At 39.6% G+C, this 59,772-nt stretch overlaps 1 protein-coding gene across 1 annotated transcript; it reads left to right on the top strand.

Moving 5' to 3' along the window:
- The first annotated feature begins 32,794 nt into the window (after window positions 1-32,794).
- Window positions 32,795-35,487, top strand: LOC127082948 (lanC-like protein GCL1). The gene is made up of 5 exons (XM_051023176.1): window positions 32,795-33,073; window positions 33,199-33,374; window positions 33,732-33,843; window positions 34,101-34,571; window positions 35,054-35,487. The coding sequence occupies exons 1-5, from the start codon at window positions 32,927-32,929 to the stop codon at window positions 35,393-35,395; spliced, it is 1,248 nt and encodes a 415-aa protein (XP_050879133.1). The 5' UTR covers window positions 32,795-32,926; the 3' UTR covers window positions 35,396-35,487.
- Window positions 35,488-59,772: the final 24,285 nt, after the last annotated feature.

Genomic DNA, 59,772 nt, shown 5'->3' with positions numbered 1-59,772 from the left:
CATTTTGAAAGGTGTGAGGTGCAAAAAAAAAATGTTTTAAGTTGTGAGCCAGCAATTAAGAGTTATACCGACCCAAGGTCTTTACGGGCATTTCCTATCCTTATGAGGGTAAAACTGTCCTTATTATTGAGAAATAAGTAGTTTTATCCTTTGGATGTAAAAGGGTCATCGTAGGGTCATCGATTGGTCATTGAAGGCAACAGTTATGAGGATACCTTAGCATTCGAAGGGACTATCATCATTTAACCGTAGGCAACATCGGAGGATCATCGAGGGACAAAGTTGTATATTCGAAGGCAACATCCGAGGGACTATAATTTATTTTATGATGATTTAACCGAAGGGTCTTTTCTAAGGGTATCCCCACGTTCGCGGGACATGACCGTAATATCGTAATCGTAAGGCAACAAAGAGAGGTCCAAGATCACTTATTCAAAGGCAAAGTTTTACAATTAATTATATAATTAGGATGAAACTCCACATTAAAATTATTAAAAATAATATATTAAAAAATTAATACGTTAGAAATTAATACATTAAAGAATTAATTTAGGGTGAAACTCCACAAGGGTATCCCACAAATAAAGTGGAATACCTAGCCAATAACCTTTTCCTGGGATATGTGAACCTTTACGAAACTAAAAAAAAAGAAACATGTCAGAACACCAAATCAGGGTGCAATCGAAGATTACACCGGAGAAATATCACAACAATAAATAGGATAGGATAAATAATGCATGGCTATGATAAAAACATAAAAAAAACAGACTAGAAGAATCAGGTACTGTCTCGTTCGCCTCTGCCTCGCCTAGCGAAGGCCACGGATTTTGAATTTGAAAACAGCCCCATGTTAGGAACTTTGAATTTTATGGCATTTTATCACAGGAATAACATGGTCAAACATTCAGGGTATTCAGGCATATTTAAATTCCCATACGAAAGCAAATTATATATCAACATTTAATCATGATGCATTATATATGTAGATATGGCCAATTGAAAGTATAAACAATAGAGATACGCAAACCTGTTTGCCAATTCAAGGTTGAAGGGATTGACCACTTGTAGTATCGGAATAAGTTAGGCAGCGGGAATTGGACGGCGATGGCTTCGGTGCAGATGGGCTGCCTTCAGGGTTTCTTTACTCTGAATTCTCCGGGTAGGCAGGGTTCCTATGCCAAAGTTTCTATCCGTCCTTCTCTGTTCTCTCTCTTTCTTTTTCCTCAAGGTTTTGTTCCAAGGAAACCTCAGAGTGTTTTGCTTCTCTTCCTTCTTTCTCCAGTAAATCTCCCAGTGTAAACTCCCAGTCTAACTCCTCTACTGAAACTTCAGTATTTATAGACTAATTTCGTGGGTAATGGGTTTGAAATGAGGGAGACCCAAGTCCAAAATAATTTGTTATATTTTATTTATATATTTATTTTAATTATTTAATTAATTAATTAATTAATTAATTAATTAAAAATTTTTTTTTTTTTTTTTTTCGTTTTTTTTTTCGTTTTTTTTTTTTTTTTTTTTTTTTTTTTTTTTTTTTTAGGAAAAATGATGGGTAATTTTTGGGGTATGACAGCTGCCCCTGTTCAATATTCTTGAACCGAGAGAGTTAGGATGGCGTGTATGCCATTCGTGGTCTGGAGGTGGAAGATTATTGAACACTAGAATGCCCCAAAAATTTGCACTTGAGAATCGACAGTTGGTCTTGATGGAGATGGGCTTAAAGATGCCATCCGGGAGGTTTGATGACGAAAGCTTCAGATCGCGCCGTATATTAGGCCAATTTGAAGACATGGGTGCTACACTGGGTCGTACGTTAGACCGTATAATGAGTCATCCATTAGGCTGCCGACTTCGCTGGGGAGTCGGAGTGTGTCATATGCTGTTGGGGATAAAGGATCAGAATGGACCATACGCTAGATCGTATCTGAGTTGCAGAATGAGCCGTACGTTAGGCTGAATCTGATGACGAAAGGGGTAGTCGTACGTTAGACTACACTTCAGAAATGTACCGTATGTTAGGTAGCATCTGAGGGGATGGACATCCGAACGGGTCGTACGTTAGACCGTCGCAGAATGAGTCGTCTGTTAGGCCGCATCTGATGATGAAAGCGGTAGTCGTACGCCAGACTACACTTCAGAAATGTACCGTACGTTAGGTAGCATCTGAGGGTTGTAAGATCCAAACGGGTCGTACGTTAGACCGCGTTGGGGTTGCTGGAGTTCAGAATGGATCGTACGCTAGATCGTATCTGAGTTGCAGAATGAGCCGTACGTTAGGCTGCATCTGAGAAAGAAAGTAGTCGTACGCTAGACTACACCCCTGAATGTACCGTACGCTAGGCAGCATCCGAGGATTTGAAGGTCCAAATGGGTCGTACGTTAGACCGCATTGGAGTTGCTGAAGAAGTCATATGTTGGGCTGAATCAGAATGAACCGTACGTTAGGCTGTATCTGATAACCTGTATATGTTGTACTTGCAATAAATGTCTGGGATGGGCTTAAAGATGCCATCGTTAGGAGGATATCGAAGTGTTGTCGGAATGAATGTTCCCATGAACTGTATTTGAAATATGTATCTGAATCTTGAGTGTGATTGATAAAGGTGTCTGTCTGAATGAACCTTCTACTTTGACTATATCAGGAGGATAATTAACCTGCAAAGAAAAAGTTAGCTTCATGCTATGTCATGATGCATGAGATGTTTCGTGTTATGCTAAAATAAATGTGAATGTTGTATGCATGCGTATGCTGTGCAATGATGTAATGAATGAGTTATGCGTATGAGAAGTTCTGCTTGGGGACTCTACTGGGGAAAATAAATCCCCATCTACTGATTGGAGATATTTGTAACGATGACCCTTTCTCGGCAGGGGGTTCTTGATTCTGTCTGATGGTAGAAATATTCCACAGATCTTGGCTGAGGATGGATGAGATGATCAATCTGTCTGATGATGCCGACCTCTGTTGGGGAGTAACTGGCTGTGCCGGGGAATACTGCTAATTTCTTCTGAGGAATAACAGACTTGCTGGGGGAATAGAATTGGTAGCGGATTCATTGGAAGCATGGTTAGACCTTCTCCTCGATCCTGAAGTCGGGTAGTAATTGCTATTGCTATTCTACGCATATATTTTGGTAAACATTTATCATATTCAAATGCACATATTAATTCAAATTAAATCAATGGACATTTACGCAACCAAAACAGAAAAGTAAAAACAAAAGCATCTTTTTTTTGAAAGAGGGTTGTATTGATTTTGAAAGGAGGCCTATAAACAGGCAATTTGTGTATAAGGAGACAGAAATCCTAGTAAGAGGAAATTGTCGAAAACAAAGAGAAAGCTATGTGGAAGAAGTCCTATTGATTTTAAGCCTACTACTGTCATTATGTCTTCGAGCATCTCATCCCTTGCTGTCGGATAGAAGTGATTGGCTTGGTCAGTCCCTCGAACTTGGATGAAAGTTGACTGAGAACGGGACATAGTCATACGCTTTAATCCCTAATTTTTGCCTGGACCGCCTTTTCAGGTTTTCAGTCCACCAGGATACCCTTTTTTGCCCAAGCCGCCTTTTCAGGTTTTCGACTTGCCGGGTGTACATTTTTTTTTATATATCCCTAATTTTTGCCCGAACCCTTTTGGTTCGCCGGGATGCCCTTACTTTTGCCTAGATACGTCGATCTAGCGGGTCTCTTTCATGCGTAGTATTTTTTAACTATGTCCGCGTTCACGGGATGCGGGAAATCTTCGCCATCCATTGTAGCAAGTATCATGGCTCCACCAGAGAATACCTTCTTAACTACAAATGGCCCTTCGTATGTGGGAGTCCATTTGTCTCTGGGATCAGTTTGTGGTAGGATGATACGCTTTATCACCAAGTCGCCCATTTGATACACTTGTCTCTTGACCCTTTTGTTGAATGCCCTGGTCATGCGCTTCTGATATATCTGCCCGTGACATACAGCCGCAAGTCTCTTCTCATCCATCAAATTTATCTGATCGAGTCGAGTCTGAATCCATTCGTCCTCGTCTAAGCCCGCCTCTTTCATGATTCTTAGAGAGGGAATCTGAACTTCCACTAGTAAGATGGCTTCCATTCCATAGACTAAAGAGAACGGAGTTGCCCCTGTCGTAGTGCGCACTGAAGTGCGATAACCGTAAAGAGTAAAGGGTAACATCTCATGCCAGTCTTTGTATGTTACTGTCATTTCTTGCATGACCTTCTTGATATTGTTAGCAGTCCCCACGGCGCCGTTCATCTTTGGCCGGTACGGAGAAGAGTTATGGTGTTTTATTTTGAACTGCGTGCAGAGTTCAGTAATCATCTTGTTGTTCAAATTAGTACCATTGTCAGTGATAACTCTTTCAGGAGACAGCAGGTTTCTCAAATAGGTATTTGATAGAATCCATCTTAGAAGTCAATAAGGTGGTATGATTCAACATATACTGTCTTAGTCGGCGAGCAGCCCAGGCCAAAGCACATCAAGCTTTCTCGGGCTGTGAGTATCTTGTTTCACAGTCGGTACCTTTTGCTAAGGCAGTATATGGCATGCTCTTTTCGACCAGACTCGTCATGTTGCCCCAACACACCTCATTGAATTTTCTAACACGGTCAAATACGTAATTAAAGGTCTTCCTTCAACTGGTGGCATCGGAACTGGAGGTTCTTGGCGATATTTCCTGATTTTGTCATAAGCTTCTTGGCATTCATCATTCCATACCATCTCTTGATTTTGTCTCAGTAATTTGAAGATGAGTTTGCAGGTAGCAGTCAAGTGTGGAATGAATCGGGCAATGTAATTCGAGTGCCCCAAGAAACCTCTGACTTCTTTCTTGTTTATTTCAGTACCCAGATTTACAATTTCAATTGATTCCTCATGCGGCTGTATAGTCTTTTCTTCTTGCAGTAGTCGGGCAAGTTCTCCAGGGACTTCACAATCTTCCTCGCTTCCATCCTCGGCTTGGTAGATCGGATTTTCAAAGTCATAATGAACAGTAGCAGAGTCATTACCAACAGGATCCAGAGTGGATATGGATCGGCAAATTGTTACGTGAGTGTGTGCAAGAAACATAGCTTGTTTGAAAAATGACAGGAAAGATAAAGAGCGCAATATTTGAATGCAAAAAGTCCATTGATCTATTGAATATGAATATGCTTATGAAAATGACAAACCCCTAACAAATTAGCCATTGTGCCTCGGGCATAGACACAATGCTTTAAGAAGTTTGATTGTAAAAGAAAATTAAAATTTGCAATTCTAGAATAAACAATAACAATTACTCCTGACTAAAGGAAATCGGGATAATGTCTTCAGTCTTCCAATTGTTGAGTCCGTCACCAATTGTTGGGAAAATCCAGCTATCCAAGTCGCAATCACTATCAGCATCTTCCATAGCATTAATCTGATTTTTGACTATCTTTCCAGAGTTAAACCCCAGGCCAGCTTTATCAGACTTGTACGGTACATTATCAGTTGACCCCAACCAACACGATCACCACTTTCAATCGCGGCTTGAGCATCTTTCAGAGAGATCATGACAGGGGGAGCACGAACAACCTTGGGCACAAGGGGAGTTGGCTTAAGGACAGGACTGGGTGGAGGAACCACTTCAAATGACTGAGAAGGAGTCTCAAAGAATTCACCATCCATCTCGACGTATTTGAAGGCTTGCACACTACTGACAATATACTCTTCTTCTCCACATACAGTGACAACCATGCCTGCTATTGGATACTTCAGCTTTTGATGAAGCGACGAAGCTACCGCACCTGCCCCATGGATCCAAGGGCGCCCCAACAAGCAGGAGTAGGCGGGACGAATGTCCATCACGTGAAAGGTAGTGTTGAAGACTTGAGGTCCTATCTTGATAGGGAGAACCACTTCACCATAGACAACACTCTTCGCACCATCGTAAGCACGCACCACAACATCACTAGGTTTCAGTTCAATGCCTTTGTAGTCAAATTTATCGAGTACAGCTTTCGGGAGCACATTCAAGGAAGAGCCGTTGTCGATCAACACGTGAGCCAGGGTGATCCCCTCACACTCGATGGAGATATGCAGAGCTTTATTGTGATTCTTTCCTGCTGGCGTCAGGTCAGCATCGGAAAAGCCTAGGCCATTGTCAACAGTCAAATTAGCAACATAATGTTCGAATTGATCGACGGATGTTTCTTGAGGCACATGAGCGGTCTTCAAGAATTTCATCAATGCATTGGCATGGGATTCAGAAGATAACAATAAAGACAACATTGAGATTTTAGACGGAGTATGCCCCAATTGTTCCACTACATCAAAATCGCTCTTACGGATGATTTTCAGCATCTCTTCCATTTCCTGTTTGGCAACATCTTCAGAAGTAACTTCGACCGATGTCTCTGACTGAGGAGGATTGACTGGTCTTTTTCCTCGAATTTCGGGAGCGGGAGGTGAGATTTCTGGGGAGTAGATCCTTCCACTTCGAGTAACTTTACTAGTCCCCACAATATCATTAGGATTAGCAGAACTACCAACTTGCTTTATGCCATGGATGTAAACGTCGCCTCCATAGTTCCACGGAATAGCTTTGCTGGAGGAATATGGCACGGGGCCAGGTGCGGTAATAATCAGGGGAGCCACTTTGGGCTCAGCGGTAATCTTCACAGGCACTCTAGTAGCGGTAATCTTCACTGGAGCTTTGGACCTAGCAATCACAGATACCTCTTCAATAGAGTTGTCCACCTTAGGAACCCTTTCAAATAGAATTGTACGATCATCCATCAGCCGTTGAATGCCGTTCTTCAACTTCAAACAATCATTGGGTCGGAGTACACAGAGATCGCAATCTTCAGCACAACCTGGAAATAAACCAGCTTGCAATAAATTCTTCTTAACGATCAGGAGAGGAGATGCTAAACCAGCAACGTCAGTAACGTGAGAATTGTCGTCCACAACATTAACATTCTGGTCATGATTAGGCATAGGTGCTGTGATGACATTGGGGGTCGCCGGAGGATCAAATTCAATTTCTCCAGCGTCGATCATATCCTGAATCTTGTTCTTCAACAACCAGCAATCATTCGTATCATGCCCGGGGCTATCGGAGTGATAGGCACACCTGGCGTTGGGATTATAACGAGGAGAAGTAGTGTTGGGATTTGCAGGAGGGCCTCTGAGGGTAATCAAATTGGCCTTTAACATACTCTGCAGTGCTTGGGTTAAAGTCATATTGATCTTGGTAAACTGTCTTCTCGACCTGTCTTGTCTGTGTTGGAAGTTCTGAGATGGCGGTGCGGCAATTGTAACTGCCCCAACAGTATGGTCACGATTCTTCTTGTTATGCTTCCTCTCACTGTACACAGCATTTGATTCACTCTTTCCCTGATAGGACTTTTTGGTGCTTGCAGAAGTAGCTGCCTGTATCTTTCCACTTCGAATGCCGCTTTCAACCCGTTCACCTGTCAAGATAAGTTCAGTGAAACCTGACGAGGAACTTCCCAGTAGATGGCTGTAGAATGGGCCAGTCAGTGTACCCATGAACATGTCCACTAACTCTCGATCAGTCATAGGGGGTTTGACTCTGCCAGCCAAATCTCTCCACTTTTGAGCATATTCTTTGAAACTTTCTTTAGAGCCCATAGTCATATTTTGTAGCTGTAGCCGAGTAGGCGCTAACTCAGAATTATACTGGTAGTGCTTGTAGAAAGTTGTTGCTAAATCAGTCCATGTGCGGATGTTAGAGCTCTCAAGCTGATAATACCACTCTAACTGTGTGCCAGACAGACTCTCTTGGAAGAAATGGATCCACAGTTTCTTATCAGTAGTGTGCGGCTGAATCTTTCTCACATAAGCCCTTAGATGCATCTGAGGACAAGAGGCACCATCATACTTAGTGAAAATGGGAACCTTGAATTTGCGGGGAATGACCACATCAGAGACCAGACCCAAGTTTTCGAAATCCAGACCGGGCACTTTCTGCCCCTCCATAGCTAGCATACGTTCTTCCAGCAACTTGTACTTATCATCCTTCGGAGAGTACTGTTCATGTTCATAATCTTCATCGTCGTCCTCAGAATTGACGAGATTAGGATTCTCATCTTCCGAATCATTCTCGGTCTCTTCTTCTGAATCCTTCGGAATTCTAATCTTGACTCCTGTAACCTGTCCCTTAAGCCTTCTCCCCGGGTTGATGTAACCCACAGGCTTCTGGTCCTTCTTCTTCTCCATCAAAAGAGCTTTCAGTTCTTCCTGCCCCTTAGATAAGCTCAGCATCATTTCCTGGAATTGAGCATTCTGGGCCTGGAGATCTTTGACAGTTTGTTCGAGAGCCATTGTTCAATCTGTTTGAATCTGCTGGAATCTGTTTGATAGGAAAATCGTGAGAACACTGATCCTTTAGAATACCTGTTATGTGATGCAATGCAATGTATGAAATGTTTTCAAGGACTTTCGGGATTTAACTTTGCATAAACTAACAAAAAGAGCTTTTTTTTTTCTCTTTTGTTTTTGCTTTTGTTTTGTTTTTTTTGTTTTTTTTTTTAGCAGAGTTAAATCCCTAAATCCTTGAAATGGTTAGTACAATGCCATGATGTTATGTTGTTATGATGTTATGTTGTTATGATGTCATGTTGTTAGATAAATAACAAGCACAAGCAAGTCACACAACAATCATTCCTAGGTTTTAAGGCTTGCGTGAGTTCCATAGGTAAATACCCTCCCCACTGAAGTTTGGTTGGTTCAACCTGTCTTAGAATAGTAACCGGGTTCTAGAAGGATCTCAAATCATTGACCTTTCCTTAAGTCCACTTCAGTGCAACACCAAGTGGTTGACCGAAGCTTCCCTAAAGTCCAATCTCAAAGAGTGTAGTATCGAGTCTCAACCAACTCCAGTCGGAACCGAAGCCAGTTATCTCACTACTTTCTAATGGCCAGGATGAGTCAATTAGGGTTCTAAAGGTCTGGTTAATGCTTTTATGACACCACGCGAATGCCAAATATTTCCTCAACTAACATGAGGAACATCAGGACATCCAAAGTGCCACATTAACCGTAGCCATCATTTTGACCATTCCAGTATACGCCGGACAGTCGCGATGATCTCTTGCTACTTACCTAAGGTACACTAGATCCGGGTGTAGGATCTTTCACTCAAGCATAACATACCCAAGCAATCCCTTAAAAATAAATCAGACAAATTGAATAAGTGATCTTGTTTTTAGGGTAACCTCTCTTTTTAAATATTCAGCATCCCCAGTGGAGTCGCCAGTTCTGTCATACGGTGAACTGGACTTTTTGTGGTTTTAATCGCAATGTCGCGGTTAGCAAGAGTCGCCACCGACTTTTCTTTTATCCAATAAGGAAAGGTGGAAAAGAACAGGAAAGACCTTAATTTAGATTTTGGGTTCGGGAGGTACATTATACAAAGGGAAGGTGTTAGCACCCTTTGTATCCATGGTTATCCATGAGCTCTTAATTGCTCGATCACTTATATTATTTTTGTCTAAAAAAGTGTTTGTGAATTGTTTGGAAAATTGTTTTGAAAAGAGAATTTAACTTTGTAATGATTCTTGTATGAATGTATACAAAGTGGTTATCCCGTTTTAGTTTTGAAAATTGTTTAGAAAAATATAACTCGGTAATGATTCTAGTATGAATGTATACCAAGTGGTGATTTTCTAAAGGCATTTTGAAAGGTGTGAGGTGCAAAAAAAATGTTTTAAGTTGTGAGCCAGCAATTAAGAGTTATACCGACCCAAGGTCTTTACGGGCATTTCCTATCCTTATGAGGGTAAAACTGTCCTTATTATTGAGAAATAAGTAGTTTTATCCTTTGGATGTAAAAGGGTCATCGTAGGGTCATCGATTGGTCATTGAAGGCAACAGTTATGAGGATACCTTAGCATTCGAAGGGACTATCATCATTTAACCGTAGGCAACATCGGAGGATCATCGAGGGACAAAGTTGTATATTCGAAGGCAACATCCGAGGGACTATAATTTATTTTATGATGATTTAACCGAAGGGTCTTTTCTAAGGGTATCCCCACGTTCGCGGGACATGACCGTAATATCGTAATCGTAAGGCAACAAAGAGAGGTCCAAGATCACTTATTCAAAGGCAAAGTTTTACAATTAATTATATAATTAGGATGAAACTCCACATTAAAATTATTAAAAATAATATATTAAAAAATTAATACGTTAGAAATTAATACATTAAAGAATTAATTTAGGGTGAAACTCCACAAGGGTATCCCACAAATAAAGTGGAATACCTAGCCAATAACCTTTTCCTGGGATATGTGAACCTTTACGAAACTAAAAAAAAAGAAACATGTCAGAACACCAAATCAGGGTGCAATCGAAGATTACACCGGAGAAATATCACAACAATAAATAGGATAGGATAAATAATGCATGGCTATGATAAAAACATAAAAAAAACAGACTAGAAGAATCAGGTACTGTCTCGTTCGCCTCTGCCTCGCCTAGCGAAGGCCACGGATTTTGAATTTGAAAACAGCCCCATGTTAGGAACTTTGAATTTTATGGCATTTTATCACAGGAATAACATGGTCAAACATTCAGGGTATTCAGGCATATTTAAATTCCCATACGAAAGCAAATTATATATCAACATTTAATCATGATGCATTATATATGTAGATATGGCCAATTGAAAGTATAAACAATAGAGATACGCAAACCTGTTTGCCAATTCAAGGTTGAAGGGATTGACCACTTGTAGTATCGGAATAAGTTAGGCAGCGGGAATTGGACGGCGATGGCTTCGGTGCAGATGGGCTGCCTTCAGGGTTTCTTTACTCTGAATTCTCCGGGTAGGCAGGGTTCCTATGCCAAAGTTTCTATCCGTCCTTCTCTGTTCTCTTTCTTTCTTTTTCCTCAAGGTTTTGTTCCAAGGAAACCTCAGAGTGTTTTGCTTCTCTTCCTTCTTTCTCCAGTAAATCTCCCAGTGTAAACTCCCAGTCTAACTCCTCTACTGAAACTTTAGTATTTATAGACTAATTTCGTGGGTAATGGGCTTGAAATGAGGGAGACCCAAGTCCAAAATAATTTGTTATATTTTATTTATATATTTATTTTAATTATTTAATTAATTAATTAATTAATTAATTAAATTTTTTTTTTTTTTTTTTTTTTTTTTTTTTTTTTTTTTTTTTTTTTTTTTTTTTTTTTTTTTTTTAGGAAAAATGATGGGTAATTTTTGGGGTATGACACCACCTATCGAGGTCTTCCAGCTAGGAAAGCAGTAAAATGCGGGAAAAATGTAAAAGTACCACGCGGATAAAGATCCGAAGTAACAGCAGTTAGAGGAATGGGAAACCCAGAGATCCTTCCAAGCTAAACACCATCAAAGAAAGTGAGTCAGTACAGGTAATCGGAATGAAACCTGCAGGGGGTATCCCACAAATGAAGTGGAAAACCACGCAAGTTATCCCTGCAAAAGTCATGTGAGCCCTCACAAAAACTCAACAAACAGGTTAGAGACAAAAAAAATAGGGTAATCAAGGGTTGCCCCCAAATCAAAATGTAACCACATGAATCATGCCATTAAAATTCACAAAAAAGGCATGCATCAAAAGGGTATCAAATTCACCCATAATAACTCATACATTTAGAGCATTCAAATTAAAGGCATAAAGATGATGGATATAGGGCAAACCTAATTGGAGAGCTTGATTGAAATTGAGTTGCACCCGTGAGGTTTACAAAACAATCTTTAGGGTTTATGTGAGGCAGAGGTGATTCTGTGCAGTTGAGTTCCCTTCAGGGTTTGGCGGCTGCTCTGAACTCTGTTAGCTCTTCTCTCACTATCTTTTTCCTCAGGGTAATAGGAATAGAATGCATCTTTGTTTCACTGAAACTCTAGTATTTATAGCCTAATATTGGTAGCTTAGTGGGTTTTTGAGAGAGGTCCAAGTCTGAGATTTTTTCTTTTATTTATTTATTTATTTATTATTATTATTATTTTTATTTATTTATTTATTTATTTATTTTCGTTTTTTTTTGTTTTTTTTTTAAATAAAGTTTCTTGGATCTAATTCTGATTGACATGATGAAATGCAATGTATCTAATGTTAAATGACCTAAAAATGAAAGCATGCATGAGGTGTAAAGCGTATGCTTCCAGGAAAAATGAAGGGTAAATTTTGGGGTATTACAGCTGCCCCTATTCAATCAACTGGAGACCTGGAAAGAAGACAGCAGCGACTTTCGTGCTTTTAAGGTATCAAGGGATTGAATACAATAAAAGCCCAAAAGTTTGCACTGAAGTGAAGTGAAGTAACAATGTCGGTCAGAATCGGCAAAGAGGTGGTCTTGAAAGAAGAATCCGTCTGGTACGGTGTGAGTCAGTCTGAATACCGAAAAAGAATGTTAACTTGGATACCAAAATAAATGGTAACACAGAAATAACCATGGCCTGAATGCCGCTCATCAGTCTGAATACTGGAAATGAGTTCGATCTGAACATCGGGAGATATGAGATTATTAATATCGGTCTGAACACCGAGAGGCTGGCCTGAATGCCACAAGTTGCATCGACCTGAACGTCGGAAACTTCTTCGATTTGAACATCGGAAAATTGGCCTGAATGCCATAAGTTGCATCGACCTGAACGTCGGAAACTTGTTCGATCTGAACATCGGAAAACTGGCCTGAACGCCACTTCGGTCTAAATACCGGAAACTGGCCTGAACGCCACTTCGATCTGAATATCGGAAATTGGCCTGAATGCCACTTCGGTCTGAATACCGGAAAATTGGCCTGAATGCCACTTCGGTCTGAATACCGGAAAAACTTCATGCCTGTCAGCATCGGCAGAAATAGGGAAAGATAATAGAGGCGGCGCATGGGCCAATGACACTTGCTGGGGATAACCAAGGTAAGTCATGAACAATCTTCAGTCTGAGTACTGGAAACAACTTCTAGCTTATCACTTGGGATACCGAGAATGTTTTATGCTTACATGCGTATGTTTGAATTTTTCAATGGCGTAATGCTCCATGAAAATGGAAATGCTATGCGATTTGGAAGGATGCAATGCAATATGATTCTACATGCAGGGATGCGAAATGCTGGGTAGAATGCCAAGCTGAGGCAAGGGGATCTGCTGGGGAAATGATCACCATCTTCTGGACCCTGGAAAGGCTGCTGGAGATGCACATCACAAAGAATTATGTGGGGAAATGACCCGCCACACGGTGTTCTAGCAATGACGAAATGCCGAGATTCAGACTGGGGAGAGAACGACACTGAAAACCTGCTGTTGGGGAAAGCGATAGTGGTTCTGGCAACCACGATCTGCGAGAGATGACTCAGCAGGGGAAGCAAACACTGATACGGTACCGAAGTTCTGCTTCAAGGAAAGAAACCATGGATCTGGCATTGGGATTATTGATCTGGCCTCGAACTCTAAGGAGCAGCCACTTCTGCTGGGAAGATACAGTCTGACACTGTCAACTCCGCTGGGGATATATAGTCTGGCACTGTCAACTCTACTAGGGAGTGTATGTCCTGAAACTAACGCTTGGGGAAGTACAGTGGTGAGAACCTGCTGGGGATTGAAGAATCCAACACTCTGATCAGCTCTGCAGGGATAAGACACCGGATTCGTCTGTTGGCGACTTCACTGGGGAAGATATTCACGATCATCTGCAGGGGATTTTAAGGAAATGCCCCGAGGGTATCTGTTCTGAATAGATGATCCAAAGCACTTAAAATTTACAGCAATTTTAAATGTTTATTAAGCATGTACCTGTAAAGCCCTTATGTGTCATGATGCAATGTTTATCAAAAATTCGGACGTCATTTTTGCAAACAAAACAGTAAAATGAAAATGAAAACAGAGATATACTGAATAACATGATTTTATTGATTGAATGGCCTCTGAATAGGCATTTACATCAGGAAGCAATCCCTGGAAAGAGGTAATCGCACAAAAGATAAAAACAGAAATTAATCTAATGGCAATGTGAAATGGAATTCCATTGGATTCCGATTCTGCTATGACTTGCCCGTCTTCAAGATCCTCCAGATGATCAGCCTTCTGAAAAGGTGATTGGATTGTTTCCTACCTTTCGAAAATTTCCCGTCATCGACATGAGATGAGATTCAGAACTAACTCAGAACGCAGTCATTCGCTTAATCCCTAACTTTTGCCTGGATCGCCCTTTTCGGGTTTTCAATCCACCGGGATACCCATTTTTGCCTAAGTTGCCTTTTCAGGTTTTCAACTTACCGGGTGTACGATCTTTTCATTTTTAATCCCTAATTTTTGCCCGAACCTTTTCATTTTCTTGGTTCGTCGGGATGCCCATTTTTGCCTGGACTATTCTTTTTACTGTCCAGCGGGTCTATTTTATGCGAAGTATTTTTTAACTGCGTCTGAGTTCACAGGGGAAGTGAAGTTTTCACCATCCATAGTTGCAAGCATTAAGGCCCCACCATCAAAAACCTTGGTGACAATATACGGTCCATCATAGTTAGGAGTCCACTTGCCCCTGTGATCTGTCTGAGGAGGAAGGATCCTTTTCAACACTAAATCTCCGACTTGGAAACAACGAGGATGCACTTTCTGATCAAAGGCTCTCTTCATTCGAATCTGATACAACTGCCCATGACAAATGGCTGCCATTCGCTTCTCTTCGATAAGACTCAACTCATTGAACCTTGTCCGAATCCATTCGGCTTCGTCTAACTTGACATCCAACCGGACTCCTAGAGAAGGAGTCTCCACTTCAACAGGTAGGACTGCTTCCATACCATACACCAGGGAGTACGGGGTTGCCCCAATCGACGTACGTACTGAAGTACGGTACCCATGCAAGGCGAAGGGTAGTATCTCATGCCAATCTCTGTACTTGACGACCATCTTCTGCACAATCTTCTTTATGTTCTTATTTGCCGCCTCAACAGCGCCGTTTATCTTAGGGCGGTAAGGGGAAGAATTGTGATGCTGAATGTTGAAGTTCTGACACAACTCCTTCATCATTTTGTTGTTGAGATTAGAACCATTATCAGTAATGATTCTTTCGGGAATCCCATAGCGACAAATGATTTCTTTCTTGATGAAACGGGCAACCACATGTCTGGTGACATTCGCGAACGACGCTGCTTCGACCCACTTGGTGAAATAGTCGATGGCAACAAGGATGAAGCGATGCCCATTGGAAGCAGTCGGCTCAATCTTTCCAATCATGTCAATACCCCACATAGCAAACGGCCACGACGAAGTCATCACATTCAGAGGATTTGGCGGCACATGCACCTTATCAGCATAAATCTGGCATTTATGACACTTCCGAGCATATTTGAAGCAATCTGATTCCATGGTCATCCAATAATAACCCGCTATCAACAATTTCTTAGCTATTGCATGTCTGCCGGCATGAGTACCGAAGGAACCTTCATGAACTTCCTGCATTAACATGTCTGCCTCGTGTCTGTCCACGCATCTGAGCAAAACCATGTCGAAGTTCCTCTTATACAGCACATCGTCTTTGTTCAAGAAGAGACCGCCTGCCAATCTTCTCAAAGTCTTTCTGTCATTGTTGGATGCCCCTGCAGGGTACTCTTGATTCTTCAGAAAGCACTTGATATAGTGATACCAGAGCTTGTCACCGACTACCAGTTCAGCAGCAAACACGTACGCGGCCCTGTCAAGGCGCATCACATCGATCTTGGGAGCACGGTTCCAACGAATTACCTTGACCATGGAGGATAGAGTAGCAAGTGCGTCTGCCATCTGGTTCTCATCACGAGGTATATGATACAATTTTACTGTTGTGAAGAAAGTCAACAGTCTTCTCGTGTAATCTTTGTAGGGGACCAGAGTGGGTTGGAGAGTATTCCAATCACCATTTACTTGATTGATCACCAGAGCTGAATCTCCGAAGATGTCCAAAGTCTTGATTCTCAGATCAATGGCTTGCTCAATACCCAGGATACAGGCTTCATACTCAGCTTCATTATTTGTGCACTCAAAAGTCAAACGAGCGGTGAAAGGCATGTGGGCACCTTTCGGAGTAGTAATGACAACGCCAATTCCACTTCCTCTAGCATTGACAGCCCCATCAAACAACAAAGTCCACTTTTCGTTTGGATCAGGTCCCTCCTCAACAACTGGCTCTTCATAGTCTTTCATCTTGAGGAACATGATGTCTTCATCTGGAAAATCAAACTTCATCGGCTCATAATCATCAATCGGCTGCTGAGCAAGATAGTCTGACAGAATACTCCCTTTGATGGCTTTCTGGGATGTATACTGTATATCGTACTCTGTCAGTACCATTTGCCAACGAGCCACCCTTCCGGTGAGAGTTGGCTTCTCGAATATGTATTTGACTGGATCCATCTTGGAGATCAGTAGGGTTGTGTGAGACAGCATGTATTGTCTCAATCGCTTAGCAGCCAATGCAAGTGCACAACATGTCTTCTCAAGCATTGAGTATCTCGACTCGCAATCTGTGAACTTCTTACTCAAGTAGTAGATGGCATGTTCTTTCCTACTTGTCTCGTCGTGTTGACCGAGAACACAACCCATAGAATTGTCAAGTACTGTCAAGTACATAATCAGCGGTCTCCCTGGGACTGGAGGCATAAGGATAGGAGGATTCTGCAAATACTCTTTTATCTCCTCGAAAGCCCTTTGACAATCTTCATTCCACCTGATAGCCTGATCTTTCCTCAGCAATTTGAAAATTGGCTCACACGTGGTTGTTAGGTGGGAGATGAACCTTGCAATGTATTTCAACCTCCCTAAGAAACTACGGACTTGCTTCTCTGTTCTTGGCTCAGGCATTTCCTGTATTGCTTTCACTTTGTCAGGATCCACCTCAATCCCTTTTCCGCTAACAATAAAACCCAGCAATTTTCCCGATCTCACCCCGAAAGTGCACTTGTTCGGATTAAGTCTCAGTTTGAATTTCCTTAACCGTTCAAACAATTTCTGCAGATTCACCAAATGTTCTTCTTCTGTCTGAGATTTGGCAATCATATCGTCCACATAAACCTCGATTTCATGATGAATCATATCATGGAACAGAGTCACCATAGCTCGTTGATATGTTGCTCCGGCATTTTTCAGACCAAACGGCATCACCTTGTAGCAGAAGGTGCCCCATGGGGTTATGAAAGTTGTCTTTTCCATGTCCTCTGGTGCCATCTTGATTTGGTTATAGCCAGAAAAGCCATCCATGAAGGAGAATACCGAGAACTGAGCTGTATTATCCACCAAAACGTCGATGTGAGGTAATGAGAAATCATCTTTAGGGCTAGCTCTGTTCAGATCCCGGTAGTCGACACACATCCGTACCTTTCCATCCTTCTTAGGTACTGGGACGATGTTTACAACCCATGGCGGATAATTGGTGACTGCTAGAAACCCTGCATCCAACTGCTTTTGCACTTCTTCCTTTATCTTGACAGTCATCTCTGGTCTTGTTCTTCTGAGCTTCTGCTTGTCCGGAGGACAACCTTCTTTGAGAGGCAAGCGGTGTACCACGATGTCTGTGTCCAGCCCGGGCATGTCCTGATAAGACCAGGCAAAGATGTCAACGTATTCTTGCAGCAATTCAATCAGCCCTTTCTTCACATCATCTCCCAAAGCAGCCCCTATCTTGATTTCTCTCTTGGCGTCCTCGGTGCTGAGATTAATCACTTCAGTAGGCTCTTGATACGGTTGAATGACCCTTTCTTCCTGTTTTAAGAACCTGGCAAGTTCTTCAGGGAGTTCACAGTCTTCATCACCCTCTTTTTCAGCTTGAAAGATTGGATTTTCAAAGTCGAAGCAAGCCATAGCAGAACCGTTATCAATAGGATCCGGTGACGTGCATCTGCATGAGCGATGGTATGTGCTTATGAGTGTGAAAGAAAAAAGTGGAAACTAAACAAAACATTGCCATTTTTTTTATTTTGAAAAACTGCAAAAATAGAAAGACAGGGAACGAAATATTTGAATGCAAAAAGACGTCCTTTATTTATGATAAAAAATGCAAGTGTCACATAGATGAGCCCTACAATGAGTCATTACGCCCTGGGCGGAACGTAAGACTTGGACATGCATGAATAAACAAAGAAAATTACTCCTTCAGAAAAGTGACTTGGACAATCTCCTCAGAAGACCAATTGTTGATGACTTCACCCGGGATCCTCGGACGCACCCAGTTGCCGATGTCACAATCACTATCCCCATCTTCTTCGTTGACCGCAGAGACCTGGCTGGGAATCACAAAATTAACAGGAACAACATCTGCGAATTCATCAGTAGCATCTTCAAACACTTCTTCCTCAACCCCTTCCACAGATTCTTGGACAGACAAATCTTCAACCTGGAGGATACCTTTGTCGAGCAAGGCCTGGATACCCTGCTGTAGCTTCAAACAACCTCCACTCTGAGTGGCACAATCCAAACAATCCTTCCCACAACCGGGGAAAACATCGGCCTTGAGCAAGCATCCTTTGATATCCAACAATGGAGTCTTCAACTTCAACACATCCTTAATGGACTTGGCTTTTCCTTCCATCATATTAATGTTTGCACCACCATGCTGCGACATGGGATTGTTGACGACATTAGGAGCCGGTGCAAGGTTGATGGCTTTTGAATCTATGAGGTCCTGAACTACGTGCTTAAAAGCTTTGTAGTTCTCAATGTTATGGCCAGGTGCCCCAGAGTGGAAGCTACACCTAGCGTTGGCGTCGTAACCCACCGGAAGTCTACCAACAGGAGGAGCCAGAGTGCGCAATTGCACAAGTTGTAGTTGTTGAAGACTAGAAAGCAACTGAGCGTACGACATTGGAAGGGTGTCGAAACGCCGGTCCATCATCCTTTGCCTCTGTTGATAGACGGGTTTGTTACCCGGTTGTTGCTGTTGTTGGTACTGAGCTGGTTGAGGTTGTGGTTGTTGTTGTTGTTGTGGTGCTGCAGCTGGAATGGTCACAGCCGCAACATACGGTTGTTGATGATAATTCTGGAAACTGTTCCTTCTAACACCTCTGTTCTGATAGGAAGTCAAAGAATTCACTCCCCCCTCTCTCTGCTTATGCCCTCCAATGAACGACTTTTTTACCCCTGATGAAGATCCAACTCCATTTTGGATCTTGCAGGTCTTTGGGTAATTCTCCACCCTCTCTCCGGTAGAGACCACATCAGCAAAGTTGGAGGCATTGCACCCCACCAGACGCTCCAAATAAGGTCCAAGCAGCGTATTCATGAACATGTTGGCCATTTCCTTTTCCAACATAGGAGGCTGAACACGGGAAGCTATCTCCCTCAAGCGTTGAGCGTATTCCCTGAAGCACTCATTGCTTTTAAGAGACAGATTCTGAAGTTGAGTTCTGTCCGGAGCCATGTCTGCATTATACTGATACTGCTTCACGAAAGCCTCCGCCAAATCCCTCCAGCAACGGATGTGGGCTCTATCCAGCCTCATGTACCATTCCAAGGATGCCCCAGCCAGGCTATCCTGGAAGAAGTACATAAGTAGCTTCTCGTCATCAGAGTATGCAACCATTTTACGGAAATAGGCTTGCACGTGAGCTTTGGGGCAAGAGCTGCCATTGTATTTGTCAAAGACCGGGACTTTGAATTTCGGTGGCACTCTCACACCTGGGACCAGCCCCAAGTCAGCAACATCTACTCCTAGAGGATTCTGTCCTTCCACAGCTTTCAGCCTCTCCTCTAATCTTCTAAACATGGGGTCCATGCCATGGCCCATGCCAAAGTCTTCCTGAAGTAGGGGGAACTGATCGGCCTGATCATCATGGACGAGCTGTTGATCAAGGTTGACATGTGGGATCGAGATAAGCCCCGGTCCATTGGGACCATTAGCCTCTCCAGCTAGAGGATCATCCAATGTCTCTGGTTGAGTAGCGGCGGGATTCCTCTGCATCATCTGTCTGAGCTCTTGCTGTCCCTAAGCCACCCCTTGAACCCCATCCATGAATTGGGTCATGCGGATCCTCATCTCAGCGAGCTCTGCTTGTACACCTTCCATTGTTCTCTGTTGATTCCTTCGGGTACCGTATCGGTGAATGTCTGAGTCAGCTATCCTGCTGATGAAACACCAAACAATTGAGAACACTGCGGCAGTACCTGTTATGCAAGACATGCTATGGATATGCAAATGCAATGACATGTTTATCAAATCCAAAAGGTATTCTACCCCCTTGATTCCAGTCTCTCATCAGATAAAATATCCCTTTTAAAAAGTACCAGAAAACCCCCGACTAGAATCAAGAAGAAGATATAAATCCCACAGAAATGGATAAACATGTGTTAAATGATATGAATGCAGAATGATGTGATGCAATGATGTGAATGCAATGCAATGGCATGGAAATCAGGATTGCAGGATCCGCTTGAACATCTGTCGGGTTGCACTGTCTGAAGAGAAACCCACTGAAGAATATAATACAAGATCAAAGTTTTGCTCCAGAAAACCGGGTTGGTTGGAGGTTAAGGTTTCCTGAATTTAGCCCGCCCCTCACTGGTAGGTTCTAAGAACAGAAGTTCGTCAGTTTCAGCCCTTCAGTCGCAAATAATACGTTTACCACTGAAGGTTTGGCATTATTACGGGACAAAAAACCTCCATTGACTCCCCTCAACAGGACATCCTAAAGCAAGTTCCCAGTCTCGGGGTCCTCGGATTGAGCAGCGAGTATGCGCCCACCAGAGCTAACATAATCACGTCTCGGAGGAGAGGCCTCGACTGAGTTCTCGGGAAATGGTCACCAGAGTCGACGATTTCTAGAGGAACATCCTGCCGTTACGGAACACCCGTAAGACATAATATATCCAAAAGAAACCTCGTTTGGGTGTGGTTCTTCACGAACGACTTAACGTAGCAACACGCCACGCAAGCCTCATGATTATCCACTCTAAAACCTGTGTATACACTCAAGCCTGGGTAATGGGCTTATCTTTCATAGAACACCCCATCCCAACAAACAAACAAACAGATCCAACAGATACAACAGATGCATGCAAGCAGGTAAGCAAATAAATGTACAAAAGCATGAACACCCAATAAACAAGAAATCACACAAGCTAGGAGGGACTCGCTTAGGGAAGATGGACCAGCAAGAGGTCAACTTCTTAGTTTCCCCAGTGGAGTCGCCAGCTGTTGCAACCTGAAAAATACAGTGCGCGAAAAAACAACCGGCGAAAGAAAATGACAGAAGAGTCGCCACCGTGCGTTATTCATCCCAAAGGAGGGAAAGGAAACGCTCGAAGTAAACCTGAAAAAGAAAAGGACAAGACGGGGTCTCGCAACCAAATCTTGGGTTCGGGAGTCGGTTATGCGAAGGGAAGGTATTAGCACCCCTACGCATCCGTAGTACTCTACGGGGTCCACTTTTGTAGTTCTTGTCTAAAGGGTGTGAGTTTATCTTGTGCTGTTTACCAAAAAAAGGTTAAATGAAAATGACTCGCACGGATGTCGCATCCACTGCATACGCATCTCATCTGAATATGAGAATCAGAGTCTTCGTAGCTCGGCTGACCTATGGGTTGGGGGGATGTGTGCTCGCTAAGACATCGCGTCTTATGCCTACGTATCTCATCTGGAATGAGAATCAGAGCAAGCCGTAGTTTGGCTAACTACAGGGTTATGGAGTGGGTTTTGGACGAACGACGTTACTACGCAATCTACCGGATGCTCGACCTTTGGAGACTTACTCACCTATAGTAGAAGGAGTAAACGTGTGTTTAGGAGAAGAAAAATCAATGAAGGGTTAGGGTTTGGTGAACTCATGCAAAAATGCAGTCCTTGACGAAGGAACCTGTAAAAAAAAACACACACAAAAACATTGCCTCCTATCGAGGTCTTCCAGCTAGGAAAGCAGTAAAATGCAGGAAAAATGTAAAAGTACCACGCGGATAAAGATTCGAAGTAACAGCAGTTAGAGGAATGGGAAACCCAGGGATCCTTCCAAGCTAAACACCATCAAAGAAAGTGAGTCAGTACAGGTAATCGGAATGAAACCTCCAGGGGTATCCCACAAATGAAGTGGAAAACCACGCAAGTTATCCCTGCAAAAGTCATGTGAGCCCTCATAAAAACTCAACAAACAGGTTAGAGACAAAAAAAATAGGGTAATCAAGGGTTGCCCCCAAATCAAAATGTAACCACATGAATCATGCCATTAAAATTCACAAAAAGACATGCATCAAAAGGGTATCAAATTCACCCACAATAACTCATACATTTAGAGCATTCAAATTAAAGGCATAAAGATGATGGATATAGGGCAAACCTAATTGGATAGCTTGATTGAAATTGAGTTGCACCCGTGAGGTTTACAAAACAATCTTTAGGGTTTATGTGAGGCAGAGGTGATTCTGTGCAGTTGAGTTCCCTTCAGGGTTTGACGGTTGCTCTGAACTCTGTTAGCTCTTCTCTCACTATCTTTTTCCTAAGGGTAATAGGAATAGAATGCATCTTTGTTTCACTGAAACTCTAGTATTTATAGCCTAATATTGGTAGCTTAGTGGGCTTTTGAGAGAGGTCCAAGTCTGAGATTTTTTCTTTTATTTATTTATTTATTATTATTATTATTATTATTATTTATTTGTTTATTTATTTATTTTTCGTTTTTTTTTTTAAATAAAGTTTCTTGGATCTAATTCTGATTGACATGATGAAATGCAATGTATCTAATGTTAAATGACCTAAAAATGAATGCATGCATGAGGTGTAAAGCGTATGCTTCCAGAAAAAATGAAGGGTAAATTTTGGGGTATTACAGAGAGGAGAAACAAAATAAGACTATAAGTTATGTACTCATGGAAAAGGATAAGCTTGGTTCAACCATTGCAGGAACGAAAGAGGAAGTCACATTGTTAAAGTCTAAACTTGACAATATGACAAAATTTGTATGCATGTTGAACAATGGTACTGATATGTTAGATGAGATCTTGGAAATTGGAGATAAGAAGGCTATAGGGTTTGACTACAGTTCCATGAAAAAAAAGTCAATATTCCAACCATGAAGTTTGTTGCTCCTAAAAAAGAAAATTGAATTTCTATTGAAGGACCACATGTCCCATCATCCTACTCAACACGTGTTCCCTCATAACAAAGGCAAAAATAAATCATCTTGGAGGTGACATCATTGTGAGTGCAACTTCCAATTAAATGTGTTTTGTATAGATGTCAAAACTAGGATACTTTTGTGTTTATATATTTTAGATGATATCCTTTGAGTCTTAATGTGAATCTTGGCATTAGAAAGCATAAAACATTTTGAAAGGGTTTAGAAAAGGTTTCATGCATTAAAAACAAGTTTTGATGGGAAAAATAGTCTATGTGTCGACACATACGTGCTATAGGTTGACACATAGAATACAAATTTTCCTATGTGTCAACACATACGAGTTACAGGTCGACACATGTAAGTCATTTTTAAAGCTTGTAGCTTCTATATGATGTGCCGACTGCATGTGCCGATACATGACCTATATAGGTCGACACATTTATCGAACAGGTCGACACCTGACTTATATAGGTCGACACATGCAGCATATTTTTTCCAAAAATTCATGACTTTTTCAAATATTTTGCATTCCTTTTGCCTCCAACATGCATGCATTTAAATACTTCATACATGCATCATTTCTAGTAAGGTTCTAGAGTAAACTCTATACAAAACTAGGATTTCAAAGAGTTCTCATCATCTTCAACCTACATTCTATGCATACACAAAAATAAACTGCACATAATCATTATTTGTTTGGGTGCCATGTAGAATTAGAGTTGATAACGTCAAATTTAGGTTGTTGAATTGTTAATTGGGTTGAGATCTTTGAGGGCTTCAAATAAGAAAACCAAGCTGGGGGTTTCCTTCAAGATCAATTATGGATTTGAAGGTTTTGGACCAGATTATGCAATTTAGATTGGATCGAGTGAAGGCTTTGAAGAACGGAAGGTTCTTGCAAAGGAGTATTCTGGGAAGGTGGATCATATTGGTAAATCTTGGGTTACCACAATTGAAAATTTGGATTCGATCGAGTGAAGACTTTGAATAATGGGAGTTTCTTGCAAAGGAGTAGCGTGAGACGGTGGTTAACATTGACATTGTTGGGTTACTTGATCAAACTCAGATCAAGGGAAGAGAAAAGGTCACAATCACATAAAACTTAGGGTTTGTAGGGCTGGATTGCTACATCTCTCTTGCATACTGCTTTTTCAAAGTAAGGTTAATTTCATTATCTCAATTCAAGTTCGAACTGAGGAAAGACGTACCCATAGTGAGGCCAATTGAGGAACCGCCTAAACAAATCCTTGTGTACTCTCTCTCTCTATCTATCTCTTTTATGTTCCATATGCAAATTGTTGAATTCATCGATTGTGCGATCAATACGTTTGGTTAGTTATTTTGAAAACCATTTGAAAAAGGTTTTTTTGAGTTGATCACAATAAATTAGATCGTGGTTGGATGTTAAGATCAACAAAACTATACAAATTTCTAAACGAAATCGATTGCACACAAGGTGTTCAATAATTTGTGTCTATTACATTTTTGTGTATTTTATCATTGGGAATAGTCTCTAATTTTAGTATAGTATTCAATTGGTTATTGTCATACCCCAAAATTTACCATCCCTTTTTCCTTTTGCATAAAGATCATTTGCATACATTAAATCACATCATGCATGACCATTGCATTTGGTCATGGTATCACAAGCATGACCACATTATGTATTGTATCTTAACACTAGGGTTTCACTTTGTTTTATAAAAAAAATCACAGAAATGATTAATTTAAAATCATTTATGTTAGCATCAACGATGAATGAAGAAAAGGCAGGAGAGTAGATAAATAACAACAGATAATATAAAATAAAAATAATAATAAAGAGATAAAGTAATAAAGATCACACAATTTGGCCTTAAACCAGACAACCTACTTCGATCCCCAAGAGTTTCCTCTTAAGATTTACACGAAAATCAACTTGATCTTTTGTACATGATCAACCTAAAGAATATTATACAAAAACCTAGACCTTTTACATAGGTTCAAATCAACAACCTTAACCCGACATTTTAGAGGTTTATCTTGCAACCTTCAAATCTATTGCATTTCACTAGAGAACTATGCTCTTAAATAAACAATTTTAGTATAGTAGAAATACACCACACCTATTAGATAAAGCTTTTCACTCTCTCAACACTAAGGCAATGACTAGTGAATAAAACTTATAAAATAAGAATTATATGAGAGATAAAAGAGATTATCATTTATAAAAATCAGTGTTTTGAGAAGTGAAGAATGAACTCCTTTATATAGTAAAAACTCCTGCTAAAAAAGGAAGCAATCCATGGGCTTTGGTGCCTTCTAATAAATTAGGATGCCTACCTATTTGATTAGGTTAAGCCAGAAAAGGAAACCTTAATCTTCAACACCACATAATAAATTAACAACCCTACCTAATCGATAAGGGGCCACTTGTTAAATGACTTTGGATGATTGAGCAAAGCATATATGGGTCTGATTATATGGGAGGATCCGTGTCAAAGCAGGCCACGTTAACCCTCTTCTTTCCTTTCCCATCCATGTCTTCAAATGATTAGGGGGTTTTGAGCTTATATATTTGAAGAGGATTACACATACTTATCAAGCAAGGTCAAATTCGTTCTTCATAAAGAGTTATTATATTTGTTGTATCATACACATTGGGTTTTGGCCTTCTTGGAGTTTGGTGTCATTTGAGGGGATACATATTCTTTCTTGATTGTCTTTAAAAAGAAAAGGAAGTGCTTTAATAACGCGTCAGTGCTATCACTATTGAGGGAGATCAGTAACTAGAAGAGCTCTAAGGGGCATCTATTTTGCTTTTAGGGATAAGGGCCATTGTAGAAACATTTAGGTATCTCGACATGTTGGTCGAGAAAGTGTGCTCACTTGTACATGATTTGAAGAAGAAGAACCAAGCTCTAATCGTTACATATACAACACTGACCAAGTTCGAGGTTGTTTGTGATAAGGAAAACAAGACACTAGATTATTCCCATAAGATGGAAGAGAAGCTAGAGGCATATTTAAAAGAGGCTTGAGAAAGGTTGAAGAAGACGGAGGATGACCTATGGGATATGCGTATTGAGAAAGATGAAATGAAATCCCAATTGTATCTAAGATTCTCCGAGGATACTAGAGAAATATCTTAAACAAATCACACGAGACTCCTTGAGGATCAACGAAGTAGTATCTTATATGATATAATCGAGACTTTCCAAAGATGGAATGAAATCCCAATCGTATCTAAGATTCTTCATGGATACTAGAGAAGTATCTCAAATGAAGCTTATGAGACTCCCTGAGGATTAACGAAGCATATCTAATATGATATAATCGATACTTTCAAAAAATGGAATGAAATCCTAATCATATATAATATTCTCTACGGATACTAGAGTAGTATCTCAAATGTTTATGAGACTCCATAAGGATCAACGAAGCAGTACCTTATATGATACAATCGAGACTCTCCAAAGATGGAATGAAATCCCAATCATATCTAAGATTCTCCGTGTGTAATACCCTAATTTTCACCCCTAAGATCCCTTATCATTTTTATCATTTGCATAACATCAAGGTCATCAAATACTTTTGTGTATATCCTTATGCTTTGCTAACCCCACAAAAATACAAAAGATATATATGTCTTACTTTGCTTTGTTTGCAAGTTAGGGTTTTGGAATCAAGAAGTGCAAGGGATGGATCAATAAAGGCTTAGTGTGATCATAAATATCTCAAGGTGATCAAGATTCTCCCTCCATCAACAATCAAAGTTTGTACTCACCTCAATTCAAGTTCATCAAGCAACAATTCATCTAACACTCTAAATTAGGGTTTTGGTCAAAGTCAGCTTAATGTTGACTCTTTGACCAAAGCATGATCCTATGGATTAAGGCATGATCCAAGGTATTAAAATGTGTCCTCATAACCCATTCATACAATTCAAATGGCTCAAGAGGTTAGGTTCATGAACAGATGAAAGTTTGAACACAACTGATGAAAAAGTCAACAAATGCTTAAAGTCAAAGTTTGATTTTTAAGATTTTTGGTTAACTATGGAATTTTCAAGTCAGAGATTATGAAAATATGATCATTAAAATCATTCGATCAAGTTTAGTCAAGAAAATCAAGGTTACTTGCAAAAAGGGCAAAGATGGAGAATTTAATTTTTTTCCTAAGTCCCTAAAAATCATGTCCAAGTACCCAACTTACCAAAGCCATAACTTGTGATCCAAGCCACCATTTCCTTTGCTCTAATGATAAGATTAAAGACCTTTCTTCATAATTCAACTTTGTTCTAGGTGATGAAACCTCAAAAAAATGCATGGATAAGGAGATATGGGGCCATGAAGTGGATGATTCATTTGTTTGTTAAGTGGTAAAACACTTAGTGAAATTTTCAGCATGCTGACCTAGTCAAGTGACCAACTTTATGCCAAATTTTCACCAAGATTCAGCTGATTCAAGCAAAGTGATCAACATGAAAGTTGTAGATCATGATTCGATCTTTCCAAAATGTCCAAGATCAAGAATTTCCCATGCTTGAGCTAAGAGAATCGAATTTGGGAAGATAGCCTTATGGAATGGTTCATAGGTCGAATTCCAAGTTAAAATACATTACAAATCCAAACAAATCCACAAGTATATGTACTTCTTGCTTTCAAATCTCCCCTAATCAGAATATTTCACACACTTTTGAGCTATTATCCAAGTAACTAAACCAAAACATAATGAACTATTCCATTTGTTGCATAAAGTAGCTTTAATCCAACAAGAAATACCATTGTGCTCCCAAATGGACTTGGATATGATATATACCAACTCCAAACCTCAAGTCAACTCATATGCTTCAGCAAGGACAACACAAAATACTCCATGAACTCCTTTTTTTTTGTCATGCTTCCCACTTGGAGAATTGTGCAATCACCAACCAACCAAGCAATAAAGTACAAGTCACGATTATTTTATGATATCTGAGGCTTCTTAAACCCTCAAGGATCCCTATAAATAGAGGACAAAGCCTCATTTATCCATACACCAAGCTTTCCAAGAAAAACTTCATTTTTGCAAGCTTTTGACCTTAACCTTCATTTCTCCCATTTGACTCGAGCATTCCGCAAACCAAAGAGTCCAACCATCTCTTGGGAACTCATAGACATTGTGAGGGACATCAAACAATAGCTGGAAATGGTATTGAAGAGGTATTGGACCTTGCTCTAATAGGTATATTCTTGCACTACGAGACTCACTATACATGCATCATTTCCATGTGATTTCTGAAGCAAACATGTAGCATTTATTGTGTTAAAGTTGATCATTAACTCACATGCCATTCATTTTGTTGTTTATATGAATTTAAGTTGCATGAAACCTAAAGTTTCAGTTCTGGTTTTGGCCTTCGTTCATCTGAGTATTAGCTAAAACCTATCATACCATTTTGTTCCTTACATTTTTCTAAGCGATTTTGATCTTTATTTCATGAAAAATGGTTGAGAAATGAGAGAGATATGATTGTTTAAAAATCTGAAAAAAAGAATGAAAGAAAAACGAAAAAAGAATGAAAAGCGTGAGGTTGATAATGATGTTGAGTTGGCATTGAAAAAGTCAAAAGAAACATGTTATATAATATATAGAATTGTTTACAGTTTAATTAATGGATGTATCGTCACCCTAGTGGTAGAAGTACACGCCTTAAGTCACTTATATCCAAAATGTATGGGGTTCAAATCCCCCTCGCCCCAACCTTTGGTTTTTTATTTTTCCAAACAACGCATGGAACTCCAAGAGTTGGGTTCGATCCTGGCCAGTGTAATGTTTATTTTTTTCACTTGTTAAATGTTCATCTTTCTTCTTAACTTCAAAAACCCATAACTCCATGATCCCTTAACCTTTTTGACCCATTCTTTTTGACATGTGCTCATAAGAATGTCCATTTTATGATGATACCAAAAAATAATATTTATTTCACCACTTTTGATTGAATGGAAAACATGTGATTTTAACTGTTTTTTAAGGATCCTAATCAATTCCTTTGGTTCATCTCTTGTTTGTTCTTGTTGTTGAACGCTTGTATGATCATATCACACTCTTTCAAGTGTTAATTGTCATCCTTAACATGTTTAAACTTGATTATTTTCATACCATGTCTAAATTAATTCACCTTGAAAACATGTTTGAATGAATGGTTAGGATATGATTAGGGTTTGCACTTGCTTGTTTCTTATTCATTCCATGATTAGGGTTTAGGTCTAAACTTGTCCCTAACATACTATTGCCTCTTATTTAACTTGTATGCATAGTGATCCACTTAAGATTTTACTTTGTCCATACCAATGATCCATGTTTTGAATATCTTTCTTTTGTCACAACTTAACTTGATAACCATATATCTTGATTATGATACTCGTCTTATGTGGGTTGATACCCTTGTGTTGAATAATGTACACTTGTTTAAATCATGTCTTGTAATTCTATCTCAATTTGTGATGTTATAGCCATATATTGTAATTGTTTATCACTTCATTCAAGTATTTCCATTATAAATTCCCATGATGATTAAATATGTATCTCATACTTATTCATGTGTTATCTCTTGTGGTGTTATGTAAACCTTTGTCATGTATTGTTTATGATCATCATGATTCAAAAACATGTAAGTAGCTTGTTCATGGCTTACCAATTTATGTATCTAAATCCAAGGTAAATGATCTTATGTTGACTTCTTAGTCATATACTGTCTGTTTGTTTGTTGACTTTATTTGTCCATTCATGCATTAACCCTACCCCTTTTTAAAACTAAAATACCCATTAAAACCTTGACTTACCTTTAGTCAATGGACTTTCAACTACACTTGAAAATGCTTTAGTACACATGAAGCATTTCAAACACAAACCTTGACTTACTTTTAGTCAATAGATCTTTCAATTACAAATGCTTTAGTACACATGAAGCATCTCAACTCAAACTTTGACTTACCTTTAGTCAAGTAACACTTTCCAAAACATCTTATTTTTAATGTGGACTGTCTTGGATACTTGTGATTGACTATGGATCCTGAATTATGCTATGTATGATTTTTGTGTATGAGGTTCCACTTTGGATGGAAATACCATAAATGTAATGATGCATGAAATGCATGCAAAGATGCAACTGCTGGGGATATTTTTAGATGCATGTAAGGATGTGAATAATTTTGTTTATTTCTGGTGAAGCTTCTCATTTCGGCGGGAATACTATGCATATGGCCATGCTGATGATTGATGATATTTCCGGTTTCGGTAGGAAAATTATAGGAATGCAAATGTATAGTTGGATTTTTTTTTGTATGGCTTTATTCTTTGGTTGCCAATTAAATTGGACTTTGAGGGTGAACTGCCATATGAGAACTGGACTTGAAGGATAATTTACGAGACGAGAACTGGTGAAAAAGATTAAGCCGTCAGACGAGAACTGGATTTAAAGTAGGCTACTAGAGGAGAGATGGTTATGAAAGACTGACTACCAGATGGGAACTAGTATCAACATGGGTGACCAGACGAAAACTGGTTTAAAAAGCTGTTTACCAGACAAGAACATGTATTTATAAATGATTTTCTATATGGGAACTGGACTTTGAAATGATTTTCCAGATGGGAATTGGGCTTTGGAAATGATTTTCCAGACGAGAACTGGACTTTGGTGTTAGATTCATGTTATGGGGTTATGTGTGATGAATGATATATATGGCTATACGCTAGAGTGAAGCGACATGACTAATGCATGAAGATGATTTATGTAATGATTTGAAGGTTTCCAAAATGCTCATGCGATGGATAATGGATGTAAGGGTTCCTTTACAACAAGACTTCTTGTCTATCAAAAGGTCATCTGATGGGGTGATAACATGATTCCTCGACACTCATCTTGAAATCGATGGTTGTTGATGCATTGTAAGGTTTGCTTGATAAGCTTAATGGTATGGAGAGGACTTGCCCCTATGTGGCTCATCTTTCCGCAGTCTGTTGGGTCTTTGAAGAGTTTTACCTTGAAAGGTTTGAAAGCAATTATACCATAATTTTTCTTGGAGATGACTTATCTTAGAATTTCGATTCATAAAAGGATTTGTCCTTAATTAACTGATTCTTGAAGTTGTTAGCTTTTCTATGCTCTCGAGGTAGCTTGCCCCAGTATGAGCGTTGACGTGAATTAACTCTGATCGGCTAAGCTCTAGAGGGATTTTCCCTTAATCAATAAAACCTCTGGATGATCTGCCCCTAGTTAATAGAGTCCTGAGATGGTTATCCTTGATCAACTGATTCTTAAAATGATTTGCCCCATAAAACCAACAACAAAAATAACATAACCCTAAAACCAACAACAAAAATAACAAAATTAAGTGGCTCCGCAAATGGTCATACACTTCAACCTTTCCAACTTCGACGTTACACCCCAAACTAGGGCTGGAAATGAACCAAACCAACTCGAAAATAGTTCGAGACTCGATTCAATAATTAATTCGTTGGACTTGATTCATGAACCAAATGAGTCGAACTTTAGCTCAAAACTAAGTTCGTAAACTAAATGAGTTGAACTTGAGCTATGTATAGTTCGATTCGTTAGGTTCATGAGTCGACTCGGTTATATATATATATATATATATATATATATATATATATATATATATATATATATATATATATATATATATATATATATAATATTTTTAAATCATATATCTCAATAGTATCATTTAAAAAAATAATGTATAGATTTTAACCTTTTAACTTATCAAATTAAATATTTTAAAAAATACTTGTACCATTTTTTTATACAAAATTAAATACTTCTAACTAAAAAAAATATAATGCACCGTGACTTTTAATTTTAAAGTGTCATTTTAAACTACTTCTAAATTTGTTTTTTTAATATTTTCCCTTTAAAAAAAATAATTTAAAATGTCAAATATAGTAAAAAAATTTAAACTTTAAAAAATGACTTTTTAGTCTGTGAAGTAAACAAACTGAATCTAACGAGTTGAACCGAGTTGTTCAAGAACTTAAAACGAGTCGAGTTCGAGCTTAAAAAAAAATTTGTGTCGAGCTCGAGTCGAATTTCGAACTAAACCAATTCTTATCGAGTCGAGTCGAACTGACGACGGGTTCGACTCGACTCGACTCATTTCCAGCCCTACCCCAAACAAATAGATGACAGTCCATTTGAATTTTCAAGCTCATGTTGAACAAAGATTTGAGATTTATTGCCTTATCTCCTTTCTTAAGCACATTTATCTCCTTTCAATCAACATCAATAAAATAATCATACATTTAACATAAAATCATTGCCTTATCTCCTTTCTTAAGCACGTTTATATTCACAATCAATTAAAATTGTTCACAATCAACAACAATAAAATAATATCCTACATTTAACATAAAATTATTGTCTTATCTCCTTTTTCTTTAAGCAATTCGAATTTAATACATCTATTTTTATGAATGGAAATTTTCCGTGAATGGAACAAGTCTCACACATTTCAGATGAAAAATTAAACAATAATTAAGTATTTTCCGTTGGTTTACCTTAACAATTGAACTGAAATAGCTAAACAATTCTCATAACAACGGCCACATGTATATCTGACCGTGTACCCCAACAACCGAATTAAGAGAGAAAATATCTTATCGAGAAAACCACGTGATTCGCGTGATACTGTGTTAGTTACAAATATTGCTTACGTGGCATGCAGGTGTATTACCTTTCCATACATCGCCACTACACAGAACCACAGCTCAACACGTTTGCTTCTTCTGGCATAGTCCTATAAAGTTCTAAATGAAGTAACCGAATATATTCACTTGGATTGGGTCAGTCCCTTATCGATCCTTCTTTTTCTTCTTCTCCCTTTTCCAGTTTTTTCTTACCATAGAGACAATGACATCTTCGCTTATTGAAGGCGGACACGATGAGGCTAAGCACGAGCCGTCCGATTTGATCGCAGAGAAAATGAATCCTACGGTTGTAAACCTTTTGCTTCCGAATGAAACGTTCTTGAAAGCTGCAATTTCTCTGAAAGACGAGGTATGTGTTGATATTGATAAATCCTAGTTCATTTTGTGCAAAGATGGAAATAATGGAATTGATTTTTGGAAGTGTTATGAAAAAGTGTTAACTAGTTGTGGAATTGTTATGGAATATGGATGCAGGTGGTGGAGGTGAATTGGAATCGGCGAGAAGTGGTTGATCCGACGGTGTATACGGGTTTGCTTGGTACGGCTTTCACTTGCCTGAGATCGTTTGAGGTTACCGGTTGCCGTGAAGATTTGTTGTTATGCTCGGAGATAATCGACACGTGTGTTACTGTCGCACGTGCCTCCTTCAGGTTTTTTTTTACTGGTATCATTGTCACTTTAATGCGTGTGTTAAGTGTGTGTGAATTGACTAATTATATTTTAATAATTCATTACAAGATTGTTCATACTTGCATACACAGCTTTTTGCTTAAACTATAAATTTGTTTAGTATAATAAATTTATATTTCTTTTAATTTTCCTTTTTCTCATTAATCTTTATAAATTGGAATAATCTGAATGAAGTACCAAGGACACTCGGAAGAGATGCTATGGTATGAGATCTCTTCCAGATTAATTCAATATACCCCGGACACACGTTAAATTCTCTTGAGATAAAGTTTGTTGGTCATTGTGAAAAGGTATCAAATTTGTTGTGATTGTTGCAGACACGTGACATTTTTGTGTGGTAGAGGAGGCGTATATGCCCTTGGAGCTGTTGTTGCTAATTACATGGGGGACCTTCCAAAACGTGACATGTTTTTGGGTCTATTCATCGAGGTAAAATCAATATTTATTAATACAAATTCCAAAGCTTGACATCTTGACAAAGATTTAGATCCTAAGAGTGTGCTCCTTTTAATATTATATATTTAAATTCCGTTTGGTGCTAACAATTCTTCTGGTATGCGAGTCCATACAAATTGCTCTAACTTAAAAAAATTTAATTGAAGAGTTTAATAATGACAACATTCATTCATCATGCAATCTTTTAATATACTGATAGTATAATTATAATAATTTTGAATGATCTGCAGGTGGCAAAAGAAAGAGCTCTGCCTATTGGACCAGAGGAAGGTGGATTGGGAATGTCATATGATCTTCTATACGGACGAGCTGGATTTTTATGGGCCGCATTATTCCTAAACAAGCACCTAGGAGAAGACGTAGTGCCCAAAGACATTCTAATGCCTATTATTGATGCAGTATTGACCGGCGGTAGAGCCGGGGCGTCTGATATTAAAGACTGTCCATTAATGTATAGATGGCATGGGACTAGATACTTAGGTGCAGCAAATGGTCTTGCTGGTATTCTTCATGTGCTCCTTCATTTTCCACTTCCAAGTGAAGATGCTGAAGATGTAAAGGGAACTTTGAGATATCTGATAAGTAAACGTTTTCCTCATAGTGGAAATTATCCATGCAGTGAAGGGAATCCAAGAGATAAGTTAGTGCAGTGGAGTCATGGTGCAACTGGGATGGCCATTACACTGTCTAAAGCAGCACAGGTAAAAATAAACCCTAAACCTCAACCTATACGTTCTGGTCGAATTCAAGTCTGCGTCATTGCGACTACGAGTTATATGGGACTATTTTGGTCAGTCCAGACCAGTTGCCCCAGTCGATGTTAAGGGGCAGGGTGCGAGCATTTTTAGTGTCAATGTTTCAATCGACCTCAAGTCCGCGCCACTATGGCTATGGGGTCGCTTCGGGTGTGAGTGCCCGAGAAATGTAGAACTATTTTGGCCAGTCCGACCTCAATTCCGCGCCACTGCGACTACACTTCGGGTGTGCCTACCCGAGAGATGTAGGCCTATTTTGGCCAGTCCGACCTCAATTCCGCGCCACTGCGACTACACTTTGGGTGTGAGTACCCGTGATACAGGGTTGCTTTGGGTGTGAGTACCCAACTGCGACTACAGGGTCGGATCGGGTACTCACCCGAGAAATGTAGACAATGACAATGACTTTAAAATATGTGTGCTTGCAGGTTTTTCCAAATGACAGAGAACTACGAGATGCAGCAATAGAAGCAGGAGAAGTTGTGTGGAAAAGTGGATTAGTGAAGAAAGTGGGACTAGCTGACGGTGTATCTGGAAATGCCTACGCATTTCTTTCACTCTACAAACTAACTAAAGATAGTATATATGAAGAGAGGGCAAAATCATTCTCTTGTTTTTTGTATGAAAATGCTAGAGCTTTGGCAGCTGAGGGGCAAGCTCTTACTGGTGGCAATGACTACTCTCTCTTCCATGGACTTGCTGGGACAGCATGTCTTTGGTTTGATTTGATTGCACCTGATAACTCTAGGTTTCCGGGATATGAATTATAGATGGTTCATAAGGGTAATTGTTATAATGTGTACTAAAAGTCTGTGAATTGTAAGACTGGTTTGTTTACATACAAAATTCGCCTTTAACCCTAGTTTCAAAAAATCTTAATTTGAACATGTCATTAATATCTGCCAAACTAATTGATTAGGTATCTAGGTATCTAGATCTTGTTATCGATTGGGTATCTGATACCAATAGGTTAGTCTTGCTTTTCTGATTTATTAATCGCTTAATAAATTCTTAGTTGAATATGAAATCAACAAAAGACACAAGCACACACTCTAATCATAAGAAAAGACATCATCAAAATCTAAGAGAACATTACAAAATTTACAACATTTAGGAGAAGATCCACGAGACACATCCACTCATAATTTATACTCGATCCGTAAATTTAAAATAAATGATGATCTATTTTAATTTTTAATATTTTTTAAAAATTTTATTTTTTAATTAATACTCCTTCTCTATAAAAAAAAAAATTATTTTTTAGATTTATAAAATAATCAATGTATTTGGATTAGACTCTTCAATAATTTAAAAAATAAATATTTTCTTATATTAGAAATTAGAGAGTATTATTTTTATTATTTTTAATATTTGATAAGAAGTATTTTAATAAAAATATTATTTATTTTCTTTTATTTATTTATTATTTTTAATCTATATAAAATAATCGATTGAATAACTCAAAATAGGAAGGAGGAAGAGAGATGTTAATATGAAAACAAGTGAAGATATCCATGAATTTTGTGAATTTTTAAAACCACCTTCTTTCTTTTTATATACATGAGACTGAATTTTTTATTTTATTATGTAAGAAATATACAAATAATTTTGTCTTGTGTGAACCTCATAATCAATTTCAAGGGGAAGATACGTCTCCTTTATCTCGCATAAGTATAAGTAAGTAATTTGAGAATTTTGAAGAGATTTAGTAGCTTGATCTTTGAAATTAATAAATGAGGTTTTGACGATCTTGATAATAATCTTTTTTTTAAGAATGTGACAAATGACTTCTATATGTTTTGTCTTCTAACAAAAAATATGATTGAAAAGGAGGTGCAAAATGTTTAGTTATGACATATAGGTTTCGTAAGACTGATTTCATAAAAATGAAGCTTGTGTAGTGACGACAATTCTAGAAAGTGTACTAATCTCGTCGAAGTAATAAAATAAAATTCGTCTCCACGGAGATTGTAAATTTTAATAAGATAATTACGTGTGAATTAAAGTAAATAACAAGGGGATGTGGTTTAGAGTTATTTGATTCGAGAATAAAAATGAGAAATTAACGAAGTTGATTTCAATTACTAAAAGTGATTAGATCTTATTTCAACTCCCCTTCTCATAGTTGTTGATGAACTGTGCATTAATCAAATTTAGCATGCAATCATTCCTCACAAATTCCACACAAATCAATGTTCTAGAATCAATCAGACAGACATGTAATCATTCACAACTTAGTCATGCATAACACTTAGTCAACTCATAGTTAGTAGCATATAATCCTACTAAGTAACAATTATTAGCATGCAGTCATTCACATACTTAGTCATGCATAACACATATAATTAGTAGTTACTAATAGGATATGCAAAATATACTAACACAAAAGCTCACATCATAAGAGCCAAATGCCTTGCCCGATGCTCTAGTATGTGGGCACAACCTTAGCACTTTTCAGAGATGGTTAGTATTAAACAAAAACATGTGTTTCCTCGGCACTCAACAACATTACTACTACTCATTTTTGCCATAATTTGGCAAAGGGTTAGTATGAAATAACACCTAAATGTGAGTTATGCATAGATTAGTATGTTATCACATACATATCAAAAAACACGAGTAGAATAACCAGAGCAACATTCAGAGATGCACAAGCATTAGATCTGGTTAATTGTACATAAGTTCAAATAAGCTATAGAGCCTTTACAAAACAAAACAAAAAACTGCCCAAATATAAGGGCCAAAACAACTAAGCTAGAACATTAGAACTTATTCGTCAATCCATCCTACTCTATAATTCTTGTAAGTAATCCAGTCTTCATTCACCTCTGAGTCAGAATCATGTTTCTAAGGATGTCTCTTCTTCACACCCTTCATCTTGGTTACACACTCTTTTCCAATTGTAGATTATTTAACAGATGATTCATCATATTCATCTCCACCATTTTCAATAGAAGAGGAACCAAACTCCTTTTTCATCCTTTCCTCGTGAAATCTTTCAATAGTGTTCATGATGGACATTCCCTTAATAGAGGGTCTCTTATTTGAGTTTACAAAATTTTGACTCATTTAGAAGGAGACAGACAAATGTTGGAAAGAAGAAAGCGTAACAAGAGAAATATAGCAGAAAATTGAAATTATTGCTTGTAACGAAGCTCTATATAAAATGAGGTTTAGAAACAATTGTATTTTGCATTGTTTCATGTGTAACACACACACATACACACACGCACACACACACACACACGCGCGCGCACACACACACACACACACACACACACACACACACAGAGAGAGAGAGAGAGAGAGAGAGAGAGAGAGAGAGAGAGAGAGAGAGAGAGAGAGAGAGAGAGAGAGAGAGAGAGAGAGAGACTCCCCTGCAAACTTCACTAGCATTAACTGCTATTGATTCTTACAAATACCGACCCTTTTTTCAAAGTTGACTGAATCTAATAAGTTATTGAAAATGTTAGAGACACATGTCATGACATCTTGTCCCACATTACACTTCTGCAGAGTAATTGCTTACCACTGCTCCATGTAATAGTGTATTTAGCTTCATCAGAAGACAATGTTATAGAGATTTTCTCCTTGCTAACCAAAGATATCATGTTGTTAACAAGAGGGAATCATCCATCATTATTATCCTCACTATTGTAACTTATCATGAGGTTATTCTTGTCTGTAACATAAACTTCCTTTAGTTGCAGTATCACTGCTTCAAATGTCAAAACTTTTTTTCACAACCATATCCCCTTCAAGATTTTGCCATCCAATATTTTCTGAGTAATGAACATACTGATCAAGATATTTTCTTCATCATTCGACTCTGATAGAAGCATTATAGATTCTCTACACTAACCAAGAACTGCTTGCTCATCCTTCTTCTCAATTGGGGACTTAGTTATCAATATGATACTTAAGATGTATGTCACATCTTAGAAAACATCTTCTTTATCATATGTATCATCCTTCATTAGTTTTGCTTAAAATTCAGGAAGATATCCAACATCTTCTATCATGCTTAACTCAAGGCCAAACTACCTCTAATGGACAACATCATTGTCGTTCATAGTCAACTGAACATCCCCTTCAGAGATCAAATCTTATTTTGGCAGCATCCTTTCAAGGGCTATCCTTATTTGACATAAATACTTTAACACAATATTTTCATTAAGGAAAGACACATTACTAAGATCAATATCCTTAGTAACCCCTTCATTGTCTAGTTCATACCTATCATTAACATCCTTGTTTATAAGAATAACATCCTTATAAACACTAATAGAGTTCTAAACAACATTATTAATGTTGTTACTTAGATCATTCTCTATGATGTTCTTTATTATGCTGGCATAACATACTTCTTCCATTTCCTCATTTTAGTACCTATTGAGAGAGGCATCATGCATATCCATTTAATATAGTTTGAACTTCATTAAAAGTGTCAGTCTTGGGCTTAATCTGACGGTTACAAAAAGGTAAAAGGAATCATGGATACTCTCATCTTCATCAGCAAGTATCCTAGAGTTTCTTGATTCAAAAGCAAGAACTTGGTCCACGTCAAAATTCTATTTAATATGGGTAGACCTATCCTTTGGAGTAGTCAATCTATACTATTTGATCTTTGTATCACATACCAGAAGAACACTATCATTCTTACTTATCATTCTACCATTCGTAGCTCTGATTGCATCTGCATCACCATCTTCAAAAGTAATCTCCTTCCACTATACATGGTAAATAGATTGCCTTAATGAAGGTAGTTTGGGGTGGACCAACTGGTGGGAGCATGACTTGGGAGCGTAAGAAGCAACTGAGGGAATCGTATTCGACTCTATTTTCCTCATATAATTTTCAAGGGCGAAAATTTCTTAAGTGAGAGAGAGTTGTAACACCCTGTTTTTTTATTAGATATTTTATTATATTTTAATTGTTTGAATTATGGATTTTGATGATTTATTTTATGGCTGGGTGTTGGCGGAGTATATATCCTTGAGTTAGGGATATAGAGGGATGATAGAAGTAAGTAGAATAATTTAGAATTGTTTTGATAATTAAAAATAATGTTATTTATTTTTATTATATTAATTAGTGAAGATAGAATAATTGGTCCAAATATGAGAAATTGAAAAAGTTAGTGGGAGGAAGGAATATGAGATAATTAAGTTTGGGCAAAGTTGGTGATTTGGAAAAGTTTACCCTAAAAATAAAAAGTTAAGAGGAACCTAGGTTTAAGGAGATTTTCACAGTACGTGACATTTGAGAAAAATGAATAGTGAGGCAATAGGAAAGGTGATCAAGGGAAGAGAGTGAAGGTTTCAATTCATTTTTTTTAAAATGAATTCAGGTAAGGGTGGAAACTTGTTCCAATAGTAATAGGTACGGTAAAATGGTAGAATGAAGGAACCTTTAACCTCCTTAGGGTTGGGTGTTTTGATTCATAATTTTGAATTTTTATGCTATGATGGTTGTTATATGATGATTATATGATGAATTTCGTATCCCTTATGTGCGTGTATTTTTCTATTTTTATGATTGAACATATATCCATCATTGTTGCAATTTCAAAGGTTTTAGGCATAATCTTAAAATTGTGATTAAATGATTTAATTGTGTTAAAATTGTAAATTAACTTTAGATAATTAGAGTATTGCATGATTTATAATTTTCTGAGCATTTGGCTTTTTACGGAACCGAAATCGAAGATCTGGAAGACCTCCAACGATGAAAAATGCATAAAATTCTACATTCTGTCTGTCACGATAGCGCTCAGCGCAGGAGCCTTTTTTTTTGTGTTTTTCGGTCGAAATCGTTTTGGCCATAACATTTGATTTGTAAGTCCAAATTGAGTGCCGGTTGAAGCGTTGGATATCTGAAATAGAGGGCTATAACGTTTTTTCAGGGATAAAATAATTTCGGTGATTATTTCATGGACGTTTTTGGGGTTGAAAAAGATGAAAATTGTGTTGGAAATTTTAGAAAACAACAACTTTTTAGTAACGCCTTCGTGCACGGTTTTGGTCATAAATTTCAACTCGTGAATTATTTTGGGTTAGGGTTTGAAGTATTAGAAAGTTGACTCTCAGATATATAACATGATGGTGATAAGTGAATTGTTTAAGTATTATTCCTATGCCTATTGTGTTGGTGAAGTTTTGCTCATACATTCAGTTAATGAATTGTTACCATCCGGGTAAATATTTTAATTTAAGTTACCATCTGGGTAAAGCTAATGTTGTAGTTGATGTGATGAGTAATAAGTCTTTATACAGGTCCATGCTTATGGCTCGAGAGTTAGAACTGATTGAGAAATTCAAAGATATAAGTTAGTGGGTGGAGAAACTCCTAACAGTGTGAAGTTGGGTATGTTGAATCTGACGAGTGGTATCGTTGAAGAGATTGGAGAAGGTTAGAGATATGATTTGAGTTTGATAGATCGTCTAACATTAATCAACCAAGGTAACATATGTGATTTATGAGTTGATGAAAATGGTGTGATAATGTTCAGAGGTAAAGTTTGTGTTTCTGATGTACCCGAATTTAAGAGGAGTATTCTTGAGGAGGGTCACAGAAGTGGATTGAGTATTCATCTCGATGCTACGAATATGTATCAAGATTTGAAGAAGATGTTTTGGTGGCCAAGAATGAAGAAAGAGGTTGTCAAATTTGTGTATGCTTATTTGACCTGTCAGAAGTCAAAGATCAAACATCAAAAGTCGTTTGGTCTGATGCAACCATTGAATATTTCATAGTGGAAATGGATAGTATTTCCATGGATTTTGAAATAGATTTACCAAAGACTTCAAAGGGATGCAATTTAATTTGCGTGATTGTGGATAGACTGACCAAATCGGCTCATTTTGTACCAATGAGGATCAATTATCCTTTGCAGAAGTTGGATGAATTGTATATTGATGAGATTGTGAAGCTGAATGGTAATCCTTCAAGTATTGTGTCAGAGAGAGATTCGAGATTTACATCAAGGTTCTGGGAGAGTCTGCAAGCTACTTTGGGTACTAAGCTGAAGTTGAGTTCTTCTTATCTTACTTAGACGGACGATAAAATAGAGAGGACTATCCAGTCTTTAGAGGATTTGTTGAGGGCTTGTGTGCTAGAACAAGGAGGTACTTGGGATAGCTACTTATCGTTGATTGATTTTACCTACAACAACCGTTTCTATTCTAGTATCAGAATTGACCATATGAGGCGTTGTATGGTAGGAGGTGTAGAAATTATTTGTATTGGTATGAGTCGGGTGAGAGTGTTGTGCTCGGACCTGAGATTGTTCACTAGACGACTGAAAAGATCAAGATGATCCAAGAAAAGATGAAAGCATCGCAGAGTCGTTAGAAAAGTTACCATGACAATAGGAGGAGAGAACTTAAGTTCCAGGAGGGAGATCACGTGTTTTTGAAAGTTACGCCAGTAACTGGTGTTGGTCGAGCTTTGAAGTCTCGAAAGCTCACGCCGAGTTTTATTGGTCCGTACCAGATTTTACAGAGGATAGGATAGGTGGCATATCATATTGCTTTGTCCCCGCTACTTGCTAATTTTCATGATGTGTTTCATGTATCTCAGTTGAGGAGATACGTTTCAGATCCATCTCATGTAATCTAGGTGGATGATATGCAGGTGAGAGATAACTTGACTGTTGAGGTATCACCCGTGCAGAAAGAGGATCGAGAAGTGAAGCAGATGCATGGTAAAAAGATTGATTGCCTTAGTGAAGGTATTTTGGGGTGGACCAGCTGGTGGGAGCATGACTTGGGAGCGTGAGAAGCAGCTGAGGGAGTAGTATCCTACTCTGTTTTCCTCATATAATTTTCGAGGGCGGAAATTTCTTAAGTGAGGGAGAGTTATAACACCCCATTTTTTATTAGATATTTTATTATATGTGTAGCGGTGTATTCGTTACCTTTAGATTTATTGACTAAATCAAAAGCAAAGCATACAAAGTCGAGTCGCCACTGCACTTCTATTTATCCAAAGGAATGGCTAGAAAGCGAACAAAAGCCTATAAAGTTTTACAAACAAAACTAGCAAAAGACAGAGATCTGGGTAAGGGGGTTGGTTATGTCATGGGAAGGTGTTAGGCACCCACAACATCCTAGGTACTCCTAGGGAGCCCTTTTCACAACTTGTTGCATGTTATTTGTTTATGAAATATTTATTGTGCAAACATTGATTGAAGAGATGAGAAAAGAATGTACAAGTTAGTTATTTTTGTGTTTGGATGGATGAACCCATTGCCTACGTACCTTTTCAGGATCAAAACCTCGTAGTTCGGCTAAAAGATTTCCAAAAAGTGGGTGGATTGATTTTAAACAAAAGTCTTAAGGTCTTTCATTATCAAAGGGAGAAAACTCGACCTATACAACCACAAGTCCACCATGTGAGAACAACTTCGACATGCTAGTGAGGGATTATGCCCTATAATAAGCATGGAAGTCTTACAATTCAATCACTAAGGACAAAGGTGAGATTCACATCAACCACTAAGATAATTCAGATCTATGGCTAATGCATGAAAATTTAATTAAGAAGTGGACAAGGGCCACAAAAGCAATTGAGTGGTTGGAATTAACCAATTAGCATCATTCACAAAATGAGGTCAAAGTATGAATTAGAATTCATTTACAATGAGTATTAGGAAATGAGATTTTGAAAATCAAAGGCATAAGGCCTAGGTTTCTAGTTTTGAAAATTCAAAATGTTTGCACAAGAGTTTTCTGGTTTAAGGGTTAAGGATGAAAGCAAGGCTCAAGGTTAAGCACAAAAGGGTTAAGGGACAAAGCCACAAATAGGAGTCGCTTTCTCAAGATCATAGAAATGATCCAAGTAAGTTCCTTTGGAATTAAGCAACACAAGGCAAAAAAAAATAAGCAAGCTCAAAGGAGCAATTAAACTGGAAATGGATTGCCAATAAATGGTCTTACATCCAACTCCGAAACGAGATGGGAAACGGAGTGCCAATAAATGGTCTTACGCCAACTTCACAAAGCAACAGAACAGGAAACAGATGGCCAATCAATGGTCTTACGTCTGACTCCACAAGAAGAAAACATAATAGGAAACAGACGGCCAATCAATGGTCTTACGTCTGACTCCACAAAAGAAACATAATAGGAAATGGAGTGCCAATCAATGGTCTTATATCCAGCTCCCCAAAAGGAACAGGAAACATATAGCCAATCCATGGTCTTACATCTGACTCCTCAAACAAAGCAAATAACAAATGCAAAAACAATATGCAAAACAATATGCAAAAGCAAACACAAGCAATCACAGCAATCAATTAGCACACTCTATACACAAGCAAGAGGCTCAATCAAAGTTGGGCTTTAGTCAAGGGGTCATATCAACCTCGACAAACAAGCCAATACTGTTATGGGTGTTGAGACTCTTAACCACTGACATTGACCGTCAGGGTAAGCAGATGAAATGGGAAATAAGGATTAGACCTCATAGCTCTTAACCCTGGCCGGGGTGAGCTTGAATCAAAGAAGGTGTAGGGATCCAGAATGAGGGACCCTATTCCACATGACTGACTCTATACAAGATTTTGGGTGTGTATTCAAAAGCATCAGCACGTAGTGCGAGCATAATGAAAGACTCAACTGAATAGCAAGGGATTGATTACAAATCCCTTCTATCTGCCAATTGCCTCTTCACTTAGGAGGACTTAAGTCACATGCCTCGACAAGGAGGTCTTTAGCACAAAAGTAAACAATCACAGACATTGCCTCTTAAGGAGGACTTCAGCCAAATGCCTGCCAAAAGAAACGACAGGGCTTCCAGACTACATGGAGTTAGAGAGGTTACCTAAGTGGTATACCAACCACAAGCAAAGCAAAGCTCAATTAATGAGCTAAAAGCGGCTAAGGTACCTGTATGAAAAGCTAAACAATCACTAGGATATCCAGACAAACAACCAAACAATCAACAACACTGGTTTCCAATATGTACACAAAGCAAGTCCTAAAAGGCAATCAATTAAGTGAGTTCACCACCAAAGGACCTATAACACAACAAAGGTTAGTTAAACAAAGTAAATTGCATCTCAAGCAAGGAGATCACATCATCCATTAGAACTAATTGCTTGAACCTGAAATGCAAAGCTCAAAAGGTGAGTACAAACCACTAGTTCAAAGACTAGGGTCAAAGGCAAAGCAAAAAGTCAAAACAACAACCAATATTCAACATGAAGCACATTTAAACAAGTAAGAACATGTCCTAAAAAGGACCAAGGCTAAAGCATCAAGCAAAGTCATCACATGAGCAAGATATGGCAAAGGCAATTACAAAGCACACAATTGGTCATCAAGAATGAAAATTCCATATTAAAACAGAAATGAATCAAACAATCATGAAATTTTTTATGTGCACACAACATGTCAAATACAAGCATCATGCAAAAAATTGGAATCAGACAAGCTCAATTGACCTAGGAATGAAAATGAACAAGTATAACATCAAATTGTGTGACACACATTGTCACACCAAAGTTTATGTGTCTAAAACAAAGAAGGAATGTGCTAAAAATGCCAAATAAAATCTCACAAATCATGTAAAATGTTAGGAAACAACATATTAAATTTCATGGCAATTGGACAATTATTGAGCATTTCACAAAAGATTGAATGAAGCATGGTACATTTGCATACATGTTCAAATAATCCAACACAACTAAAAATCCAGAAATGATAAAATCATAAAATCAACACCACAAAATAATAGACATTCACATGATCATGTAGGAAAAAAATTGGATTTAATTGGATTCATTTTCTATTTTTTATGATTTTTGGAATTTGATGAAAATAATAGGAAATAATGTGAATCATGAAATAAAATGGAATATGAATTGGAAATGGAAACTGCATCATGCCAGATTCGAACCATGTACACATTAAAATTGAGGCGCTGGGAAAAAATAAATCACAAATGCTGTAGCCAGGAATCGAAGGGAGGTATGCGCTTGGGATCAAAACGCAGCACTTCATTAATTGAAGTGGCGTCCCAGTCAGCAAAGTCAAGGCCACGCGAGCGAGTCAATGGAACGAAAGCCAATGGTTTGGCCAACGGAAGCCACGCGAGCGAGTCAATGGAACGAAAGCCAATGGTTTGGCCAACGGAAGCCACGCGAGCGCCAGCAGGGATAAACCCTAGCACTTTGAACCAGGCGGCGGCGGGAGCGGTGGTTTCCACCGTCTTCTTCGTGGAGACGGTGGCGCTACAGTAATATGTTCATCAAAATTTTCCAGAAAACAGCAAAAAGCATACCAATCGAAAGCTTATTCAATGCACAATCCAAATCCAGGCTCAATTCATAATAATTCTTCCTAACCAATGCAAATCGAAGAAAAACATAAATGCATTCAAAACTTCTACTCAGCATAACTCAATCAATACTCCACCATTTCAAATTCTAAAAGCATCAGGATAATCAGCATGAAAGGATCTACATAAACATGGCAATAGAATGGAGAATTGAGAGATTTGATTTCAAACCTTCTTGAAGAGCAGTCAATGGAAACAGTGGATTCAAGTGCTCAAACGATCCAGATCCACTCCTATATTGATGACTTGAAGCTTTATGTATGAATTGAAGCTTGGAAAGGCTTGGATCTTGATCAAATTGCAACTTCCATCTTCATGTTCTTGAGCTTGATGTGCACAAATCTTGGTCAATTTCTTCAAATCAATGCTTGAATCTCCATCAATAACACTTGTTGAACACGAGCTATGTGGAAAAATTTGAAGTTTGAGATGGGAGAAAATTTGGAGGGAAAGAAAAATTTCTAGATCTAGAAGTTGTTGTTATGAAATTTCTGTTAGGATTAAGGCTTTATAATATCTCCTAATCACTCTGAAAATTTAATTAAGCTTGTGTTAATTGGGATTAAGTGAAAATAAGGTGTATGACCAAAATTGGTAAGTGTGTGGTGCATGGCAAATTTGAACGTGAACAGTACCATGTGCATGCTCAAAATCACTTAAAATCATCTCATGCACATAATTGGATTGGAATTAATCATGTATGATGCACCAAATTTGAATTTCCAACTTTCCCTCCAAAATGTTCATGCATGGGCAAATGATTATATGAGGTAATTTCATGCAACGAAATGTTGGATTTGGAAAATATATGTCATGAGAAGCAATATGCAAAAAGAGTGACCCATTTTGGAGTTTTGGATCAAAAGTTATGGCTTGTTGAAGTTCCATGTACACATTGCAATCATTTGACCATATCTTCTCAACCATTCATCAGATACTCATGATCTTGGACTTTTTGGAAATGGGTGAGAAAGATCTTCAACTCTCATGTTGGACAAAAATTCATTTGAAGCTTCTTTGATATTGGAAAGTCAAGTTGAATGTGGACCAAAAACTTGCCATTTTTGGAAACTTGAAATTACAGGTCACTTTCCATTTTGGGAAACTTTTGATTTGACTTCAAAATCTTCAAGGTATATGTTTGACATGATGAATAAGCCTTGTTTGAACATGCATGGGATGAACAAATTCAATTTCCCAACTCAGAGCCTTCAATTGACTGTACAGTTGATCACATGGTCCCTAGATGACCTGGACAATGCCTGATGAATTTGAGCTTCAACCTCTTGGGGAATTTGCTCCAAAATGAACCTCTAGCTCATATAAGCTCAATATAATGTCATGTGGTCCTCAAACCAAGAAAATACCATCTGTTCTTGTACAGAGGAAAACCTTGAATTGCCTTCACTTGTGGCTGCTTAGACTGCAAAACAAATGTTAGATGACATATTTTTGATGCTTTTGGTTAGTGATTAAACAAGAAAATCACTGATATACAATGCAAGAAATGCTTGGTGATCAAGAATCACTCTCAAAAAGATCCCCCCACAGGGAAGGAAGCAAGGTGTCCAATGATCCTTGAGACTATGCAATGCTATGATATGATGCCATGAGGGATCTCAGGGTCAAAATTGGGGTCTTATAGATGCCCCTTTTTAAGGTCATTCTAGCCGGAGAAATGAAGGTTAAAATCTTCGTCTCGACGCGATAGAATGGGCTTAAATAACAACAATGAGACAAATTTTGGTCCCTGAGAGACCTCATGATGCAAATGTATGAATGCAAATCAAACAAACTCTGTGGAGAATATGGGTCCACAAAGAAGAAGAGAAAATCAGGAGAAAAGACAAATCCACAGGAATGATGCACTTCCTAGTGGAACAGAGACTCTGACGGGACTCATATGGGGATAAGAAAAAAAGAATGCGCGTGAGCAGGACACAACTCAGAATTAGAGACTTTACTGGAGAGTAAAGGACTCAAACTGGGGAAAAGAGTTCCAAAGGGAGACAAATCCGATGGAAAGACTCAAGCTGACTCAAAGATGCGTGTGCTGGGAAATACGCCAACACAGCAAGACTATCCACAAAAGGATACTTCGGATTAAAGATCCGGACTCAGACTGGGGAAAAAGTTGACGAGACAACTTTGCTGGGAAAATGCATGTATTGGAGAGTTATGCCAATACATCAAAAAGCAAATCACAACAACAAATCCGCTGGGGAAATATGAAAAGACTATCCAGGGAAAGCAAAAGGAATGAGATGTTACCGGTTAGTGAGTAACAAGCTCGGGAAGAATGAATATCTAAGACCTGTGTACGGGTGAGAGATATCAATCGCCCAAAACATCTGAGGAAGACCAGAAAAATGTATATTTCAACTCAGGAAAATCTGACTCCGCAGGGGACCGAGGTCATAATAGGGAGCAGAAAGGAAGGAACACCAAGGATACCGGGTTGTAGGCATATAACAGGTGACCGACCAAGGCGTGAATTGGTGTGTGTTCCAAAACACTCATCATCCTGAAGAAAGCTGGAAAAGCAGACTTGTTTATAGGATGGACATCCGATTCTGTAAAGAATGCGAATCTTACTCAGTTGGGGAAACAAACAAGGGATTCAACCAAAGAGTGCATGAGATATATTATCTATAGCCGTCAAAATGTAGATAATATATTCGCATGGAAGATTATCCATAACCGGGTTGTAGGTTGTTGAAGGATAAATCAACCGAAAAGAAAGGCATCATGATACCAAACTAGGTATGATAATGATGACCAATCAAAAGGGACAACAAACATCACCGGCAAACAGTGAATGAACGAGGACCCGCTGAGGATAAAATTGCTTACTCGGAGCAAACACCCACAAGGAAGGGGAAGACCCCCTGGGGATAAAATTGCTTACTCGGAGCAAATATCCAAAAGGGGAAAGGAATATCAATACCGAAAACGGGGTAATGATAATCGCAAAGAGGGGATTACATCTACCGGTTAGTAGGTAGAAGACCACGGAAAAGTAACCGTCATCGGTTGGGATGAACAACAAGATTAACTCTGCAAGGAGAGAAAATATGGTTTACAACTACCGAGATGATGGGTAGAAGACCAAATATTCTGCTGAGGAACAAAGCGAGAAAACAGGATTTACAACCACCGGTTAGTAGGTAGAAAACCACAAAATCCGCCAACAACCAGAATGAACCACAAAGGTTACCTCTGCTAGGGGATAAAAGTAGGATTGATAACTACCGGTTAGTAGGCAGTAAACCACACAGATAGGACTTACGACTACCGGTTAGTAGGTAGAAGACCACAAGTTCCACTGAGGATAAGATGAATGAGTGCCGGTTAGTAAACAACTATTCATTTATACCACAGGGAAGCACAAGAGATAGCCACAAAGAAGCCAATTTAGGAACAATCCAAAAAGGCGAACTGAATCAAGACTCATCCTAATGAGGAAAGAACTCAAAAGGAAAAAACCCATCCCATTATGTGTGTTGGGAGGGAACGGAAACAACCGTCATCCACGAGGATATAACTCAGTGGGGAAATGCAGAAGGAAAGGACAAACACTTTCTGCTTAAGGGGCTGACTCTATATTGAGAGATTAGACACCCGACATCTGCTTGGGGAGATCTACTGGGGAGATCTATATCACCAATTAGCAGGAGACAATAAACAAAAGATATATGACAAAAAATGCAACATGAATATCTGAATTTTGAAAGTATGCATGAATATGCTTGATTTATGTTTGATGATTGCTGACAAAACAGACATATCTAACACAACCAGGTCCAGGAATCAAACGCCCGGTACTACATCTCGAAAGAGAAAGCCATGATCACCGGAGAACAAACAATCTACCGGGATCAAAGACAACAAGGATCATCTGCAAGGATGGATCATCAATCTCAACTGGGAAAGAGGAACTCGCTGCACAGGCGAAGATTGCCACGAAGGCAACTCCAAACAGATCCACTGGGGAAAAATCCACTGAGGGAGAAAAGATCACACAAGTAGATCCTGCCACACAAGCAACTCTACTGGGGGTCAGAGGTATTAGGAAATCACCAAATCTCTGTAGGGGAGGAATGCTACAAGAGGTTTCCGGAGGGATCGTCAGTCACAACTGGAGAAAAGAGTTCAATGCACAGGCAGAAACGCCACAACAGCAACTCATGCTAGGGATCAAAGATGACAGGAAGCAACCAGATCTCTGATGGGGATAGATAGCATAGACGAAGTTCATCATGCCAACAACTCCGCTAGCGATCTATCTGAAGAAATAACGGGATACTGGGATGTCAACCCACTAAATACCGAATCTTCCAAAGAAAAGCACCCAGGCTGGGGAGAGAATAATGCTGGAGAGGAAAGTTGAAGTCTTCAACAAACACTCTGCTTGGGACTGACCCACAAAAGTGTTCAAACAACACTCTACTGGGGATGAAAACCACAATAGGGCTAATAGCGCTCTACTGGGGATGCAAACCACAATAGGGCTAATAGAGCCTTTGAGGAGGAATGATGTACTGCCGGGGAAATGAAAGTTGAACAACTTCAACCATCACTGCACTGAGCAACCTCGCTGAGGAGAAACCATAAAAGGTTCTACAGGAAAAAGATACAGTTATTCTTGAGATATGAGCAAATGTCCTACCCTGTTGGAAATCATACCACCCTTGGGAGAGCACTGAGAGTCTCCTAAGTATCTTTGATCATCGTGAATGTTCACTTTGTTTAAGAACAATTTGTGAAAGATTTGTTTATTTTGAAAACAATGATATTTTTATCAATTAAAACATGCAAAACATTTGTTGAGTAGAAACAAATAAGAGTGCAAATAATTGGATAAAAGCTTAAATTTATTTGATGGAATGGTAGTCTGCAAATGGCAGTACTCCATAGATCTGTACAAGTTTGAAATTGGTGATATATATTGGAAAGGGCTACATTGAACATAATGACCATTTCTCCACCAATTCCGGATTTGATGTATTCGAAGCTTCAGTTGACGACGAATGAACAGGAATCTCTGATAGATGACAGATGTAGAACACAGTCTTGTCAAGATGCAGTTACTTGCCAAAACCCTAATTTTTGCCTAGATTGCCCCAGGATGAGGTACTCAATCTAGCGGGATGCAAATATACTTTCCTTTTTTCATGTCTCTAACTTTTGCCTGGATCGCCCTTTCGGGTTTTCCACCGAGACGCTCATTTTTGCCTAAGCCGCCCTTTCGGGTTTTCAACTTAGCAAGCTATTCTGTTTTTCTTTCTAGGCGAAGTATTTCTTGACTGCATCTGAATTCACAGGACGAGTGAAATCCTCCCCATCCATAGTTGTAAGCATTAAAGCATCGCCTGAAAAGGCTCGCTTGACAACATATGGACCCTCGTAGTTTGGAGTCCACTTGCCCCTGGAATCGGGCGCGAAAGACAAGACTTTCTTGAGCACAAGGTCACCTTCTCGGAATACACGAGGCTTGACCTTCTTATCGAATGCTTTCTTCATTCTCTGCTGATATAACTGACCATGGCACATGGCAGTCAATCTCTTCTCTTCGATTAAATTCAATTGGTCGTAACGACTCTGAATCCATTCAGCATCAGTCAACTTGGCTTCCATCAATACTCTCATTGATGGGATCTCCACCTCTACTGGGAGCACAACCTCCATGCCATAAACAAGAGAGAAAGGGGTTGCCCCTGTTGAAGTGCGGACAGATGTACGATATCCATGCAAAGCGAATGACAACATCTCATGCCAATCTTTGTACATGACAACCATCTTCTGGATAATCTTCTTGATATTCTTGTTAGCAGCTTCAACAGCCCCATTCATCTTAGGTCTGTAAGGAGAAGAATTATGATGTGCAATCTTGAACTCTCTACACAAATCTTTCATCATCTTGTTGTTCAAGTTAGATCCATTATAAGTAATGATCTTATCGGGCACACCATAACGGCATATCAGCTGATTCTTGATAAACTTCACGACCACCTGCCTGGTCACATTCACATACGATGCGGCTTCAACCCATTTGGTGAAGTAATCAATTGCTACGAGAATACACCTGTGTTCGTTGGACGCCTTCGGTTCGATCATGCCAATCATGTCGATTCCCAAAATAGAGAAAGGCCATGGTGATGAAATCACATTTAGAAGTGTCGGAGGAATATGAATCTTATCCGCGTAAATCTGACACTTGTGGCATTTCTTCACATATTTACAGCAGTCAGACTCCATTGTCAGCCAATAGTAGTCTGCTCTTAGCATCTTTCTAGCCATGGCATGTCCATTGGAATGAGTACCAAATGAACCCTCATGGACCTCAGTCATCAACAGGTCTGCTTCGTGTCTATCCACGCATCTGAGCAGAACCATGTCAAAATTTCTCTTATAAAGCACCTTACCGCTGAGGTAGAAACTGCCTGACAACCTTCTCAAAGTTTTCCTGTCTTTCACAGATGCCCCAGGCGGGTAGACCTGGTTCTGGAGGAAACACTTGATCTCGTAATACCAAGGCTTGTCGTCTTGTACTTCTTCAACTGCAAACACGTGAGCTGGTCTATCCAAGCGCATCACGGTGATATTGGGAACTTCGTTCCAATATTTGACCACAATCATTGAAGCAAGCGTAGCAAGAGCATCTGCCATTCGATTATCCTCTCGAGGAATATGATGAAAGTCAACTTCTGTAAAGAATGTTGCAATCCTCCTCGCATAATCTCTGTAGGGAATAAGACCAGGCTGATTCGTCTCCCACTCACCCTTGATCTGATTGACAACAAGGGCCGAATCACCATAAACATCGAGGTGCTTGATCCTCAGATCAATGCATTCTTCCAATCCCATAATACAGGCTTCGTACTCAGCCATATTATTCGTGCATTTGAAGGTTAGCCTTGCTGTAAAAGGAATATGTGTGCCCTGAGGAGTAATAATTACTGCCCCAATTCCATTTCCATACTGATTTACAGCGCCATCAAATACCACACTCCATCTGGAACCAGGCTCTGGCCCTTCATCGAGTGTAGGCTCGTCACAATCTTTCATTTTCAAATACAAAATCTCCTCGTCTGGGAAGTCGTACTGAACAGACTGATGATCTTTAATCGGCTGATGTGCCAAGTGGTCAGCCAAGATACTTCCTTTAATAGCTTTCTGATCTCGATACTCGATATCATACTCAGATAACAACATCTGCCAACGGGAAATCCTCCCGGTTAAAGCAGGCTTCTCGAAGATATACTTGATTGGATCCATTCTGGATATCAACCAAGTTGTATGATTTATCATGTACTGGCGTAAACGCTTAGCGGACCAAGCCAAAGCACAACACGTCTTCTCAAGCATTGAGTATCGAGACTCACAATTAGTGAACTTTTTACTCAGGTAGTAGATAGCAGATTCTTTCTTTCCGAATTCGTCTTGCTGACCAAGGACACAACCCATCGAATCTTCAAGAACAGTCAGATACATGATCAAAGGTCTTCCTTCTACAGGCGGAGACAGGATCGGAGGTTCAGACAGATACTCTTTGATACTGTCGAAAGCTTTCTGGCAATCCTCGGTCCAATCATGAGACTGATCTATCCGGAGGAGCTTGAATATCGGTGCACATGTGGCAGTCATGTGGGATATAAATCTGGAAATATAGTTCAAGCGGCCAAGAAAACCTCGGACTTGCTTCTCAGTTTTGGGCGCAGGCATCTCTCGTATTGCTTTGACCTTTGCAGGATCAACCTCAATACCTCTTTCGCTGACAACAAAGCCCAATAACTTGCCAGAACGGACTCCAAATGTACATTTGTTGGGATTCAGACGAAGCTTGAACTTCCTCAGACGTTGAAAAAGCTTCAACAAATGCTCAACATGTTCAACTTCCGTTCGTGACTTAGCAATCATGTCATCGACATAGACCTCAATCTCCTTGTGCATCATATCATGAAACAAGGTAGTCATGGCTCGTTGATACGTGGCTCCGGTGTTCTTCAAATCGAAGGGCATCACTCGATAACAGAATGTTCCCCAAGGTGTGATGAATGTTGTCTTCTCCATATCCTCGGGTGCCATCTTGATTTGATAATATCCGGAAAATCTGTCCATAAACGAGAAGACTTTGAATTTGGCTGTATTGTCTACCAACATGTCAATGTGTGGTAGAGGGAAGTCATCTTTCGGACTAGCCTTATTCAAATCTCTGTAATCGACACACATCCGGACTTTTCCGTCTTTCTTAGGCACATGCACAATATTGGCCACCCATTGAGGATACGTAGAAGTCACCATAAACCCCACATCAATTTGCTTCTGAACTTCCTCTTTGATCTTCACTGCCATGTCAGGATGAGTTCTTCTGAGCTTCTGCTTCACAGGCATGCACTCAGGCTTTAGAGGCAGGGAATGTTGCACAATATCTGTATCTAGACCTGGCATGTCTTCATACGACCAAGCAAAGATATCAGAATATTCTCGTAGCAAACTGATCAACCCCTTCTTGACAGACTCTTCAAGGAGTGCCCCAATCTTCACCATTCGAACACAATCTTCAGACCCCAAGTTGACTGTTTCCAGATTCTCGAGATGCGACTGAATGATCTTCTCTTCGTGCTCAAGAAGACGGGTAATCTCATCAAGAATCTCTTCAACGTCATCTTCCTCTGCCTCGAATACAGGGAATTCAAAATTGGGAGATGGCGTTGGATCATTATGTTCAATGGGTTTAAAAATCAACCTGCATAATGATTTTGGATATAAAAGCTTTTTAGAAATCAAACAAGGCAATCATTATGCAGATGAAAAGATTGCTTTTATTCTTGTTTTTTAGGGTTTTTTTGTGATCATCAATTTCATGCAAAAAGCAAAAAGTGAAAATAATTGGAAAAACAAATATTTAACATGAATTTATTGAATGAAATATCATTGTATAAATGTTGCCAACAATGTCATCACTTCTCCTTTTGGAATGGGAGAAGGGTTTTTAAACAAAGTAAAACTTTACTTTGATCTATGAATGACTGTAGGAACATCTACAGCGACCCAATTGTGGCAGATCCCGCCAGGGATGACAAAGTTGTCAGTATTCTCTGCATCTTCTTCCAGAATAGCAGCAGCTTCCTCGTCTTGACCGGTGTGGATGAAACCTTCACTCTTGAACAACCCCTTGTCATTGAAGACCCCAGAAGAAAAGCCAATGCCAGCCCAAGACTTATTGTCTTCAAGCTCAATCATTTTTTCTAAACCAGCAACCGCACCACATTCAATGGCCAGTTTCACATCTTGATAGGAAGCAAATGAAGGAGTCCTCTTCTCAACAGGCTCGGCTATAGATAAAGCTTGGAAAGGCGTTCCAAATTCATCCTCAGCATCTATGTATGAGAAGGAAGACAAGTGGCTAACCAGGAGAGCCTTTTCTCCCCCTACCACAACTAGTTTCTTGTTCTTAACAAACTTCAGCTTCTGGTGTAGGGTGGATGTCACGGCGCCAGCCTCGTGAATCCATGGTCTACCAAGGAGACAACTATAAGATGGGTGAATATCCATAACCTGAAAGGTGATCTGGAAATCACTTGGTCCAATCTTGATTGGGAGATCAACTTCCCCAATCACAGTCTTACGCGACCCATCGAAAGCTTTCACAACAACTCCACTCTGCCTCATGGGAGGCCCTTGAAATGATAATCTGGAGAGAGTGGATTTCGAAAATACGTTCAAAGATGACCCAGTGTCCACCAGCACGTTGGACATGGCATCGTTCTTGCAATTCATGGAAATGTATAATGCCAGGTTGTGGTCCCTTCCCTCCTCAGGGAGATCAGAGTCACAGAAACTCAAAGTGTTGCAAGCAGTAATGTTTGCAACAATACTGTCAAACTGTTCTATTGTGACGTCGTGATCGACATAAGCCACATCCAAGACTTTCTGCAGAGCCTCTCTGTGCGGTTCTGAATTCAGAAGCAACGATAGCACAGAGATCTTGGATGGTGTTTGTAGAAGTTGATCTACAACACTGTACTCACTCTTCTTGATGAGCCTCAGCATCTCATCACATTCTTCTTTCAAATTGCCACTAGGGCCAACAGAAGCAGGAGTCTTTTGTATGGAGGAGAGTTTAACAACAAGTGCCGGGTTCGGAGGATTCACAGCATTCCCAACCGAACGCTCAACAGAGTCAGCAACAGCCTGAGGCTTCAGGGGTGCAGAAAACACACGACCACTACGGGTCAACCCGCTGACATCAGCAATATTCACAACGGAGGTGGACGACATAGTCACCTCTTTCCCATCTTCAACGGCGACAACATTGTATCGGAATGGGATTGCCTTGTCGGAAGAATAAGGCACAGGACCGACAAGTTTGATGATCAGGGCAGGAGAAACCTTCTGCTTGCTACCATCATAACAAATGACAACAGGCTCAGGGATCCTGAACACAGGAGAAATCACATTAACTTCTGGTTCATCTTCATCAACGTTTCTATTTTGAAGGATCTCGATGGTCCCATCGTCCAGTAATTCTTGCAGATCTTTCCGCACTTGGCGATAGCCCAAACGATTGACAGAGCAGATACGACATTTGTCATGGTCGTGCTCCAGATGACTGTAATCACACAGTAGACGATGTAACTCAACCAATGACTGTCGAATATGACTAACATATTTGACCTTGTATTTGCCAGGGCAACCCTGGACCATGTTAACTGACTTCCCATGCTCGGGCAATGGGTTCTTCTTAACATTAGGACCTGCGTCCTCAAAGCTCAGAATGCCGCATCTCATAAGATTTTGAACCTTAGTCTTCAGCTGAAAGCAGTTCTCTACATCGTGACCGGGAGCACCCGAGTGGTAAACACAATGCTGATCAGGCTTATACCACCACTGCGGGTTGACCGGTATAGCTGGAGGGTGTCTCGGAGTAATCAGTTTCTGCTCTATCAAAGAGGGATACAGCTCTGCATATGACACCAGAATCGGATCGAAAGTGATCTTCTTCCTTTCATAACTTGTACTAGCTGGATTACTGTTGCGAGGCTGGTAGGCCTGCTGTTGAGGACGATGTTGTTGCTGATATTGCTGAGATGATTATTGATTGTTGTGTTGCTGATGATGATATTGCTGGTTGTCTCTAAAGACAGGTGCTATGTGAGCCACCTGGTGCTGGTTGCTGGCTGAACGCACAGGCTTCCTCCTCACGGAGGGTCTTCGAGGTTTCACATGGGATTGCACAACATATGCCTCTCCATCTTTCTTCTTCGCAAACACCCCATATCGCTTGCTAGAAGAGCCTTCATCCTTGGTCAGACGTCCTTCACGGACTCCTTCCTCTAGTCGCATCCCCATGTTCACCATCTCGATGAAATCAGAAGGAGCACTAGCAATCATCCGCTCGTAATAAAATAAATTCAAGGTCTTCAGAAAGATCTTGGTCATTTCCTTCTCTTCCAGCGGAGGCACAATCTGAGCTGCCAACTCGTGCCACCTCTGGGCGTACTCTTTAAATGTATCTTTGTCCTTCTGGGACATGGCTCTGAGATGATCCCGGTCGGGAGCCATATCCACGTTGTATTTGTATTTCTTGACGAAGGCTTCGCCAAGATCATTAAAGGAACGGATGTTTGCACTGTCCAAACTCATATACCAACGCAGTGCAGCATCGGACAAACTGTCCTGAAAACAATGAATGAGTAGCTGATCATTATCCGTTTGAGTAGACATTTTCCTGGCATACATAACCAGGTGGCTGAGCGGGCAGGTGTTCCCCTTGTACTTCTCAAAGTCTGGGACCTTGAATTTGACAGAAATTTTCACACCGGGAACTAAGCAGAGCTCGGCAGCAGATTTGCCGAAGAGGTCCTTTCTCGAAGATTCTTCAATTCCTTGCGCAGCTCAAGAAATTGGTCATTCATCGCATCCATCTTCTCATGAAAATCTGGGCCCTCAGACGGCTCAGAATGATAGATGGTGTCATCTACCCTAGGAACGGTATGCACGACAGGTGGAGGAATAGCAAGGACCGGGCTAGATGCCGGCATAGAAGCAAAAGTCGGAGCGGGAATCTCAGGCATAAAGCCAGGAGGCATCCCCCACGGAAACCCGGACGGCATGGCTGTTGGCACAAAATGGGCACTGGCAGCTGGCACTGTAGAGGAGACAATCTCAGAGATGACTGTCCTATGGGGAGGAGTTGCAGGTGTTGGAGACGACTGATTCTGAGCAGCCAGGAAAGACTCCATCAAAGCACTCAGTCTGGCGACTTCCTCTTTGAGCTCGCGGTTCTCTTGCTCAAGATGATCCATCAATTTGGAAGAGTTGGCTCTGGTGTAGTACCGATGAGTCAGCTTGTCTTCAAAATAAATGAAGAGCACAAAGTCAGATCACAGGACAAGAGACCGGAACAAAACCTGCTTATGCAAATGATGCATGCAATGCTCGTGCATATGATTTATTTTTATTTTCAAAGGAACTTTAGGGTATTATTTGCAAGTTTTGAATATTAAGCATTTATCGCATATGGAAAATATCTCATCAAATATATTTGAGAAAAAGAAGTACAACATTGTCAATCATTACAAGAGAAAAGGAAAATAAACATCCTATGGATCCCTAGAAGCTCGGGATGCCGGAAGATAAGCTGCACGAAGCCTCTTAACCTCTCTCTCATATGCTGCTTCCATATCCGCCTTCTCTTTGGCGAGTCTGTCATACCTCCTTTTCCAGAACTTGGAAGACTGAGGAAGTAAAGAAGTCCAGGCATCATCAGGATCATCAATGACCTGATGCTCGAGGAACTCGATCAGAGCATCCTTCTCCTTAAGCTGTTGAAGCAACTCTTCTCTTTCACGGATCCAGGCACGTGAAAGGTCTTCGTCTCTCAACTCCTCTACTCCTTGGTTAGGGAGGGTTGAAGGCCCAGCCGCAACCAAAGGTGTAGGTCTCGAATAATCATAAGGCATGAGATACTCAGATGCTCTCTTCCTCACCCAAGTAGTATACGGCTCCAAAGCAATGCAGTTCTTCGGACCCAACTCACTTCTACCCTTCTTGTGAATCTTGCGCCAAGCGCGGACCATCCTTGCTTTCAAGCCTTGGGGATCTTTACCCTCCTGAAAGAATACACCTTCTAACAGAATGTTATTAGGTTTATCCTTTAGGGGGAACCCAAGCTGACGGCGTGCTAACACAGGGTTGTAGCTAATCCCACCACATGTACCAAGAAAAGGCACATTGGAGAATTCACCACAAGAGTCGATGATTTGGACACCGTCATATACACGATTATACCAAGAGATATCATCATTAGTGAGAGACATAAGTCTCGTGGACCACCGTAGACATCCCTTGTTCTCCTTGAAGGCGAGCGTCTGAGGTAAGTGAGAAATAAACCACTTATACAACAAAGGCAAACAACACACAATAGCGCCACCACCCTTTGCATTCCTCAGATGCAAAGAGACATAAGCATCACCCAACAGAGTCGGAACGGGATTAAGAACAGAGAAGATCCTAATAGCGTTCATATCCACAAATTTGTCGATGTTGGGGAACAATACCAATCCATAGATGAGAAGCACAAATATGGCTTCAAAGGAATCCTCACTCATGGCCTTCCCATAAACGGTAGCTTGAGCGATGGGGAACTCAGAAGGGAGACCTTGAATTCCACCTTTGGTAGTCATATGAGCTTTAACCAAGGATTCACCTATGTGCAACAAGTCAGCTATCTCTTGAGAAGTAGGAATACTCTCCCAGCCACTGAACGGCAACTGATCCAGAATAGGAATACCCACGA

The sequence above is a fragment of the Lathyrus oleraceus genome, chromosome 5 (genome assembly GCF_024323335.1).
Source record: "Lathyrus oleraceus cultivar Zhongwan6 chromosome 5, CAAS_Psat_ZW6_1.0, whole genome shotgun sequence".
NCBI lineage: Eukaryota > Viridiplantae > Streptophyta > Magnoliopsida > Fabales > Fabaceae > Lathyrus > Lathyrus oleraceus.
This window is presented reverse-complemented; position numbering and strand designations above follow the sequence as displayed.

Bases quoted from the DNA above. Each gene is read 5' to 3' on its own strand.
- LOC127082948 (XM_051023176.1), top strand. From the start codon at position 32,927: ATGACATCTTCGCTTATTGAAGGCGGACACGATGAGGCTAAGCACGAG. The intron at 33,074-33,198 runs GTATGTGTTGAT...ATATGGATGCAG, and splicing joins CAATTTCTCTGAAAGACGAG to GTGGTGGAGGTGAATTGGAA. The intron at 33,844-34,100 runs GTAAAATCAATA...AATGATCTGCAG, and splicing joins TTTTGGGTCTATTCATCGAG to GTGGCAAAAGAAAGAGCTCT.